A 72,089-nucleotide genomic window follows, 5' to 3' on the forward strand; every position below is an offset into this window, starting at 1 on the left:
CTCCTCGAGTGCTAGAGTGTGACAACACAAGCTGCCCTCGCACGCCGGGCTCGTGAGGCGGCGTGATCTTGGGGCATCCCGGGCTATACGGACGCGGTCCAGGAATATATCGGTATTCACCAACTACGTGAGCTCATCCTCTCTATTTCCTTAATAAAGCTTTGTTCTCTCTCCAGAGAATTGCACTTAAGTCTGCTTTACAGAGGAAATGCGAAAGTTTTTCCCTGTCTTACTTGTCCCTACAATTTTCATGTTATTTTCTGCGTCATTTAGTGTTCCTTCTTGCTGTTTGTTCTTCATTGCTTTTTAGCTGTTACTATTTTTGTTTCACTTTTGTTTTTTCTTTTATTTCTATTTCTTGCTTTGTTTATTTCGTTACATATATGTTGCATGATAGCTGTTACCTAATAAACACTTGCATTTTTGTTTTATTTCATCATCCTCATCAACCTGACTAACTCCAATGCAGGGCAAAGGCCTCTCCTATGTCTCTCTAGTTAACCCTGTCCTTCGCCAGCCGCATCCGCACTATGCCTGCAAACTTCTTATCTCCTCTGCCCACCTAACCTGCTGCCGCCCCCTGCTACTCTTATTTTCTGTTACAATCCCCTCCATTAACCTTAAGAACTAACGGGTATCTTGCCGTCGCTTTATATCCCGGCCTAAGCCCATTTCTTTCTCTTGATTTCGACTAGGATTTATTTCTTCTTGATTTCGACCATGTGACCAACGCCGTGACAGTGTGGCAGAGAAGCGACGGCGTGGCGTTTCAGCCACGGCGTGGCGGCGCAGCCACAGGGTAGCGGAGCCGCCACGCTGAAGCTCGAAATACTACCGTAATGTAGCTATCGCTACACGAACACTAATTCTGTGATGTGTTCTGTGTGCATATCAGGTACGTGCCGCAGATAGGGGTTGCGGAACTCGCCGTGCGCTTGTCCCAGGAGCAGTGCGTCAGCAGCCGCGGCACGGGTTCCCCGCTGCAGCTGAGAGTTGTGATGCGTCATTTCATTCCCAAGCTGCGCTTCCTGACCATGACCGCCGAGGACTGCATCAGGGGCCCGGTCACGTTAGGCATCATGGACGGCGACGAGGACCTATGCGTGCTGCGGAACATAGTGTCCAATGGGGCGCTGCCACTACCGCCGGGATTCTGCGAGTTGACGCAGCCCCGTTACTGACTGTGCTTATGTTCTCTGTAAAGCCCATGTTTAAGGGCCAAGAATGTCCAAAGGCTGCGCGGAATAAAAAAATTTGAAGTAATTTGACAACTACTGCAAAGAGCAAAAGTCTAAAGTTACTAGACAGCGAAATGACAGAAGAACGTGTTTCAAAAGTGCTGACATTTCGGAAGGTTTCCCCTTAGAACTAGTGAAAACTTATTTTGTACAAACTGCTACAAAAAATAAACGCATTGGCTGCCTGTAGCTTCGTTTTCATGGACGTGATGTTGATATAGAGCTATATTTTATCTCTGAGACAACAGACTTGAAGGTGAGCCATTAAAGAGGCCCACTGCGCATCTGAGCAAAAAAGCAATTTGCTTTGTTTGAACGCGGCGCCTGCGTTTTTATACAGGAAAAACGCTAAGGCGCCCGTGTGCTGTGCGATGTCAGTGCACGTTAAGATCCCCAAGGTGGTAGAAATTATTCTGGAGCCCTCCACTACGACCCCTACTTCTTCATTTCTTCTTTCACTCCCTCTCTTGTCCCTTCCCTTAAGGCACGGTTCAGGTGTCCAACGATATATGAGACAGATACTGCGCCATTTCCTTTCCCCCAAAACCAAATATTATTTTTATTATTTAGGGGTCAAAGTGAAGCGTCAATTGACCTTCGGCTTTGCTTGCGGGATGCGTAGGTTTTCGCTTTAAACCTATAAATCTCGGAGAGGAGCAGGCACACTTCAAGAACGCGGACGGCGGTGCGTTCGAGGGAGGCTGAAGCCCTGTGTCAGGAAGCAATGCCAGCTCGAAGCAACGAATTGAACGGGAAAGAGTATCTATCGCCGTAAAGCAGCGAGTTCGTGCTGTCGAATTCTCAGTTGCGTTCATAAAATTTAATGACAAATGATGTGCCAACCATCCTATTTGTACGCGACTGTTATAACGATCCGGTGAAATCAACACTTGCGGGAACTATCAAAGCGATTAAAGGAGCTGAATATAGAACGGCGACATAGCCTGTGCCTACCGCATACTGCGGATGGAGCCGAAATCTCTGCACTTCGCTACACTATGTCTTCGTAGCCAGAGCGCAAATGCAGCGATTCAACAAGAACCCGCCGCGGTGGCTCAGTGGTTAGGGCGCTCGACTACTGATCAGGAGTTCCCGGGTTCGAACCCGACCGCGGCGGCTGCGTTTTTATGGAGGAAAAAGGCTAAGGCGCCCATGTGCTGTGCGATGTCAGTGCACGTTAAAGATCCCCTGGTGGTCGAAATTCTTCCGGAGCCCTCCACTACGGCGCCTATTACTTCCTTTCTTCTTTCACTCCCTCCTTTATCCCTTTCCTTACGGCGCGGTTCAGGTGTCCAACGATATATGAGACAGATACTGCGCCATTTCCTTTCCCCCAAAAACCAATTATTATTATTATTATTCAACAAGAAAGGCGTGCTAAGCTAGCTGCAAAATACAATCGCCGGTTAATACATCTCAATTCATGACACAACACTAAATGTGTGGCAGGTGCTTGTTAACCAGGAATTGTGTAGTCATCCTGAGGCTGTATATCAGCTCATTTAATAGAGGATACAAAAAGCGAAAACTGTCGGCGTTCAGTTTGTTCATTCGCTTTGGCGTTGACAACGTTCCAGACTCTAAAGATTTTGAGGAAAGGAGGAACGCATGACTGTCTTCCTGGATTAGTGGACGCCTCAATCATGCTTTGAGGTACGCAGCGGCAGTGAGAGAGAGATATGGTGGTGGTAATAAAAATAAAAATAAATGGTTTTGGGGGAAAGCAAATGGCGCAATATCTTTGTCATATTTCATTGGACACCAGAACTGCGCCGAAAGGGAAAGGGTGTGAAGAAGGGAGTAAAAGAAGAAAGAAGTGCCGTAGTGGAGGGCTCCGGGATAAATTCGGGCTCCGGGCTAATGTCGAACACCTGGGGATCTTTAATGCCCACCGCGGTGGATAAGTGGTTAATAATAATAATTGGTTTCTTGGGGAAAGGAAATGGCGCAGTATCTGTCTCATATATCGTTGGACACCTGAACCGCGCCGTAAGGGAAGGGATAAAGGAGGGAATGAAAGAAGAAGAGGTGCCGTAGTGGAGGGCTCCGGAATAATTTCGACCACCTGGGGATCTTTAACGTGCACTGACATCGCACAGCACACGGGCGCCTTAGCGTTTTTCCTCCATAAAAACACAGCCGCCGCGTCGGGTTCGAACCCGGGATCTCCGGATCAGTAGTCGAGCGCCCTAACCACTGAGCCACCGCGGCGAGGCGTGGCTAAGTGGTTAAAGCGGTCGACTACTGATCGGGAGAGTATTTTCAAGGTGTTTTTACAGATTCGTCATTGCACTGCATTTAGCAACGGGGTACATTTTGTAACAGGTTCTAGGCGGCTGCGTTTTTATGGAGGCAAAATGCTAAGGCGCCCGTGTGCTGTGCGATGTCAATTTACGTGTTAAAAATCCCCACGTGGTCGAAAGTATTCCAGAGCCCTCCACAACGGCACCTCTCTCATACTTTCTTTTTTGACTCCCTCCTTTATCCCTTCCTTTACAGCGTGGTACAGGTGTCCAACGATATATGAGACAAACTATATAAATAATTATAATTTGTTTTGGGGGAACGGAAATGGCGCAGTGTCTATCTCATATATAGGCAGACACCTGAATCGCGCTGTAAGGGAAGGTATAATGGAAGGGAGTGAAAGAAGAAAGGAAGAGAGAGGTGCCGTAGTGGAGCACTCCGGGATAATTTCGACCACCTGGGGATCTTTAATACCCTCCGCGGTGGCTCGGTGGTTTGAGCGCTCTATACTACTAATCCGGAGTTCCCGGGTTCGAACCCGACCGCGGCGGCTGCGTTTTTATGGAGGAAAAACGCTAAGGTGCCCGTGTGCTGTGCGATGTCAGTTTAGGTTAAAGATCCCCACGTGGTCGAAATTATTCTGGAGCCCTCCACTACGCACTTCTTTCTTCCTTTCTTCTTTCACTCCCCCCTATATTCCTTCCCTTACGGCGCGGTTCAGGTGTCTACCGATGTATGACTCATACTGCGCCATTTAAGTTCTCCCAGAACCAATTATTAGTTTTATAAATTTAGGGGTCAAAGTGAAGCGTCATTTGAACTTCGGCTTTGCTTGCGAGAAACCAAGATTTTCACTTTAAACCGATAATTCTCGGAGAGGATCAGGTACACTTCAAGAACGCGGAGGACGGTGCGTTCGAGGGAGGCTGAAGCGTGAAAAAGAAATGCCAGCTCGAAGCAACGAATTGAACGGGAGAGAGTACCTATCGCCGAAATGCAGTGAGTTCGTGCTGTGGAATTCTCAGTTGCGCTCATAAAGATTAATTACAAATTATGCGCCACCCCTCCTGTTTCTACGCGGCTGTTATAACGATCCGGTGCGAAGCGGAAACTATCAAAACAAGTAGAGGAGCTGAATATTGAACATCGACATAGCGCAGCGCCGGTATCTTACTATGGATGGAGCCGAAGTCTCTGAACTTCGCTACCCCATGTCTTCGTAGCCAGCGCGTAAGACTGCAGCGATTGAACTAGAAAGTTGTGCTAAGATTAGCTGCAAAATATAATCGATGCTTAATACATCTCCACTCATGACACAGCCCTAAAATAGCGGCAGCTGTTTGTTAACTAGGAATTGCGTAGTCATCTTAAAAAAAATCGGCGTTCAGTTTGTTCATTGGCTTTGGCGTTTACAACTTTCTTGACTCTCATGACTTTGAGGAAAGGAGGAACGCATAACTGTCTTCCTGGGTCAGTGGACGCCTCAATCCTGCTTTGAGGTACGTGGCGGTAGTGAGAGAGAGATATACTGGTGGTAATAAAAATAACAATAATTGGTTTTTGGGGAAAGGAAATAACGCAATATCTGTCTCATATTTCATTGGACACAGAACCGCGCCGAAAGAGAAAAAATAGAGGGAGTGAGAGAAGGATGAAAGAGGTGCCGTAGTGGAGTGTTCCGGGATAATTTAGACCATCTGGGGATCTTTAACATCCACCGCGGTGACTCAGTGGTTAGAGCACTCGACTACTAATCCGGAGTTCTCGGGTTTGAACCCTGCCGCGGCGGCTGCGTTTTTATGGAGGAAAAACGCTAAGGCGCCCTTGTGCTGTGCGTTGTCAGTTTACGTTAAAGATCCCCACGTGGTCGAAATTATTCTCGAGCCCTCCACTACGCCACCGCTTTCTTCATTTCTTCTTTCATTCCTTCCTTTATCCCTTCCCTTACGGCGCTGTTCAGGTGTCCAACGAGACGTACTGCGCCATTTCCTTTCCCCCAAAACCAATTATTATTTTTGTTATTTAGGGGTCAAAGTGAAGCGTCAATTGACCTTCGGCTTTGCTTGCGGAAAGCGTAGATTTTCGCTTTAATCCAATAAATTTCGGAGAGGAGCAGGTACACTTCAAGAACGCGGACGACGGTGCGTTTGAGGGAGGCTGAAGCCCCGTGTAAAGAAGCAATGACAGCTCAAAGCAACGAATTGAACGGGAGAGAGTAACTGTCACCGTAATGCAGTGACACGGCCGCTCAATGGCAACGCACTTGGTGCGTTGCCATTGAGCGGCCGTGGCAGTGAGTTCGTGCTGTGGAATTCTCAGTTGCGTTCAAAAAGTATATTTACAAATGATGCGCCAGCCATCCTGTTTGTACGCGCCTGCTATAACAATCCGGTGAAAAGAACACTTGCAGGAACTATCAAAACGAGTAGAGGAGCTGAATATTGAACGCGATATAGTGTGCCTACCCTGCATTGCAGATGGAGCAAAAGTGTCTGCACTTCGCTACACTGTCTCTTTGTAGCCAGCGCGGAAGTCTGCAGCGATTCAACTAGAAAGGTGTGCTAAGTTAGCGGCAAAATATAATCGATGCTTAATATATCTAATCTCATGACACAACACTAAATGAGTGGCAGCTGTTTGTTTAACAGGAATTATCTAGTCATCCTGAGGAAGTTGATTAGCTCAGTTAATACAGGATACAAAAAGTGAAAACTGTCGGCGTTCAGTTTGTTTATAGGCTTTGGCCTTGACAACGTTCCGGACTCTAAAGATTTTCATGAAAAGAGGGACGCATGACTATCTTCCTGGATCAATGGACACCTCAATCATGCTCTGAGGTACGTGGCGGTAGTGAGAGAGATATGGTGGTGGTAATAAAAAAATAAATAAAAATAAATGGTTTTGGGGGAAAACAAATGGCGCAATATCCTGGACCACTGTATAAATGTCCGGACTCCGAAGAGTATCTGTTACGGGTCCAGTTAATAATAATTGGTTTTTGGGGGGGAAAGGAAAAGCCGCAGTATCTGTCTCATTTATCGTTGGACACCTGAACCACGCCGTAAGGGAAGGGATAAACGATGGAGTGAAAGAACAAAGGAAGAGAGAGGTGCCGTAGTGGCGGGCTCCGGAATAATTTCGACCACCTGGGGATCTTTAACCTGCCCCGCCGCGGTGGCTCAGTGGTTAGGGCGCTCGACTACTGATCCGGAGTTCCCGGGTTCTAACCCGACCGCGGCGGCTGCGTTTTTATAGAGGAAAAGCGCTAAGGCGCCCGTGTGCTGTGCGATGTCAGTGCACGGTAAAGGTCCCCAGGTGGTCAAAATTATTCCGGAGCCTTCCACTACGGCACCTATTCTTCCTTTCTTCTTTCACTCCCTCTCTTATCCCTTCCCTTACGGCGCGGTTCAGGTGTCCAGGGATATATGAGACAGATACTGCGCCATTTGCTTTCCCCCAAAACCAATTATTATTATTATTATTTAATATCCTGGACCTCCCAGCAGGACCTCCCAGTTCTCCCAGCTCGGAATGGCATGCTGTTCTTGAGGGGTGCGGTGGCTTGGGCTGCCGACGTCAGCAGGCCCTCCCAGTCCTCCCAGCTCGAGGTGGCGTGCTGTGCCAGCAGGGGAGGGTCAGCAGGGAAGCCGAAAAGCATGTGGGTGACTGTGGCCTCAGGGTCGTCGCATAGGGAGCATGCAGGAGACGTGCCACAATAGCGGTATAACAGCTCAGGGGATGGTAGAGAGTGGGTCTTGAGGCCTCTGAAGAGGACCTCTTTTGAGTGGCCCTGCTACATGGTCGGCGTCCTTATTCCGGGACACCGCATGACGAGACCCCGTCTCGCGCCCATTTCACCAGAGTCTTTTTGGACTTAAGGAGCTTTCAAAGGGACCACCAGGGGCGCGACGTGTGGCAATTCGGCTCAGTGGAATGACCATCCTTTCGGACGGAAATCGACAATGGACAGCTGAAAAAGTATTCTGTGTGTGCCGCGGACGTGGTAAGGATCCTGTGATTACTATTACCAAGACTGTAGGCGATGCTTGTAGGATTTTACCGCATCTTGTGTATTCTACCACGCCGAAAGCCTCAATCAGCCAAAAGTTACGCCTAATGCTGAGGTGGCCTGAGCAGTGGCCGAGGGCCACTAACGTCAGGCCCTAGACACTATGGCGTCACCATCACGATGGCAGTGAGCGTTGAGGGTACGGATGTCGATCCGGCAGAACTTCAAAGCTCGGACTTAGTAACGAAAGTATCGGAACGTGTCGCGGAGGTTCAGGAGCGCCAACAACGAGAACGCCCAGATAATAATAATAATAATAATAATAATAATAATAATAATAATAATAATAATAATAATAATAATAATAATAATTGGTTTTTTGGGGAAAGGAAATGGCGCAGTATCTGTCTCATATATATCGTTGGACACCTGTACTCTTCCGAACAACTTATATAGTCAAGAAACGACAGAGGGAAATGAAGTTGGAATACGAATAGAGAAAGAATGAAGAGCGCCACAAGGCTGATGCAGAAAAACAAATGCGCAGCTGGAAAATCTGGTTTAGAGACCGTTCGAGGACTGATTCGGGGCATCGGAGCAAGTCGAGACAGCGCTCGGAATCTTTCTATTGACTTCCATCACAGGGAAAAGATAAACCTACCCCGAAGGAACCCCAGGAGCGTAGTGGCGGCATTCAGACGAAGACGAAGTCTACTGGAGCAAAGGTGGGTTGGGTAAATAAGGTCTCCCAGGATGCTAATGCAGAAATTATTAATGCTGTTTAAGAGTAAAACAAGATTTTACAAGAAAAAATTGCAGAATTACGAAAAAAATTGATAACATTAAGAAACAGCTAGCAAATAAACCTTAACCGGAACCGGAAACATCCCGGACACCTAATCCTCCACCGTTAAAGAGGAAAAGTGCTAAGGAAACAGAGGTCGATGATCATCACGGAGTGAGAATTGTAGCTCTTGAAATGGAAACAAAGCCTTTGCACGGAATGCTTCAAACGGTACGTGAGCAGCTGAAACAGATGGGCACATCTGTCGAGCAAATGAAGGTTTACTATAGGAACAGGCAGTTGCAATGGCTATGCTAAGAGTCTATGCTCAAACACAAAGGACCTGCGCGTCACTGTAAAATTAATAATAATAATTGGTTTTTGGCTGAAGGAAATGGCGCAGTATCTGTCTCATATATCGTTGGACACCTGAACAGCGCCGTAAGGGAAGGGATAAGGGATGGAGTGAAAGAAGAAAGGAAGAGAGAGATGCCGTAGTGGAGGGCTCCGGAATAATTTCGACCACCTGGGGATCTTTAACGTGCACTGACATCGCACAGCACACGGGCGCCTTAGCGTTTTTCCTCCATAAAAGAGCAGCTGCCGCGGTCGAGTTTGAACGCGGGAACTCCGGATCAGTAGTCGAGAGCCCTAACCACTGAACCACCGCGGCGGGTAACCGTAATAAGAAAGATTTGGAGTTAAACTGTAAAGGTTTCTCGCTAGAACGTGCGGTTCTGCAGCGCTTTCTCGCCAATGGCGATCTACCGCAGATTATTGCAACCAAGAAGTGCGAGAAAATACTAAATTAGCGGGTTACAAATCTTTTGCGGGTCGGGTATGCTACCCAAGTGACTAGCTTTGTAAAAACGAAACACTTCAGCGCTGCAGCACGAGACAGGGAACGCGCATATCGATCATATTTTGGTCGAACTCATCCCTCGTAATCGCAACAACAATCTTTCCTTCCTGAACATGTATAGCTCACCCATGCAGCGCAAATCTGACTTTGGCGATCTTTTTACGAAGACTAAGGTTATTTCAAAAAGGATTCCTTCTTGATACTGGGCGATTTTAAGGCGCACCTTCCGGCAGGGGGATAAAAATTCACGCAGGTTAAAGGCAGAAGTCTTTGGCATAAAATTCAACAATATTGGCTCATTCTTATTACGAACCCGAAGAGGCCGACTAGGAAGAGAAATAGCGTAACCTTGGACACGACACCAGATGCAACCTTGGTCGGTAGTGGCATGCATCACTGCTACATGGTGCAACACTGGGAAAGACCTAAGTAGCGATCATAGGATACAAGAGATCATCGTTGAGAATGGCCCAACCGTCTTCAGTAAGAGGAGAGTTGAGACTGTACATTGGGATACTGTTATAATTATCAGGTCGGGATCGGGAATGATAAGCGATAATAACGATTGGAGCAAGACAGTTATTCAATCTGTTCGGGACGCTGCCGGAGAGATTTAATTTGAAGGTGATCCTAAAGTCAGTGATAGGCATCTCGTGGGTTTATGGAAGAAAAAGAAATAGAGCAAAAGCGTGGAAGATGATCCACATTTATTGGAGGTTACGATAGCCGCGGCTGGCTAGCAGGCGAAGCGGGCTGTTGATGTTGCTGGCCAGGCCGGTTGCCGAATGCGCTGTGTTGCGCGGGCGAAGTCTCGATCCCATCATCATCAGAGCCGCTGGCGATGCCAGCGCCGCTACAGGTGTCCCCCCCCCCACCTAACGCGATGCGCGATAAAAGACAATATAAAAACGGTATCTACCAAGTTTATTCAGGCGAGTGAAGTTCAGGTCCGAGTTCGTGAAGGCGGTCGTGCGGGAGAAACGAGCTCGGGTGCTTGAGCCTGACTGCTTCGCAAAGGGCGAGAGGAGCCAAAAGATGACGAGGATGACGCAAAAAACAGGCTCGAAAAGTCATCGAGGTACAGGAGGCGAGCTGCGCGTGCTTCAGTCGTAAGGCCTACTGGCGGGGCCGGGAAAGGCTCCTCCAGTAGCTGTCCGGGAAAGACCAATACAGAAAACGCAGCCCCGTGGGGATTCACAGGAGATATGAGATGTGTGCTGGCCCACTCAGTGTAGGCGAAGGTATGGCAAGAAAACCACAGCCGTACAAGATAAAGGGATGCCTCGGCCGCTGGCGACGGTGAAACGATGGCGCGCGCCATTGGCCTTGTAATCTGCTCCGTGGGGCTCGGGCTCCCATGTAGGGAAGTAGTTGAAGCGTTCGACGGCGTGCACCTACTCCTTAGAAAAGTGAGCCCACTGTGGCGTTGGGGCTGCTTGCTGGGAACTGAGGGCACAAGTCCGTGACGTAGGGGTTGGAGTTGGAAGTAATAGTGCCGAGTACATTGGCGGTGTTGGATGGGGCATGCTGTAATGCGTCGGAAGCATGACACCTCCTTCGATGGCTATCTTGTCTGTCGCGAAGGTACAGTCACTTGTGAAGGCGCCAGTATGGCAGGTATCCGAGCCAGGCGGTCAAGGTGGAGTGTGATGAGCGACAATGCTCTGGTGGGGCTTGCATGCGCGCCTCGCGATAAGAAGAGTTGGGCTCATTCTGGTTAGGCTAGAGGTAGCAAGCGAACATGCGACTAGAAGCGAGTTGGGGCCCGGGTCGAGAGAGGGTTCTTCTGGTGATGGTCCAAGCGCCACATCTGGCAAGCAGGGATGGGGAGGAGGCGCCCTGGGATGGGAGCTGGCACCTGGATGGCCGCCCGTAGAGGCTGCTGGAGCAAAATTAGGAGAGAGCGCGGGGTAGTATGAGGCAGCTGGTTGAGAAGGTTGGCAGGAGACCGACGCGTGCATGCGTGGCACATTTACCGTTGGTAAGGCACAATCAGTGGCGGCGATAGTGGACAGACCGGTTTGGGGAGCGGCGGTGGTGTGGTAGTGTTAGCTGGCAGAGGGAAATCCGAAGCAGCTCGGTGAGGGAGTCTGGCGAAGGGTAGTTCGTGGAGTGGCGCTGCAGCTTCTGAATCGGGAACTGGAGCGCAGAAAGGTGGCCGGAGCTCCAATCCAAAGTACGCCGTCAGGTCTTTCTTGAAGTCAGCGTAAATGTCTGGGCCAGGAGGTGGCAACCGCAGCTTTGCCAGGAGACTGGGTTCGAGTTCACGGCTGGCGTGCTGATAGCGCAGCAGCTGGCTGGACACATGGTGGATGTGAAAGTGCGAGACCAGCAGCGCCAGCAAAAAAACGGGGTCCCTGGCATAAAACGCGGGTAGACCGGGCAGCCGAGGAATGAGGGAGCGCTGATACTGCTGAAAGAACTCACCGGATGCGATGATAGGCGCGTACATGGCGCAGAGAAGAAGCTGCCGTAAGCCGGGTGCGAACAGCGGGCATGCAGCGGCAAGGCCAAGTGGTGGGACAGGATGAGAGGAGCGCAGAGCCGGTGGGAGCGGCGTTGCGTGCGTCGAAGCTATCGTCCAAAGTCACAAGATGAGGAAGGTGATCCACGTTTATTAGAGGTCCCGGTAGCCACGGCTGGTGAGCCGGCGGTGTGGCCTGTCGATGTTGCTAGCCTGGCCGGTTGCCGAATGCGTTGTCTGAATACTGGCTGCGCCGGAACGTGGAAACTGCTCCGACATCTATTAGATCCAGAGAAAACAATATCGGAGGCTCGACAGCAGCTTTAATAGCTGGTGCATAAATATGCAAGTCGGACAAAGGAACTTATAACCGAGGTTATTGATCACTACCTTAGGTGTTCTGGAGTCCTTGACTACGCGGGCTCGGTAAACCCGGTATCGGACAGTCCCATCACTGTCGGGAAAGTGATGGCTGAACTCAACAGCCTAAGAACCAAAACGACAGCCGGGTAGGAGAGAATCAACAACAGGATGCTCAGGAATCTTGGCGACGGTTCCATTTGGAATCTTACAACCTGTATGCAAGAATGCTGGGGCAAGGTAGAGATACCGCAAGCATAGAAAGCTGCGAGCCTGGTCTTCATTGCGAAGCCAGGGAAGCTAGGCTTTGAGCATGTCAAACCCATTTCGTTAACATCTTGGGTTGGAAAATTGATGAAGCACATAATTCAATCTGGACTGAATAGAGTTATGGAGGATCAAAATCATTATCCTGATGCCGGCGTTTCTCTAAGCCTGAGTCGCTTTAGGACGTTAAACCCCCACAAACACTTTATCCTGATACATTGATATTCTTCAGATCAAACCTATCGGCATGTGATGCCATTTTACAGCTTAAGGAGCAGGTAATCGATAAAAATACTGTTGTTACTAGGAATATTCTGGCACTGGACGTTAACGAAGCTTTTGATAGTGTAACAAACGTAGCCATACTTCAGAACCTTAGCACGCTAAAAGTTGGAGTCGCTACATATAACTACGTAAGGGACTTTCAAATCGGACTGTTACCATCAGCCTGGGTGGAAAATTACTCTAAAACATTAGATTGGGGAATAGAGGGACGCCGCAGAGGTCCGTTCTCTCTCCGACCCTGTTAAATATAGCGAAGATTCGGCTCCCAGGGCAGCTGAACGGAATCACAAATTTGCACCACACCATATTTGCCGACGATTTGACGCGGTGGTTGAGCAGGAGTAGCGATGGACGATTGAAAGCAAACTTCAGAGAGCCATAGGCATAATAGAGAAATATCTCGAGCCGATTGAGTTAAAATGATAGGAGAAAAAACAGCTCTTTTTATTTCATCTAAAAAAAGAAAAAGACACAGTCCCCCTTGAAAAAGCTGTTGAAATTACTTTGCGAGTAAGTGGGAATTCTATTCCGGTGGTAGACAGTATTCAAGTCCTAGGGCCGCGCACTTGCAAAGAAATTTGTAAAAACAAAGAAACTATCATGAGACTTGAAGCGAGTACCAGTGAGACGTGCCGGCTACTCAAGCGCATTTCTAACAAGCATGCGGGGACGAAGGAGGCCAATCTTTTGAGATCGGTTCAAGATTTCGTCATAAGCCGAGTTCTATACGTTGCCCCCTATATCCAACTGGACAAAGCAAAAAAGAACCAAATTGAAATCATAATCATAAAAGGGATCAAAACAGCACTAGGTCTTCCGCCGAACACTTCGACGGTTAAACTTCTAAACCCAGGTGTCTCCAACAATCTGAATGAGCTTATGGAAGCCGCCGCCCTGTCCCAGAATCAAAGGCTTTTAAAAACCAAAAACTGGGAGGAAAATCATTGAGCGTCTGGGGTTCGAACCCTAGAAGTGTTGAAAGCGGACAGATTACATACCTAGAGCAACCAGGGATAGACTCACAATTCCACCGCTGCCAAAGAATGTGCATCCGGTATTTCACCAAGGCAGACGCAAATATCGGGCTGTGGCCCTACAGAGCAAATTTAGAGGTAGATCCGATGTGCTCTACACGAACGCTGTCAAATACGATCGCAAGGCAGCACAAACAGCGGTAGTGTTTCGTCAGAGTGGAGACCCTGTCTCGTGCTGCACCGTCAAAACACAAGTGCAACAGATGCAGGAGTTGCCATTGCTATAGCAGTAATACAAAACGGTACAAGGGTGATAGAGAGTGACTCTATGGCAGCCATTAAGAACAATGATATGGGCAGAATCTCTACTGAAACCGCCAAACTTTTGAGAGAAGGGCAAGTACCATCAGAGCTAATCTCAAGGATCTTCTCTCTGGCTCACTAGGGCCTGGTTTGGAACAAGAAGCCGAACGCGACCGCCCGATGGCTCACTTTGCAGTCGATCGCCGCCGATTCGCCACCTCCACACGAGGAACAGCTCCCATCGGGCGACAAACTCAAAGCATTCCATGAAATAATTTCTCATTATAAGCTCAGTCGTAAGACCTATTCAGCAGCAAATAAACAGCTCAGTAGGAAAGAGGAATTATTGTGGCGGAAATCGCATACCAGGGCGATTCCGAACCCTCAACTGTACAGGAAATGGCATCCGGAAGTATATAATCCATGATGTGCGCACTGCAATAGCATTGCAGATCTAGTCCACTTGGTCTGGAGCTGCCCTTTCTATAAAGACCTGAATAAAATTGCACAATCCTGGGAGATCTTATTTCTCATCCCGAAGCAGAAGAACAACGCATAGTCATCAGTCCTGCTCTGACCGCCGCCGAGTCCCAAGGGATGCCGGCCGACGGTTTGGGAAATGAATGGCGGTTTAGGCTATAGCCTTCTTCCCCTTCACTTTTCACGGGTGCAAATTAAAGTTACTTCTCTCTCACTTGTGGGACTCAAGCGAGGAGCAGTTGATGAGGGTAGTCTCCCGTGTATCTCGGGAAGGGATAGGGGAAGGGGGAGATGGGGATTTTGAGTACATGCCCACACCATCCTGAAGATATCACAGGTCTCCCCGCAGTGCGGGCATCGCCCATCCGTGCTAGGGTCGTAATGTTTGATGATTGCAGGACAGGGGCCGTGAAAAGGCGGTGGTTGTCGGTATAATCTGTTATGACTCCCCTGATCCGCAGCAGTGACTGCTTTGTCTCCGAGGCAGATGAGCTGAAATGAGGAGCCCGGTAAGGATGCTCTCGGTCAGCCGCGTCATCGGCCTCATTATCGCGTAAGCCCTGGTGGCCAGGAGCCAAATGATTCTTTTCGGTGTTCGATCAGCGGCAGTCCGTCTTAAATACACGCGACTAAGGGGCAGATCTCTCCTGCCAAGTAATGATCACAAGCTTTTCGGGAGTCCGTGATGATTATTCTCGAATTGGCGTTGGCGGCAGCAAGAGCTATCGCTACTTTCTCAGCTCGCATTGAATTCTGGGCTCGGAAGGAGAATCCGTCAACGTTCATTTCCTGGTAAAAGACAGCGGTCGAGTAAAATACAGTGGGTGATCGCCTTGCTAACGTCTAGGAAGTATACACCAGGTCGGGAGCCGTGCTGTCTCTCAATTTTTCTCAATTTTTTTTTACGGCAGACAAGGAAAGGGCAAGGGCACAATCACGACGAAGGATCAAAATTCTTAGAAAATTTGGCTGCCGTGATTTTGATTGGCATTGTCATAAAGAACAGGAGTTTTAATTGCTCTTTTGACGGTAAACTTGTTGTAGTTGAGAAAATCACTGGCCTGGACACACCTCTCGCCATGTGTTTGGAACTTCGATTATGCAGACGTCTTCTTGGGCCCACCTTCTTCTATCATCAGAAGAGTAATAGAACATCTCTATGCATTAATATCGGCAGCATATCTATACGAAACCAATCCACGGCTTTATAGTGGATTTTTTATTATATCAAGACAGCAACCTTGCAAGGTTCGTGGAAAGAATCCTGTGCAAGCTGAAGCTTAAGGCGGCACCTCAACCTCAGGGGCAGTAGGAAGAGACACTAAGGAAGGTCGTGTGCATCCGGTATATGCACGGTGTCTCACATCGTCTGAAGAAGATTGCTGCGCGGCGGAATATGCAGGTGGTGTTCTCCGCCGAACATAAATTGAGAAAGTACGCGCTGCTGTGCTAAGGTAGCTGAATCCTGGCTCTCATAGAAAAAACAATCGGCACTGCTCAGTTGAAAAAGGAGAAACTTTCATAAACTAGAAAAAAGACGTCGTGTATAGGGTACCTTTCTCTTGTGGAAAGGTATATTACGGCAAGGCGGACAGGTGCGTAAGCATCAAACTGAAAGAGCACGAGAATTCTAATATTCAGGGGCACTTTGTTAACCTGAAGTGCGGCGAGAGGAAAGCGTTTAGCGCGGTGTTGGTGCTTGTGTTACTAACTGATGTGAGATTAAGATGTTGATCAAGTACACTACTGTTTGTGAATTTTAAATGCTGGAGACACTGGAGGGCGTTTGGGAGGCATCCGTCTGATTCGACGCCTTCCCGCAAACGCTCTCCAGCGTCCTAAACAAGGAGCAATACATAAGCGTTGGCAGCAAGCTGCGTTGTAGAGCGCGATCGGCTGCTGATCGGGAAGATGTTGGTTCGAATCCAATCGTGCTCAAACATTTTTTTTTGTTATCGAATTGAAGAGCGTAACGGACTGAACGATGGTATGGTGTCTCTTCCGTTGTCGTGACTTCCGGTTGGCGGTATAGCGGACGAACAGGACCTCGACCGGGAATATGAGCCATAAAAGGCTCTCGCCTTAAAACCCCCTTCTTCCCACCTAGTGGGGCATTGCAGTTATTGCAAAGATCAAAATGACAACCCTTACCGGACTGATATTCATAACAAAGAGATCCATTACTACAGCAGCAACTAGTTAAGCAGTGAAATCTTCGAAGCTTATTGCATCGCTAAGAACACGGACACGAATGTGTCGATACCATCCGTGGCTTTACAGGAAAATGAGATAGCCTTCCTCGATGAGAGGCTTCCATCCGCAGTGTTCTCTTCGATGCGATTGTTGTTTTGTTTGGTTTCGTGCGTTTTTCATCTTATATAGTTCACATGTTTTTCCAATAAAATTTAGTTCCTAGTCAGCGCCCGCGTGTTCTTCTCTATCCGAAGTCCGTTATCCGTTTTATGCTACTCCACCATCTGGACTACTATCCTTTTTATTGCTCTTTGTAGAGGAGGTCTCGGTTCTTGATAAGTCTTAGTTATTGGACACCAGGTTCACCGAGTAGCAGATGAGTTGTTAAAGGTACACCCCTTGAAAGGGCTTTGGGCAAGTGATGTAAGCACTTCAGCACCACATAACTGTGATTTATAAAATGCCTTTTTTTCTCAATAAGAAAATCAGTTAGAAGGTAACGTTAGGCTGTGTCGTCTTCTAATTTTTTCTTCTCATTCTTGCTGTACGGCCCTCAAACAATGCTTGCCAAGTTTCCCAGGTATCCGTACTTCTTAATATGAAGATTGGAATCAAGTTCAGCTTCCTCCTGCTTTCGTCACTGCGAACAAAGTTCGATGCTGTTTGTTTTCTGAAACCTGGCTTTCCACACAGGATGAATCTATTTATCTTGATGGTTATAAGTACAATGGTTTGACGAGGCTTCATAGAATAGGCGGTGGTGTCGCAACATATGTGAAAGACTGCTACAGGCCTACTGTAATTGAAGAGTTTTCGATCAAAACTCCCAATTATGAGTGCCTTTCAATGTCCTTGTCACACGTTATTATTGTTGCAATGTACCGACCACCCATGGTTGATAAGCAGACTTTTTTCAATTTTTCGAATGCCTGGTTGAATATCTAGCTCCTACTAAACTTCTTTTCATACTTATGGGCGATGTCATTATAAATCTTATGCCTACATATTGATTGCAATGCATGCGAATTTAAGAGTATCTTGTCAAGGCAGGTAACTGGGGTGCATGAGACTGCACTGAGAGCGCTACATCAGAGTTTTAACCAAGTTAATACCTTTTTTATTATTTGAGCCTAAAAAAACAAAGAATGGTTTCAGGTTAAGCATTACTAAACATAAAATAAGTGCGAAGACCCGGCTTTTTCAGCCCCGCCACGTACCTGAAAACGCTGCTTAGGTGTCCACAGATCCAGGAGCCAGTTATGCGCCTTCCCTTTCCTCAAAATCAACGAAGTCTAAACCTTCCTGGCCGCGGCGGCCACGTTTAGATGGAGGCGAAACGGAAAGGCGCCCGTCTGCGGTGCGATGTCATTGCACATTTAAGATCCCCAGGCAAAATTATTTAAAAGCTTATGTTTCAATTAATATAAAAGGCTGTCATACAGACATCAGTATTAGCAGTATGTATTAGGTGTAGAGGTAGATTGCCCCAGGAATTAATGGCCTTAGTTACAATATTTTATACAAACCGCTGAGAATTTGTCATGTGGATTTACCTAAATAAAGCTGGCGCGATGACTCAGTGGTTATTGTGTTTGTATGGTGACCAGAAAGATGATGGTTCAATACCAGTTTCGGCGTTAATATTTTGATAGAGGAGAAATGCTAGAGGCCCGTGTACTATGCAATAAAAGTGCACGGTGAAAAATTATTGTGGATTAGCTCAGCTAATCCAGAATATACAAAGCGAAAGCGAGATTGAGGTCTCCCCTTACCCACGGGCTGGTTGTGCGCATTTCCTTTCGTGAAAATGAATGACCTTTGCAAAGTTTTCAACGCCAAGGAACTCTGTGAACGCCGTCGGCTCACTTGTTTTGTTTGGTTTTTGAGGAAAGGAAATGGCACAGTAACAGTATCACATATCTCGGTTGACACCCGAACCAGCCGTAAAGGAAGGCCTAAAGGAGAGAGGGAAAGAAGAAACAGGGAAAGGCGCGGCTCTGCGCAGCGGTGGAAAAGCAATGGCTCGGTGCTACTAGTGGCGCATGCGCAGTAGTGACTAGGGAGCAAGAGAGAGAGAGAGAAACGAAAGTTCAGGCGACCGGAGTCGGCGGCGGCCACCTGCGCCGTGCGTGACGGCACTCATACTCCGACGTACGCCGGTTCGCGCGAAGCGAGGTGTTGACTAGCGTAGTGAAGCTTTTCGCTTCCAAACCGCAGATGGTCGATGTTATGCGCAGCTTTTCACTACGGCGTCTCTTATAGTCTGAGACACCTTGTGTCTTTGAACCACATAAAGCCAAACTAAAACGTCCAGATTACTTTTCTAGAATGGGATAGCCAGGATATAATTCTTGCGATGAAAAGCACATGTCCAGAGATGGATTTGGAATTTTTTCAGTTTCCCTTATAATATATTTCCTTTACGTGGTGCAGGTCACCATGCCAGTATAAATGACTGCCTGCAAAAGGTCGCAAGAATGCTTCTGAGGAAACTAGCCGGATCGTTACTTTCTGTATTTATAAGTATAAATGTGGTGCATTTTTAAGGTGCACGTGTTGCATATTTCTAGCTTGGTTACCCGGCAAAATGACTCAGTTGTGAGCTGCTTGTCTATTGAGCCGGAGTACACCGGTCCGAAGCCGACTGTGTCGGCCGGGTGTCGATGGAGTCGAAACGAAAATGCGCCCGTGGGCGATGTCAGTGCGCGTTAAAGGTCCCCAGGTGCTTGCAATTTTACCGGAGACCTCCACTACGGCACCTCTTTTTTCCTTTCTCTTTTCACTTCGCCTTTCTTTCTTCCCTTACGGCGCGGTTTGTGTGCCCACGGGGATATATGAGACAGTTGCTGCACCATTTCATTTCCGCAAAAAGCAATTTTTAAAGTATAGAAAAAATAATTTTGTAAGTATATTGATCGTTATGTCATTTGTGAAGACTGTGTGATAACCTTTTTCGACGGTTGTAGACGGTCTGCCTTAGACAATGGTCTGTTGGAGGTTTTGCAGATAGGCATCTCTACATCATCTATAGACTACGTTGCCCTGCACTGCCAGGCTATATACTTATCGAATGTTAGTAGACTGTCCATAGCCTTATGCCTACTGGACCAGTAGACTTTTGTCTATAGACAGAAATCTACGTGAAGTGTACGGCCATATGTATTTCTCTAGAACCTTTCTATAGACTGTTTATAGACCTGTGTCTACTAGACTTTCAATAGTTTTGTGTATAGACTCTCCGTAGACAAAAATTGTTAGGAAGTGTCTGGTCGTAAATCTACAGTTCGTCTATAGACGGTCTGCAAACCTGTGTCGATTAGACTTTCCGTAGACACTTGTCTATAGACAAAAGTCTACAAAAGTGTATGGCAATAAATCTATAGGCTGTTTATAGACTAATCTATAGAAGTTCTTTAGTCTTTATGGAATCAGCTCTACAAGCAGTCTGTGGATTGTCTAAATAAATTTTTGTACGTGTAGGTCATGGTCAGTGTCTATATCGTTGGAATAATTCCTTGTAACGAGCGTAGTGCATGCCACATTTTTTCTGCATTACCTTCAAGTGACGCTACCTGAGGCTCAAATGAAATAGCAGATTGGAACACTTTCTTCGTAAATAACATCAGTGACTACTTTTCTTACATTTTTACTGCAAATACTCATATCACCATCATGGATTCCTGGAAGTATAGTACTTGCATTCGTAACTCTCCATCTATTATCGTTTGTAGCGAAAGCTACATTACGGCAGCTCCTTCGACTCTTCAGCATGGTCGCACTGTCGGCGTGGTGGCACCGCTCGGCGCGTCATCTGGCATGAAGTCACTACGCCATTGCTCTCGTAATGGAGCAGACGATACATGCCTCGCCAGTTGTGAGCATACGTAGTAGAGGGAAAGGGGCTGTCGCAGTGTATATATATGTACATACGGTTCAGCGTAGGGTGAATCGAGCCGCAGCGTTTGTTCGGCGTCGCGTCAGCGTCCCGCCTACCGGCGTCGTCGCTCGGAGCCTGCAGCAGAGGGCGACCAGTCATATCAGGATATACGAACTGGCGTCTCAAGATGGGGGTGGGGAGACATCGTTCGTAAAGCCACTCAATTATCCCCTGTCCATAGCTAATCTTTCCATTCAGCGGCGACGGAGACCTTATGCTGGGGCATGCAAGGGGAACAATAGCAAGGGCACAGAAGGGGCACTGCTGCCTTCGCAGAAACGGGCCGCGGCTTTTGGCCCCACCAGTTCCCACCTACGAGGTATTTTCGGCCCCGACGCTCAGATCTGGCCTCACCAGATATGTGAGTCTCCCAGCGTCGCCTCGCTCCAAGCGCCGAATTTTCGCCTCCGGCGACGCCAGTAGCCCACACGCCGAAGTGGCGCTCCAGAAACGTTGCCTTGCGCTTCGGCCGTTATGGAGAACGATGAGTCGGCTAGGATGAAAGAAGCCAGACTTTGGCGTCGGAAGGAAACATGGATGAGACAGCGTGCCGAAGAGACCGAAGAAGAGCGTGTCAAAAGTCTCGATAAGCGTCTTAATGACGACGCGGCTAGACGAGCGGGCTTAGCCTCCTACAGTAAATCCGCGACGGTAGAAGACGACGTGCCGAGTTTAGCGTCTATGAAGGACGCCAGACTTCAGTGTCGGAACGAAACAAGCATAGACAAAGATTACCCAAGGAAATCATCAGTAGCATTAAATTGCTTAACCACAGGGAAGCCTAAGCGTAGTCATGGCCTGTAGCTCTCGCTACTTACCGAGTTTAACCAAAGCTAAATCACAGCCAACTTTTTTGAGGTCTACGCTGCTGTCGGGAATTTGGTGACTGTTTTCGGTAGGTTCTGTGCAAGTGTAGCGAACCGTTCTTCCTTGCAAACTAGCGTGAAGATGTCCACCTTTCTCCTATCCCTCAACACAGTATGAATGCACCAAAATGAAGGATCTTTCACCGGGTGATGTATATGAATTTTCTCAAAATGTTGAAAGCAGGAACCTTGTGTTTTATACAATATAATTATTTTATAGCCATTTTTATAAAAACATTCGTTGCATTTTTGAAATCGTGAGGATCCTGGCTTTATGCACATTGCCCACAAACTGTGATTATTTTGACACTAAAAGTGAGAATATGACATTTGTCAAATTCGTCCTTCACGCCCATGAATGAGCTAAACGCTACCAAAGCAGTAGAACGCTTTTTGTGGTCATGGCACGCCAAGCCAATCAATGTAGAAGACTACTTTGTAACTTGAAGGCCGGTGGTGATCGTACTAGGTGTCGCCTCACACTGCTTTTTCTTGGCTCTCCCGTGCCTCATGTGGTTCCTGGAGATTTCCACGACCTGCCGGCCTACCAGTCTCCGAGGGGTGAGAAGATGCAAAGAAGCTTGCTAGAAACAGGCTGATCGCTTTTTATATAACTGAAAAGAAGTGTTGTTTCTCATTGGCGCTTCCATAGATTATTCAGCCACCACCCTCAGTAACCGGCGGGATCAGTTGAATGTTCAGGACTTCTGGCCTTTTTAAAGCGCTAGCACTTAAAGTGGCCATTCCCCGCATTTGACCTGCATGTGTTTCTGGCAGGCTGCCCACTTGCCCACCTTTTTGTCGACAACCTGTACAGGTGGCTAAAATGTGCACCTGCAACCTTCTCGCCGGAAGAAGCATACTGCCCACCGTGGTAGGTCGCGGTTAAATTAAGGATTCACCACAAGAGTTTGCTCAGGAAGCGCAAACTCGGCCTAAGAAACCCATCCGATTTCAGTACCCGCCATTGCAGGGCAGTTGCACATCGCTAAACCGCTCTACCACAGCGCCAGGAAGAGTATGAGGACTCCCAGTGATCTATGAATGTTAAGTACAGAAACACCAATTCTGTATATGCGGACATTAACCGATTACCGCGATCCGAAGATCAATATTCGTTAACAACGGATGTGAACACGAGAAACGTTTTCTGGCGGGCTAGTTGGAGATTGAAGTTGATTTTGGAACTGTGCACAAAACCACAGAGCTAAGGACACTTCACAACTACTCTTGTGTGTGTGTGTTTGTGCGTGTGTGTGTGTGTGTGTGTGTGCGTGCGGGCGGGCGTGCGCCCAACACGAGGTTCGAAGTGACAACCGAACTCTTGCTGCGCTTAATCGGAATGAGGCCTAACTAGGCGAATCAACCGCATTTTCCTCCTCCGCTGGCACCAAAGCGGTGTCATTACCTTACATGCACGTAGTCCTTCGTACATATAGGTAGCCAAAACTGTACAGCAGGCAGATCAGTACCCGTCCTCGCTTCGTTCATTCAGCCCCCACTGGTTCTACCACTACCCTATGTATGCAAATCTAATCACCTTTGCCATGGCGGCGACAGCATACCAAAGGTGAGGGGACCGATCATCCTTCCAGCCTTGCTGCTGGTAAGAGGTCTTTCTGCGAAGTTATCGCGCCTTCCTCTCGCTATCGCCCTTCCCATTCAATAGACGGCGCTAGCATCATCCGTTTGTGTCTTCAGAGATTCCTGGCTCTTTCACCCCTCTTCTTTCGTTGAGCTATACACATAGATTACCTCCCGTGTACTCAACTATCCCTGAGGCAGAAAAAAATATACTGTGTTTAAAGGACAGTGATTCCTGGTTGACCACTGGGCTAAAATGGGTGGATCTATGGTCCCAAGAAAGAGACGTTGCTCCGTTTCGTCAACAAATCTAGCACCTACATCTTCGTTTAAACAGCGCAAAAGACGCAGACGTAGAAAGGACACACAAGACTCACACAGCGCTATTTGATTCGCACATGTCGCGCATAAAGTCATCTGCATATATACATGTAAATTTCATGAATAAACATAGTTGAGAGTCAGCGCTATTGGTGTCTTTTTTTTTCTTTCTTCATCCGCGTCTTTCGCGCTGTTTAAACCAAGTATGTACCACCAACTAGCCCGCACATCTACTCTTGTAGCCTATATCTGTATTTTATTTCTATTCTTATACATAAGTTAATTTTATTGGAATAAAAAGTATACGTTGAAGATGCGCCGCAAAGAAAAAAAATTAGCTGCGGAAAAATTTGCAAGAACCGACAAAGGTGTTCATGGTCACAAATTGTTTAAACATAAGCGAGGAGATTGCAGGTAGCCAGCTTTGATCGTCTCTAAGTCCCAGGTCACGTAAAAATGTTTGTGCAGGGGCCGAGATGCTACACGAATACTCCAGTGACGTCCACTGCACATTGCTAAAAAATATTGCACCAGGCGTCGAACATCCATACATGACAAATGGCAATGTGCAGCAACGGTAAAAAGAGCTGCATAAAGGGCCATTCCAGCAGGTTGTGTGCGAACGCGAGAACATCCCTCACCTCGTTCGATTCATTTATTGCTATAATGACTCTGCGGTGCAGAAAACACTCTTGAGGTGTAAACGGTAGAAAGCCATATTGTCCCTGTCTTAAAAGTCTTAAAGGAGCATCTAAACCCTTAATGGGATATAAATAGCCTCCTGTCCTTTGCCTCTTCTTACGTAAATATAAAGGTGAGCTCCATGTGCGAATCTGCTTGTATGCCAGGGATGTCTGTTCTCTAAGGTCTACAGCCCACGCACTTTTCCATGAGAAAGTTTATAAAACGATAAGGAACAAAGCTCTCAAAATGAAGTTTCTTGCTTAGAAATCTACATCTGAAGCAAAAGTGAAGCATGAACATCAATGAAAAAGCACGATATTATCTCTTTCAAAAAAATTCCAGTGCCAGTAATTCGCAACGCGGTTTACTGGTGGGTGCCTTATGCATTTTCAAAGGTGGAAAATAGAAAAGAAAGAACCGGATGTCGATAATATGTTCGAATATTAAGGGAAAGAGAGAGAAGGCCAACGACATCTTTTTTCGATTGCACCACTCTTTGAAACGGCTGCTTTCTGCTATATGAGAAAAGAAGTCAAAGGCGAATAATCCAAAAACAAGAAATATTTTTAACACATGGACGTAAAGGATGCCAGGTACGCTTTGAGCACTCCAGAATAAAAAGCATGTGCCTCATTTTGCAGTATCGTTTCCCATAGGATCGCAGTCTAACCAAAAAAGAGCTATAATTCTGCTTTGTGTGATATATGGCAACTGACCGAATTAAAATGTTGCATGCATAATATCTGCCAGTCCAAGATTCATAAAGAGATCACCAGGAGCGTACGGAACACATCTATTTCAGGAGCTGTGAAAGGAAAAGTAAGTTCTCGCTGCGAACAAATCCTAACATCCATAACTTGCTTTGGCTTACGACCGAAATGTCGAACAGCGCAATCTTACTACCAGTGTGCTTGTTTAATGAGCGTACCAATTAAGTTTGATGTCTTAAGTTTGTGCCCAATAATTTCTGTAAACGAAACTCACAGGTCTATTGCTAACCGCTGGGGAGAGACCGCAATTCTTGGGGTGAAAGAACAAAACTTTGGCTGTCGCCTCCACAGGTATCCTCTCCAGCCGGCGACTAATGGTAGAACTGTCGGCATCGTTTGCCGAACACTTGGTCCAAACACTTTTCTCTCCGCCTGTACACTACTTCTGCATGCAGCTTAAGAAGTGCAAGCCATGATGGCCTGTGTTAAAATCAAAGCTTCGTAACACAGGCCTTTGGCTCCGGAACCTTTAGGGGCTGGCGCTGAAGGAAGAACACAACAACCGCGGGACGCTCCGATGCTCGCGCGTGCTCTGGAAAACTAAAACTGAACGGAGGACGTTTCGTTAATTGCTCACGACGTAGTGCCTTGAAGGACGTCCTTTACTACAGCTTACTCTTACGTGCGGCGTAGCGTATCTTCAAAGTACTTCAGACTGCTGGTTTCTCCTACGGTCCAACGACTTAGTTTTTAACTGGACGACAAAAATTTCACCCGATATGTGTTTTTCCTGAGCCATTGAGCGCAATTAATCTTTCACCGGACAGCCATTCCATTTATCGTTTTGGAATTAGGGCAAAAAAAAAACCGATTGCTCTCCCAATACCTTATCAGAAGCGTGCTTTTTTATTCCATTCGTAGCGCTCTCGTAATGAACTCGTCTCAGCTTTTCAACTTGCTGGTCGTTCTGGTAGCGGTACTTGCTTCGATGACAGTGGTTCCGCCCGTCAACACACAAGACTGCCGGCAAAGCTCCCAAGACTGCGATGCAAAGCAGGTAAGATCCCTACAATCTGCCATCGCTATCTGATTAGGTATAACTTCCCGGGTTTGACACCTCGCCGTTGTCTCGTCCACACGCCTTCCTGCCATCCTTGCTTTATTCCAACGGAGGCATTTTTTATGACGAAGCCTCGTAAAAGACTAAGAATGAAATTGCCCCTTTTCGCACCGCTAATAACAGCAGGCGTAAACCAACAGTAGTCATAAATGATTCCGCCGAAGACGCGGCTCGGCAGAATATTTTCAGCTGAAGGTGAAGAACTAATTAACGAAACTAATCAACGACACTAATGAACGAAAACACGGCTATTGATCAGGCCCGGTGAAACAACCCTGCTCAACTCCTGTGAAATCCCGTGTTTATAGACAATGTAAGGAAAAGGAATTCAGATTTCGGAGCGGCGTAATGGCAGCTTACCGGCTCCGACCGTCGAGACAACCAGCCTTTCAGAGACCGCTTTCCTGGTTCTTCTTTTCACAAGCCAGTTTCCATACCCTGACCAGACCGCGATGTATTGCAGCCCATGTTTTCTCTTGTGACAGAGGTATACTTGGGGCATTACTCCAAAGTGCTCGAGGCACTGATGGGAACCCATTCAAGGTGTTCAGTTTCGCTGTGGCCAGTATAAACAGACTTCGAGAATCTGATGGTGTTATTGCGCTACGCGAAGGATACCCCGCGCTTACTCCAAGGTGCTCGAGTTAAAGATAGAACCCCTTTCAAAATGTTTAGTCCCAACCTGGCCTGTTTAAGGACTGTCGCAAGATCTGTTGGGGCCGCTTATAATAAACGGATTCAGAGTTTCCTTTTGGACTTATCAGAGTGTGAACCCCTGGATCTCAAAACGCACTATTAACTGAGCAGGGTATGTTGCTAAAAAAGCGGATTGGGTTCTGTCATTATGGAATGTGAAGAGCTCGAAGACGACGGACATAGACGAGAAGGACAAACAACTGCGCAGTTGTGTGTCCTTGTCGTCTACGTCCGTCGTCCGCAAGCGCTGCACACTCCATAATGACATAAGCCAATCAGCTAGCTCAGCAGGATGCCCTGATCAGTTAAAAGTGCGTTTTTATACAGACATAGAAATTCACATCCCAAAAAGTTGCCATCCTAAAATGCACAAGGTGATATCGTCCGCATAGAGGCTGTGGTGGAGTTGCGGAACCTGCGCTAGTTGGTGTGGAAGTTTCAACATTGCAACGTTGAAGAGAAATGGTGATAGGACCGATCCCTGGGGGGTGCCCTTGTTGCCGAGGGGGAGGTCATGCGAGTGGAGACCTCCTACTTGAATATGCGCCTTTCTACCTGAGAGAAAGTCGCGGATATAGTTGAAGGTGCGGGCTCCCACCCCGAGTTCATGAAGGTTCTCCAAGATCGCATCATGTCTGACATTGTCAAAGGCCTTTTCCAGGTCAAGTCCAAGAATTATTCTGGTGTCCCTCGTTTTTGCCTCAATAATCTGATGTTTGAGCTGAAGCATTACATCCTGCCTAGAAAGTTTTGGTCGAAATCCAATCATGGTTGGAGGGTACAGCTCGTTCTTCTCCATAAACCGGTTGAGGCGGGTATGAACTACGTGCTCCATGAGCTTACCTACACAAGACGTGAGCGAAATCGGCCTGAGGTTCTCAAGGCTGAGTGCCTTCCCTGGCTTTGGGATGAGAATGATCTCTGCCGTTTTCCATATTTGTGGGATGGAGCCCTCCGACCAGCACTTCTGCATATACTCAGTTAGTGATTGTAGCGACACTTCATCCAGGTTTCGGAGGATCTTGTTGGATACTGCATCTGGGCCTGTGGCGGATTTGCAGTTTAGCCTGGCAATCTCGGCCCTAACCTCATCCACAGTAATGGGGGAGTCGAGCTGCGTGTTTTCCGGACCAGCATAATCTGGGATGGTTGGATAGGAGCATTGCCAATATATCTATCTTTAAGTTCAAGGAAAAGGTCCTCTGGTGGGCCGGCATACTCATGCACAAGCTTCTGCAGGTTCTGCCTCTGGGTGGTTCTGCTACCTGTAGGGTCAAGTAGATGACCTAGCAAGTGCCAAGTCTTAGAGACTCCCATATTGCGATCCATTTGGTTGCATATGCCATCCCATTTTTGTTGAGCAAGTTTAGCTGCATGATCCTCGATCTCCTTGTTTATCCTAGCTATTCTTCTGCGCAGATTGCGGTTCCACCGCTGTCGTTTGAGTCGGTTCTCGAGTCCTCTCTTTGCCTCCCATAGGTGAAGAAGCCGGCTGTTCGCTATCTCCAGGTGGTCAGCCTGGGCTAACGTATGGGTGACTGATTTGGCATCTTGACAAAGATCCTGTGCCCAGATATCTATGTCTAGTATTTCGGGGGTATCAGCTACTCGGGCGGCTCTTTTAGCGCGGAACGTGTCCCAATCGACAAGGGTGGGGGCTCGAGCGCTACGACGTTTGGGGCCAGTTGAGGTCACTATTTCCAATATGTAGTGATCGCTGCCGAAATTTTGTTGAGTGTTTATCCATGTTGGAATGCCCGAATTTTTAGCAAAAGTCAGATCGGGAGACGTATCCCTGGAAACACTGTTCCCGCAGCGGGTGGGGACTAGTGGATCTGTAAGAAGAGTCAACCCACACTGTTGTGCGGTAAGCCACAGTTTTCTACCTTTAATGTCCTTCTGCGCGTAACTCCAAGCCGGGTGTTGGGCATTAAAGTCTCCCGTGAAAATGACGAGGTGATTGCCTGCGAGCTTCAGGGTCGCCTCAAAAAGCAGGCCAAAGCTTGCTTTCCGTAACTTTGGGCTGCTATAGATATTCAGCGCAAACAGACTGTGGTCGGGTTTCCTAGGCGGAATTAATTCGACTAGCACGGGTGTGACATTTGTGACTGGGGTATCGTACTGTACTACCGTAATATTTCGCTTGACAACAGTCGTGACTCCAAGCGTTCCACCCCCCGATGAAAAGGATTGATACCCAGCTAGCTTGCTATTAGTTTGTGTCTCTTGTAGTGCGATTAAGTCCGGTCCGTCCCTATTGTTGAGGAATTGTTGGAGTACAGCTCGTTTGCGGCTAAATCCTCGGCAGTTCCACTGCCAGATGGTGTAATTGGGTTGTGGCGCCACGTTGTTGCTAGTCGGATACCGATTCAGAAGAAGCGGGTTTGCGAATTTTGTGAGGAAGAAGCCTGCTCTCTGCTTCCTGCTGCCAGCTGCCTAAGTTAATTCCTGCCGGTGTCTGCATAATTCTTCCATGATGGAAGGCAAAGTTGTCAACGCCAATGAACTCTATGAACGCCGTTGGCTCACTTGTTTTCGTTGGCTTTTGAGGAAAGGAAATGGCACAGTAACCGTCTCATATATCTCGGTGGACACCCGTACCACGCCGTAAAGGAAGGTATAAAGGAGGGAGAGAAAGAGGAAAGAGAAAACTGAAAATCGAAAGTTGTATTTTGAGGAAAGGCGCTGAGCTGCACACCTGTGGCTCGATGCTACTAGTCCGGCATGCGCACTACTCACTAGGAAGCGAGAGAGAGAAACTGCGCCGTGCGTGACGTCACTTGTGCTCAGACATACGCCGGCTCGGGTGAAACGCGGTGTTGACTAGCGTAGTAAAGCTTTTCGCTCCAAACGCTTTTCGTTTGACTCCTGAGCTGCCAGCGCATTACCAAGAGGGTTCAGAGGAACCATTTGCCGGACTGCAGGCGCAGAAAGCATGCTTATAAAGTAGGCTAAGTGGTGCAGTATGCTTCACATCTGGGCGGACAACATATTCGTGGTGTAATGTAAGGGATAAAGGAGGGACTGAGAGAAGAGACGAAGAAAGTGGCAAATTAGTGGAAGTCTTCAGAATTATTTTGGACCACCTGGGGATCTTTAAGGTGCACTCACATCGCACTGCACAGGCACGCCTGTGCGTTTCGCCTCCATGGAAATGCGGCCACCACGGTCGGGTCCGAACCCGGGTACTTCGAATCAGTAGCCGAGCGCCCTAACCACTGAGCCACCATGGAGGGGATGGGACATTAACCTCTGTCGCGCTTTGAAGTACGTGGCGGTGGTGGCCACCTGCGGAAAATTTGTGTTGAAATTGAAAATGGTTTTGAGGAAAGAAGATAAGGCAGTAAATGTCTCACTTCTCGGCGTACACCCGAACCGCGCTGTAAGAAAAGGGAGGAAGGTGAGAGTGAAAGAAGAGAGACAAAGATGTGCCGTTGTGGACTGCTCCGGAAAATTTATATGGTTGCAGTAGCTCTGCCCCAGCCAAGTCCAGAGAGAAGTTGTTGACAGGAGGAAAGAAAAGGAAAGTGCACAGGCCTGCCCACTGGCTCAAGCCGAGCCACAATTGCTACCACGTGCAGATAGTAGGAGAGTTGAAAGATGGGATAGAAAGACAGGATAGTAAAGACGCGCTAAAGACAAGGCCGATCCCGGAGGCAGTGCAATACCGGGCCAACCGGTGGCTGGATTGAAGCACACTTAAACTCTCCGCCACGTCCAACCTACTGTGATCCTGTAATTTTCCCGGAGCCATCCACAACGACACCTCTTTGTCTCTCTTTTTTCACTCGCGCTTTCGTCCCTTTTCTTACGGCGTTGTTCGGGTGTCCATCGAGATGACAGTTACTGCCCCATCTTCTTTCCTGAAAAACCAATTCTCATGGCCCGACTCCATCGGGCCACCACACGGCAGCCGTAGTCCACCGCAACTTGCAAACCAATGGGCTCTCCTTTCGCGCCGAGAATGCCCACCGGGCTGAAGAAGTCGGTATCGCTCTCATGATGGTAGACCCCAAATGAAAAGGTTGTCATCTCAGACTTCTTTTCGCTTCCGAGAGTTGTGTCAACGGCGAGGTATATCCTCTCTAGCATTTGACATACACTCCATTAAACGCCATTAAAGACTCCGCGCCCACGCCTAGACGCATCGTGTGGGCACCGGTCCACCAGGGCCTCTGTGGTAACGAAGCTGCGATTGCGGCTGTCCGAGCGCTTATCCTCCGGGCACCGACTACCGCCTCCTCCCCAACCGATGAGCCTAGCACACCGCTTCTGCGATTTCGAGAAATCGTCGCCCATTACTAAGACAAGCATCACCAGTTCCCTCCACCGGCAACGGGACTGTCGAAGGCAGACGAACGCATTCCGCGACAGCACCAGACGAACACCTACTGGTGTCCCACCATGGCTGCTAGCTATGACCCGAAAGTGAATCCTTTGTTCCCACACTGTCACGAGCTCTGCTCTCTATCCCACGTGGTGTGGGCCTGTCAATACAGTCCCCACTTCTCTCACCACCCCACCTCCGCTGAATAGGCTTGGGAGATCTTTCTCCTCGAGTGCTCGAGTGGGGCACATCAAGCTGGCCTCGCACGCCGGACTCGCGAGGCGGCGGGATCTTGCGGCATCCCGGGCTATACGGACGCGGACCAAAAAGATATCGGTATTCACCAACTACGTCAGATCATCCTCTCTATTTTCTTAATAAAGGTTAGGTTTATTGGTTTATGGGGGTTTAACGCTCCAAAGCTACTCAGGCTATGAGGGACGCCGTAGTGAAGGTCTTCAGAAATTTCGACCACCTGGGGTTCATTAACGTGCACTAACATCGCACAGTACATGGGCTTAATAAAGGTTTGCTCTCTCACTAGAGTATTGCACTGCTGTCTGCTTATGAGCGAAAATGCGAAAGCCCCTCTCTATTCTTTCTTCATTTTTATTTTTTTTGCGTCATTTAGTGTTTCTACTTGCTCTTTGTTTATAATTTCTTTTTTATACCATTTTTATTGCTATTTTTGTTTGAATTTTGTTCTCTATTTTTATTTATATTTTTGTTTTATTTATTTACGTGTATGTAGCTTGATAACTGTTGCTTAATGAAGGTCTGCATTTTTGTTTTATTTACCATACAACTTATCATTAGCAGTTCACGCGGACAAATTCCGTCTACAACTGCCTTCCCCGCCACTCATAAAGCAAGAAAATATTACGCCTTAATAATTTCCACCACCTGGGGATCTTTAACGAGCACTTACACCACACAGCGCGCGGGCGCCTTTTTTGTGTTTTGCCTCCATCGAAACTCGGTCGCCTTGGCCGAATTCGATCCAGGAAACTCCTGCCTAGTAGCCGGGCGCGCTAACCACTGAACCATCGCGGCGGGTCTCACAATATTTCAATGTAAAGAATGCTAAACTGCCAGCCATTTTTTTATGTTTGATGAAAAATCCGCGTAAATTTAGTGTCCTTCCGGGATAATTTTTTCGGCCATGCTCTAAAGGTATGTACACTCGTGGCAGTATTTTCCCACAGTTTAAATGCTACGAGAGCAGGAGGTAAGGTGGTAGAACTGGTGTGCCACTTCGCTGGCAAGCCTTCCATTTAAGAAGCTGCAAAATTTATGAACTGCCTGTGGTTGTCTATACCAGTAAAATGTGCATATCTTCTCAGATGCTGTCAAATTTCCCCGCGTTCAACGTGTACGTCATATCCGACCCGGAGCCCACGATGTATTGTGAGAGGTACGACAGAACTTCCCTCTCTGACGACGGCACCACGACGGAGTATGACATCGTTTATAGGGATGCCAATGGGGACTACACGCCGTGAGTTTCCGTAAAAAAAAAGATAAAAAATTTTACATTGCAGCATAATAATTGACAGTGGGGTATTTCACCAATTTCAGACAATGCTCAAGGAGACAGAAGACGTTGGAAGTTATGAGGTTGGTTAGTGTAGAGAGCTGAAGCTGCGTGCTTAACGTGGTGGCATATTGCAGAAACAAAAGTGCACCATTCGTTAGTACAGACTATAAAGCCAGTTTAATGAACACTGAATTGCATATGTCTAAACCTGTCACTGAATTTATTTTCCAGCTTCCTATACAGTGAAGCGCTCCGTCCATTTGAAAGGGAACAAAACCGCTCTACCATATATGGTTGCATGCTTTCAGTCCTATACTTTCACGTGAAAAAGCTTCAGCGTCCGCTCGCTCCTGATTCTGTGCGTTGTTTTACTTTGCCAAGGACAGCAGTTCTAATGTGAAATATGCTGCTACCCTTTTCGGTTCATGTGGCAGGAAAATAAAACAGCCCAGTTGGAAGGCCATCCACAAAGAAAAGTATGGGAGGTGCTTAACTCTTAACAGCTTCATTTTTGTTCAAAATTAAAGAAGAAAACTTCACGAAAAATGAATCAGCTGGGATCTAAAGAATAGAGGGAATCTACTTATGCAAAAACAAGGATATGTTCTATTGATTTGTGCGTTAGTTAATAAATCCTAGGAATGTGCACAATAATGTTTTCTTCTTTTTTCAGGCACGTTAAAGTTGCACGAAAAAAAACACTCACACTAGATAGGATAAAGACCATGACCATGACAGGACAGGAACTTTGCCATGTCGGTAGAATCACGTCATCTAGTCCTGCAATATGTTCATCTCTAGATGCAGTAGAACAAGCGCCCTGTGCATTTTTGATCGTCACAGCACATCGCGTTAGCGCTGTTAATCTACCATATATAAGAATAGACACAACTTGGCGGTCTGAAACTGACGCCTAAATAATCAATCCATTGGTTCGCGTTTCTGGCGACGTGACAGTGCGCACCACATTTGTTTACCTACTACGTTTGGTTGCACTCGATGGACTGGGTTCGCCATCAGGACACGCGAATGTTAACATGACGTAGTTCAGCTCGCATGCGAAGAGAGAGCAGTAATGACAGCGTGGTCACAGAGTTCTCAGCAGATGGGATGGCGGCAGTGCGGCTGCACTTACTTTAAAACCACATAATGAGCGACCTGCGAGGGCGTCTTTATTTGAGACTCATCCTTTACCAAAAGCCGTCTTCAAGTCATTCTTTCTAGTTAACCCTTACTAAAAACCGGGTATGTGTATTGAGGGGCTATAGGCAGATCATATTCGCTGTTGTCCACTAAAGAAACATTCAACAAATATAAAAATGCCATTTTTCGCATAATTGATGGGGGGTAGGGAGACAGGCGGGGGCGGTACGGTTAATATTTGAACCGCTCTGGTGAATCTGATGGTAGTATGACCAACAGTTAATCCTTATACCTTTAGAGCTGAATCAAAATTTCAGCTGTCAATTCTTAACCAGTCAAAAGTTGTGAAATTTATAACGAGCTCCACGGCGCGTAAGGATAGGATAACTATATGCCTTTCAAATACTAGTTATTCAATTCTTGCTAAAGAGATTCCGGGAAAGCGATCGTAAAGAATAGGGAAAGGTATCTCTGTCTTCACGCAGTTTTTTTTAAATTATGTCTAGTAAGCTTCCTTTCACCATTCCACAACTGCTTTTCAAAAATTTAGTTTTTATTGGAATAAAACTTCAATAAAAATTGAAACACTGCAAACACACTCTCATTCCACCAGCTTTTTATCTAGAAAGTACCTTCAAAGCCACGTCACCCGCTTTAGTTCCAGAACTTTAGTTTTCCAAATTGAGCAGCGTGATAAAAAAGAGGCTTACTGAGAAAATCGAGTAGAGAAATGTAAGAGCTTTCGCTCCGTTTAGCGGGTTTTTCACCGCTGTGAAGAGCGCCTGCTGCCTTCTTCAGCGCATCTCAGTGGCAGCTTCTTAACGCTTTTTTTGTCCTCTTTAACGATTTTTTCTTATAGAGAATAGAGAACTTGTCAGTTCTCTAAAACTCTTAAAAAAAGCTAATACATATGATACTAACCTTTAGGCAATAGCAAAGCGATGCACTGGCGAAAAACGCCGCAAAATTATGTTAAAAATCATAAAATTTCCGACAATACCGGAAATAATAGACTCTCTATATTATATCTTGTTAGTGGAAAAGAAGAATGCACAAATTAGAAGCGTGCTCTGCAAGTTTGCTGATCCGTTATATTTTACAGTTCATATGTTTATTTCCACCCCGCAGTTGTACTTTAATCGGTATTTTCCCCACCGTTATTTGTGGAGCACATCAACAGTGACACTGAAGGCTCTCTTAATGTATATATATATATACTGCCTGGGGTGACTCAGTGGCTTCGGAGTTCAGCTGCTGCTCCCAAACAAAGTTTGAGGGATTGAATCCTAGCCACGGCAGCCTCATGCTGATGGCAGCGAAATGCGAAAACGCCTATGCGCTGTGCAATGTCAGCTAGGCCACGTTAAATACTCACAAGTGACAAAACGTGACATAAGAAAGCAACAACCCGTCCCATCATTACAGGATCCACATCTTAGAACTACAAATTTGTGTAGTGCGCATGCGCCTAACCGCAATGCTGAGTGTACGTGCGCTTTCCTCTTGTGGTAACCTAGATCTCGTTGTAACGATTGGCGCGACTGGACGAGCAGATGCGACTGCCTTCGCATCGGTGCCTTACCATCTCCGCAGCTGCCGCGCATATCGCACACGAACGAGCATCGTTCGTCTGTTTGTATCAGTGGAAAACGGGCACACAGACCAGGCTCTTTACAGCGCGGGCGTGTAGGCGCCGCCACATGCGGTCACGCGGCCTCGCCGCCATATACAGACTTCCGGCCTCGCAGTTAGACTGCTCGCGGCGTACTTATGAAAAAGTGTCGTTTCGCCATTTGTAGAGTGTAACTAGTTAGCCGATGGCGCAAGAGCGTTGTGCGAACGAACAAATGATGTTTTAACTGCTGCAATAGGCTACAGCTTTCCAGTTCATTTAATAGTGGCGTTCCCATCGCAACCTTCACGTTTGAGGAGAAACCTGCCTTGGGCCTTTTTCTCTCTCCTTAATTCCGTTATCAATTCCTCTGGAGCACTAAAATTCATGGTCAAGGTCCGGTAATAGTAACGCCAGGACTCTATGATAGCTAGCACTTAAGAACACAGTGCTTTGCGTCCAAGGATGTATTATTAATGTTTGTGCTACTCAGCTCCGAAGAAACATAACAACTTCAAATACTGGCGTAAGACGGTGCCCACTTACAGATCTGCTAATATTTTTATTGGATTAAAAATCCGACTTTCAAAAGGAAATTATACACTTTCTTTTAGGCGCTTTTTCTTGCTCTTCGGCGTTCCTTTGGCTACGTAGGCACAGCTGCTATATTCATGCGATGTGATAATTATGAAGGTGCTGCATACAGGACACAACAAAATCCCTTTTAAAACGACATGACAATTCAGTGCAACATATAGGAATACATACGGAGTGTTTCACCTAAGATTTAACAAAATATTGAAAAATAGGCTTTTTCAGTTAAATGAACGCTTTTTTCAGCACAGCACTGTCATCGGTATACTACATCAGAATACAATTAAGACGTGCTAACTACCATGCTGATTAACTGATATTGAATGGTTTACCTCTAAACTATTACTGTTAGGCTCCTGAATTATTGAGAGTCGTGTAGCTCACCGTATGAGTCAATAGCTGTATAAGTTTCTATAATTTCGAAAGTGCACTTATCCTCGGTGCTGCGGCTCAACAAATCTTGGCTATTTCGAGCTAAAATACATACATTTTAGAGACGCTTGCAGGCAAAGCAACCTCTGCAGTGCACATAACTCGCAGAAATAGCCATAATTTGCACAGCTAGAGCACCGAGGCGACCATTTTAACGACATTCTAAAAACTGATATGGATATTACTTACGCTGGGCTACACACCTCATAATAAATAAAAATACTAGCACTAGTAGTTAAAAAGTTAGCCACTTAATATTAGTTAATCGGCCTGCTAGTTAGCACTATCGTAGCTTTATTTTGTTCTACTAGATTGCGGACAACGCTATGCCAAAAAAGCTCTTGTAACTCAAGTAGCCTGTGTTTAAAAATGGTGGGAAGTCTTAGGTGAAACACCCTGTATAATAATACTTGAATTACTGCCAGCCTGTTATTGCATCCGCTGTATACGCTGCGGAAGAGCAGTGGGGCGGCCTGGATCAGGTAATTATAGTGGTTATTATTTCATTGTACACTACCTTTTCTTTTGCTCCCCAAAAGCGTTTAATAGCCAGATAAGAAAATAAAGAGTTTACAGTATCTATTGACCTATTGGAAGTGGTTAGCGAATCCATCTGTGTAGGTCAAGGGGTGAGCGCATATTGTGACCACAAGAAGAAAATCGTTAAAATATTAACGACGGGAAGAGACTCCATGAAACGTATTTCCAGTGCATTATTATCAGCTTTACAGCTCGATGTTGCTTTTCGTGAGCTTCAAGGTCCACTGAGGAAAACGCATTGAATTACGGAAGAGAAAATCATAACAGCAATTCGCAGCCAGAAACGTAGAATGGGTGAAGAAGCATGCGTAAGTTTGTGATATCTTTGTTCAGGCGAAGACGAGCAAACGAACGTGGGCAGGCCATGGAATCCGGATATGAGCCGCTTGGAATAACGCAGTGGGTTACAACTTATGCCATACGTAGACTGCAATGGCGGAGAACCGGGTGGAGGGACGAGATTTAGCACAGTTCCTGGATAGGATAGCCGTAGATGTTTTTCGCCGCAATTATAGCCAGTTTTTGATGCAGGCATCGATTCCTCTACGGACAATGGCATGATGAATCGAATGCGATGCGGCTGTGTACTGGACGGGCGTAAGGTTTTCCCGGTTGTCCGAAGCAAAATAGAAAGCTGCCCCAGTCGTGCAATGTACTATCCAGGCACTCACCACCAGTTGCACATGACGATGTGGGAAAAAGAAATTAGGCGCGTATGCGAGGAAAACAGTGGTAAAGGTTTGCGGTTCCTCGTAAGTGTAGAACAACCATAGAGCCACGCGGCATAAACTTCCAGTGATTGAACTTAAGCCTAACAGGGGAATATATCAGTAGTTTCTGAAAAGTGAACAGTTTGCCAGCCTACAGTTATTTCATGTCTCCCAATGAACGCTTCCAAGTAACCGTGTTCTTCTCGCTGGCTGTATGATCGCTTTGGCTTAGTGAGTTATTACTGAGCGCGGCTTCTGCACTTGAGGACGCTGTAGGATTGAGTGGGATATCTACCTACGATACAATGCTTCCTTCGCTGTTTTCCCTCGGATATTTGATTCGGTGACTAACGCGAAACCACAGTCTGACAAGTATAGATACAACCGCTTTTGCCCCCGCAAATACGGATATTGGTGAAAAAATGTGACTGCTGCACAATGTGAAAAATTCAGATGTTTCTCCTTCTTTGTATGTGCTTCACAAATTTATTTTGTCAAACTTCCGCGAATTTTGTTTATGTACAGTGCAATTTTCTGAAGTACATTGTATCACTCTTTGGAAAGAGAAGTGCCCCAGATCACAATGGCATCTGAACAGCATCGCATCCCTCGCTGTTCGGCACTTTGTTTCCAGTGACTTACCGGAAGCTACGCTATCAATTGTGCACAATGACTGCCATTAAATCAGTTTTACTTTAGCAGCTAAATTTTCGCATACCCTCGAGTTCGTGCCAAAGGAGCCGCCACTTAGGTTTTCAGCGCATATAGACGCGGTTTCGCTACAGGAGCAGTGTAAGCTACACCGGCATGCCTCTGTTTTTGATGCCGCGGATTTAAAGGTATACAAAATGCAATCGTCAGCTGCACCTAATAGTCAGGTGGTACCATTGCTGCTATGAAGATAGGGTAATGAAAATGATTTTCATGCATTTCCATTTTTTTTCAGGATCATTGACACCTCCACTTTTGATGTCGCTAATAATACACTCATTTATGTCACTTACGGAAGCGGTGAGTGGACAAAATGCGGAGTTGTTGACAGATGCCCCAATAAATTGCTTCGTGCTCAGCAGGAGTAGGATTTACGTACCACACAAGAGATTTATAAAATAAAAGGTCGCTTACCGTGTTTGGTTTGAAATTCATATAAAGCGAGGTATTCAGGAAAAAGTTATTCTAACCACCAATGATGAAATCTCTTTTTCTGAATGCAGCAATACCTGCTGCCTCTTTTATTGTTCAAAGAACTTTACTGTTCTCGACCTAACCACAGCTGACAAAAAATACACTTCCGCGGTGCAGCGAAAAGTTCAGAATTTTGCCCTTCACCGAAATGCACAGCCCATGGGCCTGCAAAAAAAACGCAGATGAGAACGTTTTCATAGCAATGAATCTATATGTGGACTCCGCGTCCTAGCAATACAGTTACCGTTAGAGTTTTGCTTCTTGTTAGGTCCGCATATCTCCCAGCACGGAGAATTTGGACAGCTGAGGAGGTGTGGAACTTATTCTTTAGATTTTGGGAGGAAAGAACTGGGCAAAGATCGCATTTGAGTGCATTTGTACTCCATGTCAAGTACTGGCATCCAGCACAACCATCAAGAAGGCGCCTAGAGGTTGTACCTACACGGAATAAAAATAATTACCGACGTCTCAAATTCCCAATTCCGATTCCCTTTTTTGATTCCAGAGCGATGTCGAAAGCAACAGGACGCCATTCGTCATTAGCGTTAAGAAAATATGACAAAGATTTAAGTTTTTCTCAGCAGTTACGATAGAAGCTTACTTCTGTACGAAGATAGTTAAAGAACTTACCTGAAAATTCCGCATTTATACAACACGTATCTGCATTCTTTCTTTTATCAGATAGCAGCGCCGTCTACCTGTTCACATTAAACTACGTCAACAAGGACCAATGCTTTGTAGGCGATTGCAAATGCACAGAAACCCGTAAGTGTAAATCCAGATCTTTTTTTCCGCGGACAACGCTGAACTCCATTCTTAACATAGCAGCTTCAATCATAACAATATCAGCAGGAGGCAGTGTAAAGACTAAAGAAGTGTTCGTTTCCGTAAATAATAATAATAATTGGTTTTGGTCGAAAGGAAATGGCGCAGTATCTGTCTCATATATCGCTGGACACCTGAAGCGCGCCGTAAGGGAAGGGATTAGGAGGAAGTGAAAGAAGAAAGGAAGAATGAGGGGCCGTAGTGGAGGGCTGAGGAATAATATAGACCACCTGGGGATCTTTAACGTGCACTGACATCGCACAGCACACAGGTGCCTTAGCGTTTTTCCTCCATAAAAACGCAGCCGCCGCGGTCGGGTTCGAACCCGGGAACTCCGGATCAGTAGTCGAGCGCCCTAACCACTGAGCCACCGCGGCGGGGCTTTCCGTAAATACAACACAAACTTCCGGCTACTTGTCGCAGCGAGGCAGCGGCAAGTCATTACTCAGTCTTAGTGGCGGTAATGTTACATATTCGAATACAACGTGTTGTTTGCTTTAAAACTTCACCGGGCACATTTGTAATGTCCAACACATATATTATGACCAGAGTTAGCTGAGCGCTAGGCACGACGGTCCGTAGTGGAGCAGCACACAAAATCCGGGTCACATCAGCACTGGCTGCAACGTCGTCGTCGACAGCACAGCGACAGTACAGCGCCCTGGTCGCCTTGCGACTACATACAGTAGCAAAATTTTAATCTTGAAGCTAAACAGAGCACCTTTTATTTGCACTGCATATATAATGTCTGACATGTAGCTAACTGATTTGAACTCTGTGCTAGCCATGACCGCTGTGGAGAAATAAGTTCGTTTACTTCACCAAATACCACTTGCCCGGCACCAGCCGCATTTCCTGTCTCCGAATAATGGCATTCGAGGTGCCATAACAGAGCAACGACAAAAGAGATACTGGCCTCAAATGAGCACCTATATCTATATTGAAAAGCCCGTATGTTGTGTCATGATTTTGTGGGAGTTCTGTTCTTGTCACTCGCGCTTTTGTCTGTACCACATACAGGAAGCAGGGGGTACCTCCTTTCGCGCTGGTGCCAGGTTACAAAGCCCTAGACAAAATTGTGCCTCACGATAGCGAAGCGCTCAAGTTCTGCCGCCTGTTACTGTCAGCACTGGATTAAGAAGGGAGGGGGGGGGGGGCTCAGGTTGCCGCAGACCAGGGCCTCACCACGGAACCTCGGACAGTAGGAGAAGAGGGCCTATTTAATCTAACCTGCTTAGTATATGGAACCATGGGCAACGGATCTTCGAGCGACACGTATGAAGCGAGAAAACCGAAACGAGCAGACGGGGTCCCCGCCTAATATTAAACGCATACGTTTAGCCTGATCATTTGGAGAGAGCATGTCGAGCTGCATAAACAGGAATCCCCAGCTACCTCGGCGGGGCGCTCTCTCTTAGGAAGCAAGGTGCGTTTGCATGGAAGAGTTTTCGTGGTTTCCTGTGAGTTCGTCTCTCCAGTGCTGTCTGGAGAAGAGGGGCAAGGGGGAAACACCTAAAACATGTAATGTGGGCTGAGGACCTATATCTCCCTTGCCCTTCGTCACCACCACGCCACCCTCCACCTCTCAAATAGTTCCGCCGCTGTCCTTCTCTTAGAACGGAGGTGCTGCAGTATCCAACAGTGTCTTACATTCGACTTTTCATTACCGTGATGGTAATTTGGGCAGGGGAGGATGAGTCCGGCGTTCAGTTTGTTCATTGGCTTTGGCATTGACAACGATCTAGACTCTCATGATTTTGAAGAAAGGAGGAACGCATAACTGGCTCCCTGAGTCAGTGGACGCCTAAATCCTGCTTTGAGGTACGTGGCGGTAGTGAGAGAGGGATATAGTTGCGGTAATAATAATAACAATAATTGGTTTTAGAGGAAAGGAAATGGCGAAATATCTGTCTCATATTTCATTAATAATTAATAATTGTTTTTTGGGGGAAAGGAAATGGCGCAGTATCTGTCTCATATATCGTTGGACACCTGAACCGCGCCGTAAGGGAAGGGTAAAGGAGGGAGTGAAAGGAGAAAGGAAGAGAGAGGTGCCGTAGTGGAGGGCTCCGGAATAATTTCGACCACCTGGGGATCTTTAACGTGCACTGACGTCGCACAGCACACGGGCGCCTTAGCGTTTTTCCTCCATAAAAACGCAGCCGCAGCGGTCGGGTTCGAACCCGGGAACTCCGCATCAGCAGTCGAGCGCCCTAACCACTGAGCCACCGCGGCGGGGCTCATATTTCATTGGTCACCAGAACCGCGCCGAAAGGGAAAAAATAAAGGAGGGAGTGAAAGAAGAAAGAAAGAGGTGCCGTAGTGCAGTGCTCCGGGATTATTTAGACCACCTGGGGGTATTAATACCCACTGCGGTGGCTCAGTGGTTAGAGCGCTTGACTACTAATTCGGCGTTCCCTGGTTCGCACATGACCGCGGCGACTGCGTTTTTATGGAGGAAAAACGCTAAGGCGCCCGTGTGCTGTGCGATGTCAGTTTACGTTAAAGATCCCCTCGTGGTCGAAATTATTCTGGAGCCGTCCACTACGGCACCTCTTTCTTCAACTCTTCTTTCACACCCTCCTTTATCCCTTCCCTTACGGCGCGGTTCAGGTGTCCAACGATATATGAGACATACTGCGTCAATTCCTTTCCCCCAAGACAAATTATTTTTATTAATTTAGGGGTCAAAGGGAAGCGTAATTTGAACTTCGGCTTTGCTTGCGACAAGCGTAGATTTTCGCTTTAAACCTATAAATCTCGGAGAGGACCAGGTACACTTGAACACTTCAAGAACGCGGAGTCCTCAGAACACATGCTTTCGCGGGGTAGAGGTGTTCACCGAGATGTTGAGATCTGAGAGCTACTGCGACCTTTCTTTTCGTTCAAGAAAAGGCCGCTAGGGGCCAGACGAAGAGAACGCCCTTCGCAAATGCTTCTGCCTCGACGCCTCCTTACACCCAGCAAACATCAACGCAGTAGAATATGGAGTACTCCATCGCTTTCTACTGATCGAGCGGAATCCGTGGATACCCGCTTTACATCCGTGAGTCCAGATTTCGCCATTTTCTGCCCGTCGGAAAATCCAAGGCAGAGAATGCCGCGCTAAGCCTAGGCGGCGTCGGGCCGTCGGCCCGAAGCAACGCTGCTACAGCTCACGCCGCACCCGTGAGGATGGCGGACGCTGACGCGGCGGCGTCGGCTGGAGCCACAACACCGCTCGAAGAGAATCTTCACAGCGACGACAACGCTACCAACAACGCTACCGACAACGCTACCGACCACGCTACCGACAACGCTACGGACCTCTCGCAGAAGAGAACAATCGACAACGGGGGATGGTTCACTGCCAAATACCAGAACTCGAGACTGATTGCCGTTCCAGAGGCCGGGACAGACGCGGCGGACAATTCAGCGCCGAGCCAACCCAAACTCAAGTGGAATCCCGTTCGGCGAGAGAAGCTACCTCCTTTGCCAAAAAACGACTTCAAAGTCATCCTAAGACCGAAGAATGGACTCAACATCAGCGAACTGAGCACGCATCAGATGGCCCGGGCTATAACGAAACCATGCGGAAAACCAGACATCTGCTACGAAGGCAGCTTCCTTATACGGCTGCACAACGGATCCAACACCGCTATACTCAGCACGCCAAGCATGGAGACTGCCAGTGCTGTGCAGTGTATTTCAAGTCTACGCTTTGCTGCAAAGAACTATGCAGTGACAGCTTACGTGGCCGCGCCAGACAATTCGTGCAAAGGTGTCATTCATGGAGTGGACGCCGGGACCACGCCAACTGAACTACTATCGCATCTCTGGGTACGTACCCACGGAGTCAAAATACTTAATGCAAGAATGCTTGGCAAATCCCAAAGCGCGGTCATTACCTTCGAGGGAAAGATCGTTCCGCGCTACGTCTATTACTACGGCGGCGAGATACGTTGGTACCTCTATAGATCATCGCGGCAAGTGTGTTATACATGCTTAAAGGCCGGACATAGGGCGGACGTATGCCCGACACCTGACGTTGTCGTCTGCTCTAAATGCACCGAGCCAGTGATCGAGGACGGATACTCCTGCGAGCCCAGGTGTGTGCTATGCACGGAAGCGCATCCTACGGGGGCAAAGGAGTGCAAGGAACGCCTCAGGAAACCGAGACCACGGACGAGAAAAAAAGAGGACCCAGGCGGCGGAGACAACGGCGGACGCGGCCGGGAAACGCTGGTTCAGCGAGGACTCCAGTTCGAGATCCAAGTCCAGATCGGCATCGAGATCAGGATCAAAGTCGAGATCGGCGTCCAGGACCCGGGAGGATCCAGAAACCAAAAAGAAGCAGGAGCAGAAGAAGACCGCACCAAAAAAGGAGGAAGCAACCAGGGTGAGCTGGAAAGAGCATCTTTTCCCCACCTCTCCCACTGCTCCAAAAAACACAAACACACAGAAAACAGTGATAGGTAACAACGCTAACGGGGAAGCTAACGAGGACGTTCAAGAGCTAAGACAAATAATTCAGACGCTCAGGGCAGAAAACGCCGAGCTGAGACAGAAACTAAACGATCTGATAGACGAACTAAAGGCCCAAAGAACAAGGCAGAACAGCACTAACCGGCAAACAGACGAAGCTCAGGCGACAACTATAGGGCGCCAGGAATTTACAACTGCCATGGTTGCTGTTAACAACGCACTGGCAAATCTTAGCAACCTCATCTCCAACATCCAAGACGAGACGCGCAAGGATAAAGAGCGTCTAGTACAATTCACAGCCATGAAATCCAGAGGAAAACCCTATAACAGGCCATCCCAGTATGGCGAGCAACCGTAAACGCTCGGTCAAGTTGGAAACCCTTGAAATATGGCAGTGGAACTGCCGTGGGATCCGCCGAAAGCAGGGTCTTCTTAAACAACACATCACAAATTACACCTCTCCGCCAGACATAATCGCCCTACAGGAAACCGGCTGCTCACTCACTCTCGCGGGGTACTCCGTCTACTAGGGGCAGGGGCAAAGCAAGGTCGCCACGCTGGTTGCAAAAGCAGTCACCGCAATCAGACACGACATCGACGGAACGGACATTGACCACGTCCTTATAGAAATCATTACCCAAAAGAGAAGACAAGAAAGCACCTTCCTACTTAACGGGTACAGTTCGCCAAGCCAGAGGAAAGCCAATTTCAGCTACCTGCTAGGCAAAGCAGAAGAAGCAGCAGGCAAGAATGGTATCGTTATTCTGGGGGACTTTAATGCCTGGCATAAAAGTTGGGGCTACGTTCGGGAAACCCCGAAAGGCAGGGATCTAGCCAGGGAAGCTGATCGTTGAAGGCTCACCCTCATCACTGACCACACCCAACCCACGCGAGTGGGGAACAGCATCAACCGAGATTCGTGCCCAGACTTATCATTTGTCAAAGGGGTAAGGCACGCAAGATGGGAAAACGACGGCGAAACTCTAGGCAGTGACCACTGCATCCTGCGCATCCATATAGAAACCCTCCCGATCAGGCGACAACATGGCCAGGCTAGACTGACAAACTGGGAAGCCTATAGTAAATCCAGGGCACAGCATGAAGACGCTGAGATCACCGACATAGAAGGCTGCGTCGCAAGAATCAAGACAGACTGACGAAAACTAACCCGAAACTTCGCCCTCACTACCAACACACCCGAGGTGGACAAACATCTCTTACACCTTTGGGACGCCAGACGGGGCCTACTAAAAAGGTGGAAAAGGCAAAAGCATAATAGGCGGCTCAAGCGTAAGATCGCTGAGGTCACCATACAAGCTGAAGAATATGCGACGGAGCTCTCGAGGCGCGACTGGAACCAAAAGTGCAACGAACTTCAGGGGACTCTAGGTTGGGCCAAGACATGGGCCTTGCTAAGGGCTCTCATAGACTCAACCACCACAAAATCCGAAACCCGTAAGACGACCCAAAGGATCGCGCACCAGTTCCATGGCACTGACGAGGAAATGCTACAGAACATCAAGCAGCGTTACATCGGCAATGCAACATACGCCGACAGCAGCTTGGCATACACGGGCGAAACGAATCCCGCTCTGGACGAACCCCTTACCATAGAAGAAGTCAGACACGCTGTGATGTCCGCCACAAAGAACACAACACCAGGGAGGGCTGGCATCACCAATGCCATGATAAGGAATCTGGATGACAATTCAATCAAAAGATTCACGGAGTTCATCAATAAACACTGGGAACAGGGGACCCTCCCGGACGACTGGAGACATGCGGAAATAGAAATGATTCCGAAGTCCGGAAAGTCTCCACACCTGGACAATCTTAGACCCATTTCCTTAACATCATGCTTGGGAAAAGTGTACGAGAGTGTTGTGCATCGCAGGTTGCAGACCCACCTTGAGGACAACGAACTCATGCCGCACACTATGTTTGGATTTCGAAAATACCTATCGACACAGGACGTTCTCCTGCAGATCAAGGAGGAGGTGCTTACTTCCGTTCCAAAATATGGAGAAAACATCTTGCTCGCTCTCGATCTTCAAGCGGCCTTCGACAACGTCAGTCACAGGGCTGTGCTGGAGGGGCTCAGCAAACTGGGTTGTTGGCAGAGAATATTCAACTATGTGAAAGCCTTTCTGACTAACCGAACCGCTACCATTGGAATAGGAGGCATCAGGACTGACCCCTTCAACACCCCAGAAAAAGGAACAGCACGAGGCTCTGTGCTATCACATATGCTTTTTAATATTGCAATGATTGGTTGAGCGAGGGCGCTCGAATAAATTGAAGGAATCAGGCATGCCATCTACGCAGATGACATCACAATCTGGGTGACAAGGGGATCCTTAGGCGAAAAACAAGAGCTTCTTCAGCGAGCGGCAGACACGGTCAACGCATACGCCCGACACTGTGGACTTGCATGCTCCTCTGAAAAATCCGAGGTGCTCAGAGTCTACAGACAAGGGTATGATCTGCAAAACTCCATAGATATCTACCTAGGGGAAACGAAGGTTCCAGAAGTATTGAAAGTTAGGATCCTCGGCATGTGGGTCCAAAGCAACCGTCGTATTGATCACACGATCAGACAGCTAGCAAATACCACAGCACAGATCACCAGGATGATTGCAAGAATTTCCAACAGAAGAAGAGGTATGAAGGAGGAAGACACGTGTAGGCTAGTACAGGCCCTCGTGGTCAGTAGGATCTTATACGGCGTCCCCTACCAAACACCGCTCGAGCAAGAAAAGGAGCAGTTGGAGGCAATTCTTAGAAAAGCATACAAATGCGCTCTCGGACTGACGGTCAGCACTTCGACGGAGAAATTCCTTAAACTGGGCATAAGCAACACAGTACAAGAACATATCGAGGCCCACCTTATCGCGCAGAAAACAAGACTGATGCTGTCCGCAACAGGCAGAAACACGCTGCGGTTGCTGGGCATGAGGGACGCTTTGAAAGAAATCAATAGCACAGCGAGCGTTCCAAATGAAATCAGGAGGATCATTGAGATCAGTCCGATTCCAAAAAACATGCATCCAGATATACATAAGGCGAGAAGAAAGGCAAGATCTGAATTACATGAAAGAAGCTTCGCCGGGGCAAAAGACGTATTATATGTTGACGGAACAACATACAGACACCGATATGGCTCGGTAGCCAGCGTCGTGGATCACCAGCTCAGGGAAATCAACTGCGCTTCGATAAAAACCAACAACATACTCGAGGCTGAGGAAGCAGCAATTGCACTCGCCATCACCGAGCAGAGTGACGAGCCCCATGCACACATCATTACAGACTCGCAAGAGGCGTGCAGAAGATACAGCAGTGGACGCATATCCACTGCAGCCATTCACATACTCAAGGCGAGGACAATCACTTTTACGAGATGCTTCATCACGTGGACACCAGGCCATGAGGCTGTCAAAGGGAACCAATGTGCGGACGCCAATGCCCGAGCATACGCCAACCGGGAGGCGCGCACCGAAGGGGAACTGGACGCAGTCACTAGACGGTATGGAGCCATCTTAGAACACCAACGAGCCCTCCGGAGGACCTACCCGCCTCCCCACAAAGACCTTAGTAAACAGCAGTCGGTTGCCTGGAGACAACTACAAACTAATACATACCCCAATCTGAGTTTACTCAGCAAAATCTATCCATCCACTTATGAAAACAAATGCCCGCTATGGGGTGAACGCGCAACGCTTTACCACGTTACATGGGCCTGTCAGAAAATGCAGGCAGCGCCGATAAACAACACACCTACACCGGAGCAGTGGGAGGCTGCGCTGTCCAGCTCGAAGCCTGAAGAGCAGCTCAAGCTGATCGACAGGGCTCGCAAGACTGCAAAGGCCGCTGGGGCCCTGGACTGAGGGCTCCACCTACGCTGCGAGAAATAACCCTTATACAATAAAGTTTTTCATTCATTCATTCATTCATTCAAGAACGCGGACGGCGGTGCGGTCGAGGGAGGCTGAAGCCCCGTGTAAGGAAGCAATGCCAGCTCGAAGCAGCGAATTGAACGGGAGAGAGTATCTATCACTGTAATGCAGTGAGTTCGTGCTGTGGAATTCTCAGTTGCGTTTATAAAGTTTAATGACAAATGATGCGCCAACCATCTTTTTTGTAGGCGGTTGTTATAATGATCCGGTGAAAACAACACTTGCGGGAACTATCAAAAAGAGAAGAGGAGTTGAATATTGATCAGCGACATAACGTGTGCCTACCCTACGTCGCTGATGAAGCCGAAGTATCTGCACTTCGCTACAGTATGTCTTCGCAGCGAGCGCGCAAGTCTGCACCGATTCAACTAGAAAGGCGTGCTAAGCTAGATGCAAAATATAATTGATGCTTAATATATCTAAACTCATGACAGAACACTCAAAGAGTGGCAGCTGTTTGTTAACTAGGAATTGTGTAGTGGTCCTGAGGCTGTTGATTAGCTCAGTTAATACAGGATACAAAAAGCGAAAACTCTCGGCGTTCAGTTCGTTCATACGCTTTGGCGTTGACAACGTTCCAGACTATATGGGATCAGTTGGCAAAAAACGGTGATCTCTTCTGGTAACCGTCGTAATGTAATTGGTTTTTGGGGAAAGGAAATGGCGCAGTACCTGTCTCATATATCGTTGGACACCTGAACCGCGCCGTAAGAGAAGGGATAAAGGAGGGAGTGAAAGAAGAAAGGAAGAGATAGGTGTCGTAGTGGAGGGCTCCGGAATAATTTCGACCACCTGGGGATCTTTATCGTGCGCTGACATCGCACAGCAGACGGGCGCCCAAGCGTTTTTCCTCCATAAAAACGCAGCCGCCGCGGTCGGGTTCGAACCCGGGAACTCCGGATCAGCAGCCGGGCGCCCTAACCACTGAGACACCACGGCTGGTTGGTCTAAAACTCACGTCGGGCTGCCGACGTGAGCAGGACCTCTTAGTCCTCCCTGCTCGAGGTGGCATGCTGTGCCAGCAGGTGAGGGTCTGCAGGGCAGCCAAAAAGCATGTGGGAGAGTGTGGCCTGAGGGTCGCCGCACAGGGAGCATGCAGGGGACGTGCCACACTAGTGGGATAACAGCTGAGGGTATGACAGAGAGCGGGTCTGGAGACCTCTGAAGAGAACTTCTTGGGAGTGGCCCTGCTACATGGTCGGCGTCCTTATTCCCGAACACCGCATGACGAGACCCCCGTTTCGCGCCCATTTCACCAGAGTTTTTTGGGACTCAAGGAGCTTTCAAAGAAACCACCAGGGGCGCGACGTGTGGCTCTGCGGCTCCGTGGAATGACCATCTTTTTGGACGGAAAACTACAATGGATTACTGATAAAATGTTATATGTGTGCCGCGAACGTGGTAAGGATCCTGTGAATACTATTGCCAAGACTGTAAGCTAAGCTTGGAGGATTTTATCGCATCTTGTGTATTCTACCACGCCGAAAGCCTCAATCAGCCAAAAGTTCGGCCTAATGCTGAGGTGGCCTGAGCGGTGGCCGAGGGCGACCGACGTCAGGCCGTTAACACTATGGCGTCACCATCACGATAGCAGTGAGCGTTGAGGGTACGGATGTCAATCCGGCAGAACTTCAAAGCTCGGACTTGGTGACGAAAGTATCGGAACGTGTTGCGGAGGTTCAGGAGCGCCAACAACGAGAACGCCCAGATGGCACCGCTAAAAAAGTGACGTTTAGCGGCGGAGTAGGGAAAGCCGGCAGGTTGACGCCGGTCGGATGCAGTGGCAACAAGTAAGGTGTCTGCGGGTGACGCTCGTATAAAGCGGCGGGAAGAAAGCTCGCGGAGCCGTGGGTGGCGTCGCACCTGCCGCGTCCTCCGAACGCGGATCACAAGATTATTGTCAGGACCAAAGAACGACTGACCCTAACCAAGCTCTCGGTGCCAGTGGTTGGCGAAGTAATAAGGATGGCGGCTGGCAAGACAAGCAGGAAATAGTGATATACAGCACGCCCAACGAGGACGATGCCAAAAAAAGTTTTGGGACTGAAGTCCATAAAGCTCGACAAGGAGAAGTACGAGGTGTCTATTACATGGCGGAACCTGAAAGCTGTGACAAGCAAGTGGTACGCTGTCTCGATCTGAGTCTGTCTGAGAAAGAATTGGAATTGGCTTTCTCTCCCCAGCAGAATCCTCCGATTCTTGGCGCGTAGGATGGGCGACTTTAATTCGGTGATCATCACTACTGGTCACTACTATGTGCCGAAATGGATGATCTGTGTCGGGGCGCCACTGAAGTGCTTTCTATACTAGAAGAGATAAGAATTATGCTACATGTGTGTTGAAGTTTGGTGACGTGTGAGACAGTCCGCATGCAGAGTGCAGAGGTTGTGGGGCAACCTTCCCGACGAAGGCCCACGAGTGTGTGCCGACACTGAATAGGAGCCAACTGTATGGCAAGGATCACATCACCGGAGATGAGAGGTGCAAGACACTCTTCCGAACACCTTGTATATTCAAGAAGCGACAGAGGGAAATGAAACTTTAATACGAATAGAGAAATAATGAAGAGCGCCGCAAGGCTGATACAGAACAACTAAGGCGCATCTGGAAAAACCGGTTTAGAGACCGTTAGAAGAGTGATTCGGGGCATCAGAGCAAGTCGAGATGGCGCTCGGAATCTTTCCCTCGACTTCCATCACCGGGAAAAGATAAAACTAGACCGAAGGAACCCCAGGAGCGTAGTGGCGGCACGCAGACGAAGACAAAGGCCACTGGACCAAAGCTGGGTTGGGATATAAGGTCTCCCAGGATGTTAATGCAAAAATTATTAATGCTTTTAAATAGCAAAACGAGATTTTACAAGAGCAAATTGCAGAATTTTGAAAACAAATTGATAACATTAAGAAACAGCTAGCAAATAAACCTGAACCGGAACCGGAAACATCCCGGACACCTAATCCTCCTCCCTTAAAGAGGAATAGGGCTAAGGAAACAGAGGCCGAGGATAATCATGGAGTGAGAATTGTAGCTCTTGAGGTTGAAACAATATCTTTGCATGGAGAGAGAGAGAGAGAATGAAAAGGAAACGCAGGGAGGTTAACCAGATGTGAGTCTCCAGTTTGCTACCCTACACTGGGGAAAACGCAAAAAACGAACGTTCACACATGGAGACACACACATTCAAGGCGTTCCAGTTAAAGTCTTTAACACAGGCCGGTAGATTGTAAGAAGCGCAAAACCGCTTGCACGGCCTTCTTCTGTGATGGTAGGTCCTTTCGATGTTGTAGAATTCTTTTTCCGGATAGCGGTTGGTCGCCCAGTTGATCAAGTTCGTGGCTAAGGCATGCCCTCTGTGGACTGTACTGCGGGCAGGAGCACAATATATGGTCAATTGATTCTTCATGGCCACAGTGGTCACAGGTTGGTGTGTCGGCCATCCCTATGCGGAAGGCATAGGCTTTAGTAAAGGCAACACCCAACCAAAGCCGATATAAAAGCGCGGCGTCTCTACGGCGAAGCTGTGATGGTGCTCGAAGACTTAATGTTGGATCAAGTGAGTACAGTCGCTTATTTCTTAACTGTGGTTTATTCCATTGTGACTCGGTGCACTGCCGAGCAAGTAGGCGGAGCTTCCGTGCCGCGTCAATTTTAGAAAGAGGAATTGGGACGTGGCGATGCTTCAAACTATACTTGAGCAGCTGAAACAGATATGCACTGCTGTCGAGCAAAGGAAGGTTTGGTATAGGAACAGGCAGTTGCAACGGCTATGCTAAGAGGCTCAAATGCTCAAACACAACACAGGTTATTTCAAAAAGGATTCGATCTTGATACTGGGCCGGCAGGGGGATGAAAATTCACGCAGGTTGAAGGCAGAAGTCTCTGGCATAAAATTGAACAGCATGGGCTCATTCTTATTAAGGACGCGATGAGGCCGACTAGGAAGAGAAATAGCATACCCGTGGACACGACACCAGATGCAACCTTGGTCTGTAGTGGCATGCATCACTACTACATGGTGCAACACCGGGAAAGACCTACGTGGCGATCATAGAATACAAGAGATCATTGTTGAGAATGGCCCAACGGTCTTCAGTAAGAGGAGAGTTGAGACTGTACATTGGGATACTGTTAGAAGTGTCAGGTCGGGATCGGAAACGATAAGCGATAATAACGATTGGACCTAAGGAGTTATCGAATCTGTTCGGGACGCTACCGAAGAGATTTAATTTTAAGGTGATCCGGAAGTCGTTGATTGACATCTCGTTGGTTTATGGAAGAAAAAGAACAGGCGGAGCGGGCTCTTGATGTTGCTGGCCAGGCCGGTTGCCGAATGCGCTCTATGTTGCGCGAGCGAGGTGTCGATCCCATCAGCATGACAGCCGCTGGCGGTGCCAGCGCCGCTAAAGGTGCCCTTCTTCCTCCTAGCGCGATACGTGATAAAAGACAATATAAAACAGTATCTACCAAGTTTCTTCAGGCGAGTGAAGTTCACGTCAGAGTTCGTGAAGGCCGTCGTGCTGGAGAAACAAGCTCGGGTGCTTGAGACTGGCTGCTTCACAATGGGCGAGAGGAGCCAAAAGACGATGAAGATGATGGTAAAAACAGGCTCGAAAAGTCATCGAGGAACGGCAGGCGAGCTAGGCGTGCTTCAGTCCTAAGGCCTACTGGTGGGCCGGGAAGTACCCTGCAGTAGCTGTCCGGGAAACGCCAATACAGAAAACGCATCCCCGTGGGGATTTACGGGAGATATTAGATGTGTGCTGATCCACTCAGTGTAGGCGAAGGAATGACAAGAAAACCACAGCCGTAGAAGAGAAGGGGATGCCTCGGCCGCTGGCGATGGTGAAATGACGGCGGCCGCCATTGGGCTTGCGATCTGCTCTGTGGGGCTCGGGCTGCCATGTAGGGAAGTGGTCGAAGCGGGCGACGGTGTGTACCGACTGTTTGCAGAAGTGAGCCCAGACGGTGTGTACCGACTGTTTGCAGAAGTGAGCCCACTGTGGCGTTGGGGCTGCTTGCTGGGAACTGAGGGCACAAGTCCGTGACGTAGGGGTTGGAGTTGGAAGGAAGTAATAGTGCCGAGTAAATTGACGGCATTGGATGGGGCATGCTGTAATGAGTCGGAAGAAAGACACCTCCTTCGATGGCTATCTTGTCTGTCGCGAAGGTACAGTCACTTGTGAAGGCGCCAGGCTGGCAGGTATCCGAGCCAGGCGGTTCAGGTGGCGTGTAATGAGCGACAATGCTCAAGTGGGGCTTGCAGCGCGCCCCGCGATAAGAAGAGTTGGGCTCACTCTGGTTAGGCTAGAGGTAGCAAGCGAACATGCGATTAGAAACAAGTTGGGGCCCGGGTCGAGAGAGGGTTCTTCTGGGTATGGTCCAAGCGCCACAGCTGGCAAGCAGGGATGTGCCGGAGGCGCCCTGGGACGGGAGTTCGCAGGTGGATGGCCGTCCGTAGAGGCCGCTGGAGCTGACTTAGGTAAAACCGCGGTGTAGTATGAGGCAGCTGGTTCAGAAGGTTCGCAAGAGACCAAAGCGTGCATGCGTGCCACTCCCCGTACCGTGGGTAAGGGCACATCCAGTGGCGGCGAAAGTGAACAGACCGGTGTGGGGAGCTGCTCTGGTGTGGTAGCGTTATCTGGCAGAAGGAAATCCGAAGCAGCTCGGTGAGGGAGTCTAGCCAGGGTTTGTGCCTGGAGTGGCGCCGCAGCTTCTCAATCTGGAACTGGAGCGCAGGAAGGCGGCGGGAGCTCCAAGCCTATGTACGCCGTCAGGCCCTTCTTGAAGTCAGCATAAGAATCTGGGCCAGGAGACGGCAACTGCAGCTTCGCCAGGAGACTGGGTTGGAGTTCGCGGCCGGCGTGCTGATAGTGCAGTAGCTGGCTGGACACATGGTGGATGTGAAAGAGCGAGACCAGCAGCGCCAGCCACACAACGGGGTCCCTGGCATAAAACGCGGGTACACCGGGCAGCCGAGTAATTAAGGAGCGCTGATACTGGTGGAAGAACTCACCGGATGCGATTATAGGCGCGTACATGTCGGAGAGAAGAAGCTGCCGAACACCGGGTGCGAACAGCGGGCGTGCAGCGGCACGGCCAAGTTGTGGGACAAGATGGGGGGGGGGGGGGGGGGAGCGCAGAGCCGGTGGGAGCGGCGTTGCGTGCGTCGAAGCTGTCGTCCGGAGTCACAAGATGAGGAAGGTGATCCATATTCATTAGAGGTCCCGGTAGCCACGGCTGGTGAGCCGGCGGAGTGGCCTGTCGATGTTGCTGGCCCGGCCGATTGCCGAATGCGTTCACTGTTGCGGGAGCGAGGCCGCGCCCTCTACAGCATCTTCGTGAGCGCAGCTGGCGATGCCAGCGCCGCTATAAAAGATCAGCCAGAGAAAAGGTGACAGGAATCTCAGAAAACAACCTGCAGCATTCAATAAAGACTTGAAGAGAATGCATTGGAAATCACCAAGCAAAGTTGGGTAATATTTGTGTAATAAATGGATAGGAATATTGGCAGCGCCGGACGTGGAAACTGCCCCGACATCTATTAGCTCCAGAGAAAACAATATTGGAGCCACGACAGCAGCTTCAATAGCTAGTGCATAAATATGCAGGTCCGACAAAGGAAATTATAACCGAGGTTAGGGATCGCTACCTTAGCTGTTCTGGAGTCCGTGAGTACGCGGGCTCGGCAAACCCGGTATTGTACAGTCCCATCACTGTCGGGGAAGTGGGGGCTGAACTCAACAGCCTAAGAACCAAAACGGCAGCGGAGTTGGAGAGAATCAACAAAAGAATGCTCAGGAATCTTGACGATAGTTCCATTCAGAGTCTTACAACCTGTGTGCAAAAATGCTGGAACAAGGGAGATACCGCAAGCATAGAAAGCTGAGAACCTCGTCTTCATTGCGAATCCAGGGAAGATGCATGGCTTTGAGCATGTCAAACCCATTTCCTTAACATCTCGGGTTGGGAAATTGATGGAGCACATAATTCAATCTAGAATGAATTGAGTCATGGAAGATCAAAATCATTATCCTGATACCGGCGTCTCTCCTAGCCTGAGTTGCTTTGGGACGTTAAATCCCCGCAAACACTTTACCCTGATACATTGATATTCTTCAGATCAAACCTGTCGGCATGCGATGCCATTCTACAGCTTAAGGAGCAGGTAATCGATAAAAACACTGTTGATGCTAGGGTCATTGTAGCACTGGACGTCTCCGAAACTTTTGATGGTGTCACAACCGTAGCCATACTTTAGAACTTTAGCACGCTAAAAGTTGGAGTCGCGACATATAACTATGTAAGGGACTTTCTCTCGAATCGGACTGTTACCATCAGCCTGGGTGGAAAATCACTCTAAAACTTTAGATTGGGGAATAGAGGGACGCCGCAAAGGTCCGTTCTCTCTCCGACCCTGTTTAATGTAGCGAAAGTTGGGCTCCCAGAGCAGCTGAACGGAACCACAAATTTGCATCACACCATATATGCCGACGATTTGACGCTGTGGTTGAGCAGGAGTAGCGATGGACAGATTGAAAGCAAAGTTCAGAGAGCCATAGGCGTAATAGAGAAATATCTCGAGCCGATTGAGCTAAAACGCTAGGAAGAAAAATCAGGGGGCTCTCTTTATTTCATATAAAAAAAGAAAAGAAACAGTCCCCCTTGAAAAATGTCTGATATTGCTTTGCAAGTTGGTGGAAATTTCATTCCGGTGGTAGACAGTATTCAAGTCCGAGGGCCGCGCATGCAAAGAAATAGGTAAAAACACAGAAACTATCATGAGACTTTAAGCGAGTACCAGCCAGACGTGCCGGCTACCCAAGGGCATTTCAAACAAGCATGCGGGGACGAACGAGGCCAATCTTTGAGATTGCTTCAAGATTTCGTCATAAGCCGAGTGCTATACGTTGCCCCCTATCTCGAACTGGCCAAAGCAAAAAAGGACAAAATTGAAATCATAATCATAAAAGGGATCAAAACCGCACTAGGTCTTCCTCCGAACACTTCGATGGTAGAACATCTAAACCTAGGTGTCTCCTACAATCTGAATGAGCTCATGGAAGCCGCCGCCCTGTCGCAGCATCAAAGGCTTTTAAAAACCAAAACCTGGGAGGAAAATCATGGAGCGTCTTGGGTTAGGACCCTAGGAGGGTTAAAATGTTGAAAGTGGAGAGATAGCAAACCTAGAGCCACCAGGGATAGACTCAATATTCCACCGCTGCCAAAGAACATGCATCCAGTATTTCACCAAGGCGTTCGACGCAAAGGTAGCACGTTTTCGCTCTGTTAACCCGCGTTTACGTACCGGAAATATACCATTAATCAAAGCATTCTAGTATTTATTGCGAAGCTTCTGGCAGTAGTTTCTTGGGGAACGGTGCAAAATTAAAACACCTCTGCAGCCATAACGTTTAGTACATGACCAGCGGGAACATTTTGTCCAGTTCAGAGCGCATTGCATACCAATACTGCACGTAAAGTAAGATAAGCTGAACATCAGGCAGGGGGAAGGTTGTACCCTTTAGGAAACCGGCGGTCACCCGGCTACGCTAGGGATAAAACCTCCTTTCTTGAAAGCGATGCGACGCTCAAAAAACAGGCTGTTAGGGGAAATTTTAAGGCACCAGTTAGGTACCATTGTTCCCTAAATCTAAAATGAGGACGTTATTTCTGGGGACGTTTTTTCCGAAACCCGGGTCACATATGGGTTCGAGCATAAGCGGGAAAGACGCCCGAGGCTTAGTTTCCCCCATTAGGGGTTTGTCTTAGCTCATGAAATAGGTGGCAGCGGATGATTCCATAGCCAAACATGGAAAGCAGGGCAGACACCCTAGGCATGGATGTTAGAATGTAATTTTATGGTGTCCGATGAATTACAAACAATTTATGATAGGTGGGGAGGCTGTGTTTTCCCCTGGCATCCTCATGAAACTGCCACAGCTAAGTCAATTCTAAAGGATTACTGGAACAGGGATGGCGCACTTTGATTCAGACCGAAGCGCCTCGGGAGACCATGATCACGAGAAATATTTGAATGCAATAAGAATCGAGTTCGTTGCTTCTTGCAGCTACTGTGAAGTTAATAACGCGAGTTTTGTCATTATATTTTAAAGATGACGCGTATACCACGGGTGCATTCTAGCTATTCACAACCTTATCAACAGAGACTCTCTGGCTAACAGAGGTGCTGGAAATAAAGCTATGAAGAGAGCCTCCACATATGGCAAAAAATTGTCAAGCAAAACGTCGTGATACTGAGCAAAAGGACTTGGAATGCACGAGAAACAGAGATGAAGAAAAGTATTTCTGCGCGTAACTATAGTGCAATAAAGCAGGAGGGTGCACACCCAAGGACCAAATGACTGACACAAAACCAGGGCCGAAAATAAATGTCAAGGCAGGAATTGTTCATTAACGAAGTTATTTGCCCAGCAATATTTTGACCACTTCGTAAATGATGCCGGCGTTTGCGTTGGACCGAGATCTCTTTTCGTGGAGTCAGGGGTGAAACTGTGCGGGGTGAGGGTTTGCGGAAAAGGACTTTCGGCCTAGGCAGGAATAATTAACTGAATGGCGGGGGAAGCATACGAGGACAAGTGTGCTTCATCCATTGGAATGAGTGTCAGTTTATTAGCTAGGGAAGTAACGGCACACAAAAGGCGCCCGTGTATTGTGTAACGTCAGTGCAAGCTAAAAATCCTAAGGTGGTCGAAATTATTCCGGAGCCCTTCCCTACGGCACCTCTTTATTTCTACTCTCACTCCCTCCTTTATCTCTTCCATTACGGCGTGATTCGGGCGGCCACATAGATCCAACACAGTTCCTAACATGACCCATATCATGATCACTTCAAGATATTGAACACTGCACATTCCATTACACTGCGCCGTTTTCGTCCTTGAGTGAGTGAGTGAAAACATTTATGGATTTCCAAAGGGACTCGCGGATCGAAGGCTCCGTCGTCTTCGTGCTTGCGCCGGCGACTAGAGTCTTCTTTGAGCAAGGGTGGGCCCCTATTCCAAGGCTCCACTGAGTTGTGCTGCACCGGTCACGTGCTCTATAAAGGCCCTCTGGGCCGTGAGCTCGCTGCTGGTGAAACGGCTCTCCCATTGCTCCGCACTCGGGTGTTTGTGTTTGTGAAATGCCTCGTTACGTTCGCATTCCCATGTGATGTGGTAGAGTGTGGGTATGGCTCCGCACCACGGAAAGGTGTACCTGTATTGCGATGGGTACATTTTGCTTAGAAATGCAGCGATGGCGTAGAGGTAGAACATCCGCCTCGCGTGCAAGAGGACCGGGGTTCAAATCCTGGTGCCTCGCAATTCTCCACCTGGTTTAAAAAAAATCCGCGTGTCGATGGAATTGCATAACCAGGCCTGGAGTGCGGCCATCTCGGTGACCAGAACCGACAACGCACTCTCTCACCAGAGCAGGATTTGGCCACCCTGGTGTAGTACTTGGCCACAACCTTCTATGATCAAACCAATTAACACTCGGCCCTCAGTCCCCAGCGGCTGCAGAGCAACTGACCACGGCGGCGGTCAGACCTGTGACGCAGCAGAGGGTGCTAAGAATCTCTGGCTCCGGACAGGCCGCCATTGGAATCTGAACCTGGCAACGTTTAACGCTTGAACTTTAGCTAGTGAGGCTAGCCTAGCAGTGCTGTTCGAGGAACTAGCGGGAATTAAATGGGATGTGATAGGGCCTAGCGAAGTTAGGAGGACAGGTGAGGCGTATACAGCACTAAAGGACGGACACATACTGTGCTATCGCGGGTTAGAGGATAGACGAGAACTAGGTGTGGGTTTCCTCATTAATAAGGATATAGCTGGCAACGTAGAGGAGCTCTAGAGTATTAACGAGAGGGTTGCAGCTATAGCAATTAGGCTGAATAGGAGGTACAAGCTGAAAGTGGTGCAGGCCTACGCACCCACATCCAGCCATGATGACCAGACCGTTGAAAGCTTCTATGAGGACGTAGAATCAGCAATGAATAGAGTAAAATCGCAGTACACTGTACTGATGGGCGACTTCATTGCGAAGGTGGGCAAGAAGCAGGCTCACGACCACGCGGTAGGTGACTATGGGATAGGCTCTAGAAATAGCAGGGGAGAGTTATTAGTCGAATTCGCGGATAGGAATGATTTACGGATCATGAATACCTTCTTCCGCAAACGAGAAAACAGGAAGTGGACCTGGAAGAGCCCCAATGGTGAGATTAAAAATGAAATCGACTTCATACTATGCGCTAAACCTGGCATCATTCAGGATGTGGCCGTCCTCGGAAGGGTGCGCTGCAGCGACCATAGAATGGCAAGGTCTAGAATTAGCTTAGACTTGAAGAGGGAACGGAAGAAGCTAGCGAAGAAGAAGACCATTAACGAGTTAGCCGTAAGAGGGAAAGCACAGTTTAGGATAGCGCTGCAAAACAGATACTCGGCTTTAACTGAGGAAGATGATCTTGATGTTCATTCAATGTACGATAACCTGACATCAATAATTACGGAGTGCGCCGTAGAAGTAGGCGGTAGGACAGTTCGAAAAGATACCGGGAAGCTATCTCAGGTGACGAAAGATCTGATTAAGAAGCGCCAAAACATGAAGGCATCGAACACTACCGATAGAATAGAACTAACGGAGCTATCAAAGTTAATAAATAAGCGCAAGGTAGCCGACATAAGGAAGTTTAATATGGAGAGAATCGAGCATGCTATAAAGAACGGAGGTAGCCTAAAAACAGTGAAGAGGAAACTAGGCATAGGTAAAAACGAGATGTATTTATTAAGAGACAAGCAGGGCAATGTCCTTAGCAATATGGATAAGATAGTTAACGTAGCCGAAAAGTTCTGCACAGACCTATACAGTAGCCAATGTAATCAGAGCGCTAATGAGAAAGACAGCAGTGCACAGCAATTCGTCATCCCGCCAGTAACGAAAGATGAAGTAAAGAAACCCTTAGAAGCAATGAAAAGGGGAAAAGCAGCTGGGGAGGATCAGGTAACAGCAGATCTGTTGAAGGATGGAGGGGACATCGTGCTAGAAAAACTAGCCACCCTGTATACGCAATGCCTTATGACCTCGACTCTACCAGAAGCTTGGAAGAATGCAAACATTATCTTAATTCTTAAGAAGGTAGACGCCAAGGACTTGAAACATTACAGGCCGATCAGCTTACTATCCGTTGCCTACAAATTATTTACTAAGGTAATCGCTAATAGAGTCAGGGCAACGTTAGACTGTAATCAACCAAATGATCAGGCAGGCTTTTGTAAAGGATATTCCACAATAGATCATATTCACACTATCAATCAGGTGATAGAGAAATGCGCAGAATATAATAACCAACCTCTATATATAGCTTTCATTGATTACGAGAAATCATTCTACTCAGTGGAAACCTCAGCAGTCATACAGGCATTGCGTAATCAGGGGGTAGAAGAGCCTTATGTCAAAATACTGGAAGATATATATAGCCACTGCACAGCTACTATAGTCCTCCATAAAGTCAGCAATAAAATTCCAATAAGGAAGGGCGTCAGGCAAGGAGACACGATCTCGCCAATGCTGTTCACCGCATGTTTGCAGGAGGTATTTCGAGGCCTGAATTGGAAACAGTTGGGAATAAGAATAAATGAAGAATACCAAAATAATCTGAGATTTGCTGATGACATTGCCTTGCTGAGTCACTCAGGAGGAGAACTGCAAATCATGATCAACGAGTTAGACAGGCAGAGCAGATCGATGGGTCTAAAAATTAACATGCAGAAAACCAAGGTAATGTTCAACAGACTAGCAAGGGAACAACAGTTCACAATTGGCAGCGAGAGCCTAGAAATTGTGCCGGAATACGTCTACTTAGGGCAGGTAGTGACAGCTGATCCGTATCATGAGAGGGAGATAACTAGAAGGATAAGAATGGGGTGGAGCGCATAAATTCTCGCAGATCATGAGTGGCAGTTTACCAATTTCCCTCAAGAGGAAAGTGTACAACAGCATAATCTTACCGGTACTCACCTACGGGGCAGAAACGTGGAGGCTAACGAAAAGAGTTCAGCTTAAATTAAAGACAACGCAGCGAGCCATGGAAAGAAGAATGATAGGTGTAACTTTAAGAGATCGGAAGCGGGCAGAGTGGGTGAGGGAACAAACACGGGTTAGTGACATCCTAGTCGAAATCAAGAGAAAGAAATGGGCTTGGGCAGGGCATGTAATGCGAAGGCAAGATAACCGCTGGTCTTTAAGGGTAACGGAGTGGGTTCCAAGAGAAAGTAAGCGTAGCAGGGGGCGGCAGAAGGCTAGATGGGCGGATGAGTTTGCAGGCAAAGGGAGGATGCAGCTGGCAAAGGATAGGGTTAATTGGAGAGTCATGGGAGAGGCCTTTGCCCTGCAGTGGGTGTAGTAAGGCTGATGATGATGATGATGATGATGATGACACGCAAAGATAGGGCTGTGGCCATACAGAGCAAATTTCGAGGTAGATCCGATCTGCTCTTCACGGACGCTGTAAAATACGATCGAAAGGCAGCACAAACAGCGGTAGTGGTTCGTGAGAGTGGAGACCCCGTCTCGTGCTGCACCATTAAAACACAAGTGCAACTGATGCAGAACGAGTTGCCATTGCTATAGCAGTAATACAAAACGGTACAAGGGTGATAGTGAGTGATTATAAGGCAGCCATTAAGAACGCCGCACAGAAATATGGAATGTTTCGAGATACAGAACTAATTATTGCAAACAGATGCTTGAGAATAATTTACCAAGGTTGTTGAATTCCCTAATTGAAATGGGTATCGACATTCTAAGCATGAACCCGTCAAACTTTAAAGCCTTCATGCGTTCCTATACTGCATAAAATGTAATATATTTTTGTCTTTATAATTTCCTTAATATCTCTGTCTCTCCTTCATACATATTTGTGAATGTTTCTATGTTTTGTTTTGGGCTTTCTTTATTCACTTCTTGTGTTCTGATGAGCTGACTCCCACCGCTGCTCTGTCAAGTGTACACCAGGATGCAGGACCGGTCAAGCCTCCAGGAGGCTTTTTGCCTGCCATCCTCGACATTAAATCTGTATGGTGTAATGTTGAAATAAATATTTGAAATTTGAAATTTGAAAACTATGATATGGGAAGAATGTCTGCTGAAGCCGCCAAAATTCTTAGAGAAGGGCAAGTATCATCACAGCTAATCTCAAGGATCTGGTCCCCGGCTCATCAGGGCCTGTTTGGGAACAAGAAACCGAACGCGACCGACCGAGGGCTCACTTTGCAGTCGATCGTCTCTGACACGCCGCCTCCACACGAGGAAGACCTCCCATCGGGTGTCGAACTCGCAACATTCCATGAAATAATTTCTCATTATAAGCTCGTCGTAAGACGTATTCAGCAGTAGATAAAAAGCTAAGTAGAAAAGAGGAAATCATGTGGAAGAAATTGCAAACCGGGGTGATTCCAAACCCTCAACTTTACAGTAAATGGAATCCAGAAGTCTTCAATCCTAGATGTACGCACTGCAATATCACTGCAGATCTAGTCCACATGGTCTCGAGCTGCCCTTTCTATAACGACCCGAATAAAAATGTACAATCCTGAGAGATCTTATTGCTGAACCCCGAAGCAGAAGAATTACGCATAGTAATCGGTTCCACCCTGACCGCCGCCGAGGCCCAAAGGATTCCGCCCGGCGGCTTAGAGAATGAATGGCGGTTTAGGGTATAGCCTTCTCCCCCTTTACTTTTCACGGGTGCGAATATAAGGTTACTTCTCTCTCACTCTTGGGAATCAAGCGAGGAGCAGTTGAAGAGGGTAGTCTCCCGTTTCTCTTGGGAAGGGATAGGGAATGGGGGAGCTCGGGATTTTGAGTACATGCCCACATAATTCCAAGATGTCACAGGTCTCCCCACAGTGCGGGCATCGCCCATCCGTGCTAGGATTGTAATGTTTGATGATTGCAGGACAAAATAGAGTACCTGTTTGGAGGCGCATTAAAGTTCGCTCCTTAGTGTTACTTAGCCCCTCTGCGGGGGCCGGGAAAAGGCGGTGGTTGTCAATATCATCTCTTATAATTCCCCTGAACCTTAGCAGTGGCTGGGTTCTCTCCGAGGCAGAAGAGCTGAGATGAGGAGCCCTGTAAGGAAGCTCTCGGTCAGCCGCGTCAGCGGTCTCATTATCTCGTGAGCCTTGGTGGCCAGGAGACAAATGCTTCTTTTCGGTGTTCGATCAGCGGCATCCGTCTTAAATACAAGCGACTAAGGGGGAGATCTCCCCTGCCAAGTAATGGTCACAAGCTTTTCGGGAGTCCGTGATGATGATTTTCGAATTGGCGTGGTTGGCAGAAAGCACTATCGCTACTTCGGCTCGCATTGAATTCTGGACTCGGAAGGAGAATATGTCAACGTTCATTTCCTCGTAAAAGACAGCGGCCGAGTAAAATACCGTGGGTGATCGCCGTGCTACGTCTAAGAATTATACACCAGGTCGGAAGCCGTGCTGTCGCTCAATTTTTCTCAGTTTTTTGTTTACGGCAGACAAGGAAAGGATATAAAAAGGTTCAAAGGGAAAATCAAGAGGAAGGGTCAAAATTCTTAGAAAATTTGGTTGCCGTGATTGTGATTGACATTGTCATAAGGAAAAGAATATTTAATGCTCTTGTGACTGTAAACTGGATGTGGTTGAGAAACTCACTGACCGGGACGCACCTGTAGCCATGTGTTTGGAACTTCGATTATGCAGACGTCTTCTTGGGCTCAACTTTTTCTATCATCAGAAGAGTAATACCCCTGTCACACGGACACTGTAAAGGTACTTTGAACTAATGCTCCATTACTCTAAGGACGAACGTGCGCTGCCACACGGACGCACCAAAGGACACCTAGCTCAAAGGAGCTTCGAAACAAGGCAGCTCGAGTACCGTCCTTTGAGGCTTCAAGGGAGTACTCTCTCTCCCAACGAGTTAACAGCATAAATAAATTGAGAAAAGAAACGTTCAATTTTCATTTTTTAAATTCACTTCATAAGTTTAGCGGTGTTTTAAAATATAAGATCATTTGTTTTGTGGCAATCTCACCACGCCATACTCTCGTTCCAGATATACGAGCGTCACGGTAGCCACGGTAAATATGCCGCCATGTCGGCCATGTTGTTTTCTCTCGTCGTCGCTTGGATCGTCACTCATTTTGATGGAGACCGCCGAACACAAGGCACACCAGAAAAACGTGACCACAAAAACAACGATCGCAAGGGTAAAAGAACCAAACGGAACAGCCGAAGGACGAAGCTGGGCCTGAGCGAGACTGAGCGGGTTGGGCTCAGTGTGGCCAGCACTGTGATGTTATGCTCTGTACTTGGAAAATCATATCATTATTGCAGTTAAAATTGCGTTGCTTAAACATAATACGGTTCTAAAACTAATTTACTAAAAAAATGTGACATTTCTGTATATACATGTGCAGTGCAATTTTAATAAAGCTTTTCGCCAATGAGGGCGCTTAAAACTTCTTGCGAAGGTGGTTCCGCGACCGTGTAGCACGGACGAACTCCCTTGAAGTAGTGCTCCTTTGGGAGCGTAAAGGAGCATTAGTTCAAAGTGCCTTTAGAGTGCCCGTGTGACAGGCGTATAATAGAACTGTGCATAAATATTCGCAGCATTGCTATACGAAACCGATCCACGGCTTTACATTGTATCTTTAATAGATCAAGACAGCAACCTTGCAAGGTTAGCGGAAAGAATCCTGTGCAAGCTGAATCTAAAGGCGGCACCTCATCCTCAGGGGCAGCAGGAAGAGGCACGAAGGAAGGTCGTGTGCATCCCGTATATGCACGGTGTCTCACATCGTCTGAAGAAGATCGCTGCGCGGCGGAATATGCAGGTGGTGTTCGCCGAACATAAAGTTGAGAAAGTACGCGCTGCTGTGCTCAAAAAGCTGAATCCGGGCTCTCATAGAAAAAAATAATCGACAGTGCTCAGTTGCACACGCAGAAAAGTTCATAAACCGGAAAATGGCGTCGTGTATGGGGTACCTTTCTCTTGTGGAAAGGTGTATTACGGCCAGGCGGACAGGTGCATAAGCATCGAACTGAAAGAGCACGAGAATTCCCACTAGGTGAAAAATATTCAGGAGGCACTATATTAACGTGAAGTGCTGCGAGGGGAAAGCCTTTAGCGCGGTGTTGGTGCATGTGTTACTAATTGATGTGATGTGTGGTTAAGATGTTGATTCAGTACACTACTGTTTGTGAGTCTTAAATGCTGGAGACACTGGAGGGCGTTTAGGAGGCATCCGTCTGATTCGACTCCTTCCCGCAAACACCCTCCAGCGTCCTACATGAGGAGAAATACATAAACGTTGGCAGCAAGCTGCGTTCTAGAGCCCGATTGGCTGCTGATCGGAAAGATGTCGGTTCGAATCCAATCGTGCTCAAATATTTTTTTTGTTATTGAATTGAAGAGCGTAACTGACTGAACGATGGCATGGTGTCACTTCCGTTGTCGTGACTTCCGGTTGGTGATATAGCGGACGAACAGGACCTCGACCGGGAGTATGAGCCATAAAAGGCACTCGCCTTAATACCCCTTCTTCCCACCTAGTGCAGAACTGCAGTTATTGCAAAGATCAAAATGACAACCCTTGCCAGCCTGACATTCATAACAAAGAGACGCATTACTACAGCAGCAACCATTTAAGCAGATAAATCTTCGAAGCTTATTACATCGCTAAGAACACAGACACGAATGTGGCGATACCATCTGTGGCTTTACAGGAAAATGAGATAGCCTTCCTCAATAGGAGGCTTCAATCCGCAGTGTAATCTTCGATGCGTTTGTTTTTTGTTTGGTTTCGTGCGTTTTTCATCTTAAATTTTTCACATGTTTTTCCAATAAAATGTAGTTGCTAGTCAGCGCCCGCGTGTTCCTCTCTATACGAAGTCCGTTATCCGTTTTACGCTGGTCCACCATCTGAACTACTAGCCTTTTTATTTCTCTTTGTTGAGGAGGTCTCGGTTCTTGATAAGTCCTGGTTATTGGACACCTGGTTCACCGAGTAGCAGATGAGTTGTGAAAGGTACACCCCTTGAGAGGGCTTTGTGCAAGTTCTCTAAGCACTTTAGAACCATATAATTGTGATTTATAAAGTGTTTTTTTTAATAAGAAAATAAGTTGAAAGGTATAGCTCCCCTGTGTCGTCTTCTAATTTTCTCTTTCTTCTCATTCACGCTGTACCGCCCCCAACAAACTCTTTCCAATTTTCCCAGGTATCCGTACTTCTTAATATGAAGATTGGAATCAATTTCTGCTCTCTTCTACTTTCGTCACTGCGCACAAAGTTCGATGCTGTTTGTTATCTGAAACCTGGCTTTCCACACAGGATGAACCTATTTATCTTGATGGTTATAAGTACTATAGTTTGACGAGGCTTCATGAAGTAGGCGGCGGTCTTGCAATTTGTGTGAAAGACTGCTACACTACTACTGTAATTGAAGAATTTTTGGTCGAAACTCCCATTTATCAGTGCCTTTCTATATCTTTGTCACACGTTATAATTACTGCAATGTACCGACCACCCATGGTTGATAAGCAGACTTTTTCAATTTCCCTAGTGCCTGGTTGACTATCTAGCTTCTATTAAACTTCGTTTCATACTTATGGGCGATGTAAACATAAATCTTATGGCTACAGATTATAATGAATGAGAATTTAAGTGTATCTTGCCAAGGCATGAAACGGGTGCATGAGACTGCACTGAGAGCACTACATCCGAGTTTTAACCAAGTTAATAACTTCTTTATTATTTGAGCCGAAAAAACAAAAAAATGGTTTGTGGTTAAGCATTGAGTAAAAGTTTGCCGGTGGTGTTGGTCCGGTGATTTCCCGAAACTGGATGCACCGCGTGAACGCTTCTCGATGATGATGATATGACTTGCAGGCGAAGCGATTTAGTGAGAATCGAACTTTTATGCAGGCTATTTACAGATGGGTACAATCAAAAGTCAGTATACGGCCACAACTATCCGCCGCAGGCTTAGCCGTCCGCCTGCACAGAGGCAAGAGACACCGCGTCCCAACAGTCAAACTGGCGCGCCTTGCACCAGCTCTCAACGGTCACTCCCTCCGCACTCGGCCAGACCGAGCGCCTCTCAGCTAGAAGTAGCTAGAGAAGAAGCAGACGGGCGCGGCTTCCTTCGTGGGTACACCCCGAAGATGCCCGCGCCCCTTTCCACACGTAAAAACAAACTGCTAACTGCGGCTCATCAGTTTTCATGAATAGGAAAGCTCAGAACTGATGTCAGCGCTTTCCCTTACCCCTAGGTGGTCTCACAATCCTTCGCCAAGGGGACAGGGGTCTAAGGTCGAGGCCGGGAGATAGCCCCGCCGTGCGGAACGGCGAAAGAAACCGCAAGGACGATTGGGAAGACTAATCAAAAAGGCATCAGTCCCCTTCTAACGGCGTGCACCAAAGCAAAACAAAATAAAACAAAACCGGACACGCAGCCTAGGTCACTGCCCTCTCGTGGAATATTCGCAACACATGTACAAAAAGATGCGACAGCGCGCCGAACCCTACACATTGCTAAACATAAAATAAGTACGAGGACACGGCTTTCTGCAGCCCCGCCACGTACCTGAAAACGCCGCCTAGGTGCCCACAGGGGCTCCAAAAAGCCCTGTTTTCGTACTTATTTTATGTTTAGCAATGCTTAACCACACACCACTTTTTTGTTTTTTTTTCGGCTCAAATAATAAAAAAGGTATTAACTTGGTTAAAACTCTGATATAGCCCCGCCACGTACCTGAAAATTACGCTTAGGTGCCCACAGGGCGCCAGCTCACTACGAATACCATGGCGACAAACCTGCCTTCTGTGCGTCAGTAAGCAAAGAAACTGAGGCTGCGTGACGCGAACCAAGGTGGCTTTTTCCCCCAGTAATGGTTTATTTTCCTTCCTTTTCGTATCGCTTTAAAATAAACCACAGCTAGGGAAATATAAATAAGTCTCCGCCACGACGGGGGAGATTCTTCGGCGGCGCTCGAAGCGAGCGGAGGCGTTTTTTGCTCTCTGCTCCTTCGGACGCTGGGCCTAAGGCTCCGCGGCGCTGCGGGGTCTCCCCATGGAGGCCACAGACACCGTGAACGAGCGAAGGCCTGTGTTCGGCGGTGACAATGAACAACGCAGGGCAGGCCGCTCACGCTCACGATCATGGAGACGAACGCCAACCAGAGCAAGGTCATCCAGCACCATTCGGCGAATGCAGGCTGAGATCGCTGATCTGCGGGACACGGTGAGGTGCCTGATGGCGGCGCTCATCACCACCTCGGAGAAACTCGAGTCCGTCATCAGGACCTTTGACGTGTCGCCGGTGGACCCACGCGTTCTAGCCTTGAGGGATGCCATGGCGCTCGGTCACCAGATGCAGAACTCCATGGCGGCTCCCTTCCCGCCATTACTGGCTACCCCTACGCTTACTTCCGGCATTGCTACAGCTGGGGAACCGGCTGTGATGCCCTCTCGCCATGATGCTGCTGCTGCGGGCTCACCGCGGACAACTGCAGCTTAGGAGAGCATGTGCACCCCGATGGACGAGTCTGTTCTCAGGAAACGGCGACGCTCAACGGGGTCCGAGGAGGAGGACTCGGAAACTAAAAGGGACATCGCGGTGGCCAGACGGGAAGCACGAAGCCCCCCCACCGTCACTGTTCCCTCTGCCTCCACACTCGATGGAGGAGGGTCTGCCCAGCACGAGCCCCATGGAGCCCACCTCCCGCCTGCTGCTGATGCTGGGGCGACAGCGTCCGGAAGAAAACGGGGTGAAACCTCACCAAATCCCACCGCACGAGACAAGACTGGGGCTGGGGCTTCGTCTGCTGGTGGCTAGCGCGCCCTACTCCGCGGCGTGCCGCAGCAATGCGCCGCAGACAGCGGCGATGCTGATGCTAGGGCCAGCCTGATCCCATGGCGCACCATCACTACCAAGGCGCAGCCGCGTCGGAGAGCTGCCCTGGAGCGAGCTGCGGCTGCCGTGGACGTTCCGTCCAGCCTGGTAGGAACGGTGCTGTTCCGGCTTGCGAACCGGGGCACCGCCTTCACCAGGGAACAGGGCTGAGAGTTGGCCGAGGAGATCGGATCGCGCCCGGGCGTTCTCGCCGCCCGGGTAGACATGCGGCGGAATGTGGCGGCAGTGGACGCGGTGAGCAGCGATGCTCTCCAGGCCCTGCTAGCCACAGCCGTCATCCGCGGCGTGCCGGTCTGCGCCAAGGAGCCTCCTCCTCGTAATCAAAGCTCCGGCCTGGTCTTCAGTGTGGACGGGCGCAGGATGGCGGAGGAGCTGCTAGCGGCGGCGGAGTCAACGGTGCCGATGGTGTCGGCATCTCTGGCGGGCAGCACACTCGCTCTCCGTTTTGCGGCGCCGACACCACCGGCGTTCATCACCATATTCAAGCGCAGGCTTGCGGTCCGCTCCTGCCGTCCCCGGTCGCTGCAGTGTGGCAAGTGCGCCCGCCTGGGGCATGCCACTGAGGTATGTCGCGCTTCTACCCGATGCACGCGCTGCGGCGGGCCGTACGAGCCTGGTACCTGCGCGAGCAAGCCCCGCTTCATTAACTGCGGGGGCGGCACGCAGCCATCGTACCCGCACTGGCAGCGAGAGCGTCAAGTGACCGCTTTAATGGACACATCCATGGCACCGATGTTCAGGCGGGTGCTCTGAGCCGTCGTCCAGGCTGAAACAGCGGCCCCATCACAGCAACATCAGCAGACGCCGCGCGCGCTTTCTTATGCGCAAGCCGTCAGGGGAACACCCCAGCAGCAGCCGCCGAAGCAGCGGCAGCGCCGGCAGCAGCAGCGGCGATCCGGATGCCCGGCGTCCCGTACAGCGCGGCCCGAGCCTGCGGCCGCTTCTCATGGCCAGCCCCTATAAGCACGGGAGGCGGAGACCGCGCGCCTAAAGCTGGCGTTGCGCGCCCTCAGCGCACTTTTCCCGGAGGGCACCGATGGACACCGGGCTTGCTTAGAAGCAGTGGGTGCTCCCGCACAGATAAGCCAGCATGATGGCTAGCCGCCTGACTCCCTCCCGTATACCATCCAATCTGCAGTGGAACGTGCGCTAACTTGCGGCGCGGTACTCCGAAATGCGAGTTCGCATCGCACAGGATTCGCCGGAAGTTATCGCGCTGCAGGAGACGTACGTACGTTCACATGACGGGGAGCCCCAGATGCGGCTATCTGGCTACATTGGCTACCACTCAGCCACCACGTGCGAGGAACCCACCTGTGCCGCAGTGTCCTGTTGTGACATATCTCATCGCCCCGGGAAATCAAGATGCGCGATATACGTGCGGCAGGACGTTCAGAACACCCTCATCGCCTCGGCGGCGGCGATATCTGATGCCCAGGAGTGCGTGGTGGTGACAGTGTGCGTCGGTGGTGTCGACTTGTCGGTGGCCAGTGTTTATGTGCGTCCACCTGTCGCGTGGAACGCGCTGTGTTTTCGTGCTCTGTCTTAGTGTTGTGCCCTGCGCCAAATCATCTATGGTGATTTTAACGACCACCATAGTGCGTGAGGCAGTGCGCGCTACTCCGCGCGTGGAGATGACCTGCACGACGCAGCAACGAAGCTGGGACTCACCCCCTTGAACACCGGCGAGCCCACCTTTCGACGACGCGGAACAACCACCTCCTGAATCGACGTTGCCTTCGCATCCAGAGGCATCGAGGCAACATGGCGCCGATCACCATCTCTATGGGGCTCGGATCATTACTCCATCCTAATCGAACCCACTGCGTTGAAGGCGCGACCCAAACGTGCCTAGTTGAGTTTAGTTGAGTGGTTGTAAACTACCGGTGGGATTAGCCTTGCAGTTGCTGCCGGCAATTGCTCCACCGTAGCGACGACGCTAGGCCAGTCTTATACATCCACGCCGGCGTACGAGCAGAATCCGTGCGAACGCGGTGCAGAAAAGTGGCTTGGTACCTTTTGAGACCCTTAGTCACACATGGCTGATGAGGAGAGCTCCACAAAGAACTGAAGTGGCACAACACCACATCTCTGAACATTTGCTTGCCTTCATGAGGGACTCCATCTACTGGAATCCCGGAGAGAGCTGTATGGGCGAGGTTGTCTGCTATCTCGTTGCCTAAGACACCTATGTGCGAGAGCAACCATTGAAAACGTATAGAGAAGCCTTTGCTATGTAGATTCTGCACCAAGCGTAGGGATCTAAGACTCAAGGCATCAGTGGGGAACCCGTACTCTAACCTTTGAAGGGCAGATTTTGAATCCGTATTTATGACAGTAGGTTGAGGCGTACAACACCGTAGCTTCTTTAGAGCTACGACTTCAGCAAATCGAACAGACCGATCATACTTCAAAGACGGAATATGAAAAGCAGCTGCACTAGATCCTCTGACCTTGTCCACTGAGCCGTCTGTAAAAATTTGAAGATGACTGGCATATTCGGTCACAAGATGTTCCAGTACGAGCGAACGCATTGCCGCTAAAGCGAATTCCGCTTAGCGCGAACGTAGGGAATTGTCAAGGAACAATCGAGGCTCGGAAAGGACCAAGGTCGCTTCAACGTCTTAGGTCGATCTCGAAGGTCGAGACCCAGAGAAAGAAGAGTATTTAAAGCCAAGTACGCCCGGGACTCATATCTCTTTCGAAGGCGCTGTAGAAGCGCTCTCCCGGCAACAGTCTCTCTGAGGCGGCCAATTTGCAGCAAACGTCTTTGCGAAGCGGCTAGCCGAAGAGGTTTCGATTGAGACTCATACAGTACTGCATTGTTTGGAGCAGCCTGTGGAACGCCGAGAGCCCTCCTTAGTCCCATTCGGTGCAAAACCTCAAGGCGTTCCAGCTGCGATACCGAGGGGGGAAATTAAAGGGAGCTGGTACATTATGCGACTTGTCACCAGTGCATCGTGAAGCCTGATCATTGAAGCAGGATGGTTTCCCCATTGCTCACTAGCAACTCTACGAAGAACATTGATACGCAAAGATAGTGAAGCCACAATCGAGTCCACAGCTCGTCGCCACTGTAGACGTGAGTCAATAGTGACGCCCAAAAAACGTTGGTGGTTAACCTGACGAAGGCAAGACTGATCAAGGTCTATGCTCAGCCGCGCATACCGTCGTCCCCTACCTGGAAACAGGACGAAGCCAGATTTTTCCACCGAGAGAGTCAACCCAACACCTTGAAGGTAACATTTAACTGAAAGCACGGCCTGTCGTGCTAATAGAGCTAAGCGTTTGTGTTGATATCCGCTTAACCAAAGACAAATGTCGTCTGCATATATCGACATATGGACATGCCTACAATGTTTTTGCACTTTTGCGGGAAGACCAGCCATGACAACATTAAAGAGCGTTGGGGACAGGACACTACCCTGAGGTACC

The sequence above is a fragment of the Amblyomma americanum genome, chromosome 5 (genome assembly GCF_052857255.1).
Source record: "Amblyomma americanum isolate KBUSLIRL-KWMA chromosome 5, ASM5285725v1, whole genome shotgun sequence".
NCBI lineage: Eukaryota > Metazoa > Arthropoda > Arachnida > Ixodida > Ixodidae > Amblyomma > Amblyomma americanum.